General features: G+C 34.8%; 2 protein-coding genes and 1 long non-coding RNA gene across 4 annotated transcripts; 2 read left to right on the top strand and 1 right to left on the bottom strand.

Annotated features, from left to right (window-relative positions):
• Window positions 1–13,614: 13,614 nt before the first annotated feature.
• Window positions 13,615–25,468, top strand: LOC126823275 (glutamate receptor ionotropic, kainate 4). The gene is made up of 7 exons (XM_050552009.2): window positions 13,615–13,689; window positions 14,430–14,672; window positions 15,409–15,519; window positions 16,261–16,389; window positions 19,179–19,367; window positions 19,817–20,625; window positions 21,752–25,468. The coding sequence occupies exons 2-7, from the start codon at window positions 14,466–14,468 to the stop codon at window positions 22,086–22,088; spliced, it is 1,782 nt and encodes a 593-aa protein (XP_050407966.1). The 5' UTR covers window positions 13,615–13,689; window positions 14,430–14,465; the 3' UTR covers window positions 22,089–25,468.
• Window positions 25,469–34,336: 8,868 nt separating this feature from the next.
• LOC126823313 (uncharacterized) lies at window positions 34,337–38,791 on the bottom strand. The gene is made up of 3 exons (XR_007681119.2): window positions 38,663–38,791; window positions 35,860–35,977; window positions 34,337–34,652 (listed from the first exon to the last, which is right to left on the bottom strand). It is a non-coding gene; the product is annotated as an uncharacterized LOC126823313 (long non-coding RNA).
• Window positions 35,712–56,794, top strand: LOC126823283 (T-box transcription factor TBX1-B). 2 transcript variants are annotated; one of them, XM_050552023.2, is made up of 7 exons: window positions 35,712–35,940; window positions 36,976–37,276; window positions 47,918–48,191; window positions 49,228–49,380; window positions 51,507–51,574; window positions 51,896–52,002; window positions 53,484–56,794. In XM_050552023.2, exons 1-7 carry the CDS (start codon window positions 35,751–35,753, stop codon window positions 53,696–53,698), a joined length of 1,308 nt encoding a protein of 435 aa, XP_050407980.1. In that variant the 5' UTR covers window positions 35,712–35,750; the 3' UTR covers window positions 53,699–56,794. The 2 variants fall into 2 exon arrangements, with proteins under 2 accessions (XP_050407980.1, XP_050407981.1); XM_050552024.2 differs by lacking the exons at window positions 51,896–52,002; window positions 53,484–56,794 and having other exon boundaries at window positions 51,507–51,578.
• The last annotated feature ends 15,295 nt before the right edge of the window (window positions 56,795–72,089 follow it).

A 72,089-nucleotide genomic window follows, 5' to 3' on the forward strand; every position in this document is an offset into this window, starting at 1 on the left:
CCGCTCCCTCCATTTCCTGGACTGTTACCCCCGGGTTGTCCCCATTTGTTACCGCTTCCTCCGTTTCCTGGGTTACTACCTCCGGTTTGTCCCCATTTGCTACCAGACTGGCTTCCTCCTTGCTTTCCAGGTCCGCTAGGAGACCACTTACTACCGCCATTTCCTCCCTTTGCTGGGTTATTACCACCTTGTCCGCCACTCTGTCCTCCAGATCCGGGTTGACCCCATTTGCTACCAGACTGGCTCCCCCCTTGGTTTCCGGGTCTAGTACTACCGCTCCCTCCATTTCCTGGACTGTTACCCCCGGGTTGTCCCCATTTGTTACCGCTTCCTCCGTTTCCTGGGTTACTACCTCCGGTTTGTCCCCATTTGCTACCAGACTGGCTTCCCCCTTGCTTTCCGGGTCCGCTAGGAGACCACTTACTACCGCCATTTCCTCCCTTTGCTGGGTTATTACCACCTTGTCCGCCACTCTGTCCTCCAGATCCCCATGAATTACCACCCCGACCTCCAGAGTTTCCTCCGTTGCCTCCATTACCCCCCTGACTTCCGCTATTTCCGCCTTGGCTCGATGGAGCATTTGGATCTAAGCAACATTTTTCTTCGGCGTTGAATTCAGTTGTTTCTGGGCAACTCATAACATAAGGGATATTATTGTTACAGTCCAGGAATTTTGTAGGCTCTCCATCGATGGGAAACAACCCTTCCTCTTCTGGACATTCCAAGCCATTGCCACAAGTAGTAAATTCTGTCTGAACACAGGAGCTTGTCTTTTCGTCAAATGCCGATCCATCTGAACATTTCACGTTTTTGGGAAGTTCTCCGGCTTTAGTGCATTGAAAAAAAGAGTAGCAGTCTGAAGGATTACTGAAGTATCCAGCACCAGGACACCGAAAACCTGTACTAGTGGCAATAAGACCTGAAAATATAATATACAAGGTACCTGGTATTAATCCGATATGCGTTATCATCACATAAATATATGGTTTCAGAGTTCTACACTACCAGTAAGTGCAGAAGAACAGCACAAGATTTAAAACATATTTCATAGACTGCTGTTCAGACTGCAGGCATCGACTGTGCTGTGCAGGAGACTTCAGTAGAGGATGCCCAAGTGTGATTGGGATAGCTGCTTTTTCACCGATGTTTACAATGACTAAACTTTCGAAATATTAAGTAAAATTGTGTCCGCTAAATTATTAAACGAAAGAAGCATGAAGATAATTTCACAGTAAGCAATCGACAATCGCTTTTAATAGGACAACACATGAGACTACACGTCAAATACAGAGAGTAATATCATACAAAAAAGTATCAAAAATAATAACGTAACTCATGCTAATTTGAAGATTACTTTAGTTTCCATTGATGTCACGCAAAAAAATGTTTATTTGTTATCATTTGAAACAGTTTGATGCTAACATCATGAGATTATCTAACTTCCATTTAAATTTATATTTACCTTCTTTGATATTGTCTCTTAAATATACAAATATAATAACACAATAGGTATACATTTATTTAGATAAATTATTTAGGACAATTAATACATTTTTTAAGCAACACATACAATGTTTTGTCAAATTTATAAAGTGATATTACTATAATGTACATGTACGTACCTAATAAGGCAAGAATGATTGAGAATTGTCTCATCTTGAAAGATTTAGACTTCTGAAAAAGAGAAATAGAAAGAAAAAAAAAACATCTTACTATATGTGGTTGAACTTAAACTGAAAAAATGAGGTTTAAGGTTCAGTTATTTTGAAACTAACCTATGACATTTTATAGTTACGTTCTTAGTGCGAGAGAAGCGAATTTTGTTCTTGAGCGACGTTTACACCTACTCTTCTTCGCATTCAAAACGTTCCGAATTAACCAGGTGCGTGGGTAAGTGTTTGTCGTCCGAACGGATTTTGCAGTTTTGTACCTTCATTATCATCTGCACATGCACCACATCTGAATTGTTTGAACTGGGATTGGAAACAATTCTTTACTTGCTTCTAGACCCACGCCGGAATTCGAACCTGGAAGATGTTTTAATTACTCTACTGTAACGAGGCCCTGGAGCAAAGGAACGTTTTGGCCAAGGCCTTCTTTACATCATAATATTTTGTATATTTATGATAAACCAAGGCAGTATAATAAAATGATCGATACGCCTTATGTTTGAATTGTGAAAGGTACTCAGTCACCGAGAGCAACATATTTTGGAACTGGAATGTGTTTAAAAGAATGATTTTGCTCTGTCGTGTCGAGTAATACAACTTTTTTAAACGAACAGTTTGTAATGAAAGGCGAACTAGACAGTAACGACAAATAATGTAGACCATAATTACAGAATAGTTTGTTTATCTACGTATTATTGGCTTAGATCGCCGCATACAGTTCTGATCTCATCAAACAAACGATTGAAACTTTAAGCAAAAACTAGTTCCAAAATATTAGCTATACCTAAGAAGTAAAAAGAAAACAAATGACCTTGGGGACAGAAGGTAGATTTAAATCGTTAAATCAACAAATAATTCATTTCATTATTATTTCTAGGTCTACAATTTTATTGTAAACTATCGGAAATGACAAAAAATTACTGCAGTTTTATTTCGAATACAAAGATCAGACTGTCTATAGTTTTGTTTCCATATTTTTTATATACCCGTTAAAATAACAGACTTGTGTTTTTAAAAACTGCATACATTTTACAAACGAAATTGACTGATCAATTGTGCAACTTGGTACTAATTTACTTATATCCCACATCCAATTTTTGGTAAACTAAATATAACCATTTAAGAAATAAAATGTTATAATAATAGTACTTACATCTCCAGCTGTCGGTTCTTGCTCTGTAATATGATGTTTCTGTGTCTAATTCCGATTTTATATAGGAAAGTCGACCACCAAAAAATGATTTCTATATTGTGTGCTAGAGTTACAATGGGTGGAGAAATAGTTTTTATGTATGTTAGGAAGGGTTAGATACAATAACATCGTGATGCTATGTTACCCATTCCCTGCCTTCATTTAACGAGCAAACATGTTCCGTGTTTATATTAAACCTGTTATGCATAATTTAAACGAAAAACCTACTTAATTTCTTTTAAGTTCTATCCACCGTCTTCATTAGCTCGGGTAGCGCCCAAAGTAAACCCCCATTTCATTTCTTTCTGAGCACGGCAATGGCGTTTTCGAATACCCTTCTTCTCTGAATTCCTTATTCCTCATTGTTTCAAATAGGGAAAGAGTAGACATGACATGTTGTATCTGAACGTGCATATCACTGTCTATATATTCAATACAAGAATGTTATTTATCTATAGATTAGAATCAAGAGCTAATATTATTCCTGTGCACTGACATTAATTAGTTAGGTACGTTAAAAGCTCATTAATATTCATGATGTTAATCTGGGAGTTTACATGGAACATATTTGCCAGGTGAAATGTCAGTATTAACACGTTATCTCTATTGTTTAACGCGGGTCAGTTCTTCGTGAGAATCCCAACATTTTAATCTTCATCTATATAATCAAAAAATGGCGCGTAGATCATTTACCTTCTCATTTTAAAAAGGGAATATTTAGCAAAAGAATTTAGCAAAACGTTAATTAAAATTTTAAAGCGATTAGAGCTAGTTGTAATTGAAGCATTGCCTCTATTAATTATTCTGTATTGCACAAGTAGCATGGTTAAAATCGTAATATGCAGAATGTAAAATTTATGGAGATACATAATCAAAAGTACTCTTAGTGAAAGGCGTAGTTATTCAAACATTATTCAAATCAATCAATCCTAACGTACGTAAGATATGCCCAAAATTACATTAATTGGTTTCTATTTATTTCGCGACGCCGTAATATTTCTGTAATCGTTTTCGTACATGCGAGCCCATTCTTCGTGAAGGTTTTTTAAATACTCAGATGTTGTTAAATACATTAAAATTGTATATATTTTTTAGCTTTGGAGATTCGTCGCCAGTATTTTAATACATCAAAGAACGCAACCATTTCCATAATCTGATAAACCAAACTATTCGCTTCATTCATCAGCTTTTGTGTTGATTTAAACAGTCTTTTATTAACAATCGTGTTCGTACGGCCCAGCAACATTTATAGAATGCAATTCTCCAGTTTTTTATGCTCCTGTCACACCAAACTGGTTCTCACTATACGTTATGGAAAAGGACCTAGAAAATCGTAAAACGGGTTGTGGTCGGGGTACAATCTGTACATAATGTCTATAATACGACCCTACTGCGTTCATGAACAGTCCTCAATACATATATCTCGTCTGTCATGACATGATACCAATCAGCCACCATATCCAGTCAGTTCAGATCGAGTAAATTTACCATTTCCAAGCAGTCCAAGCCCGTCCGTAGTAAGTTTAAACCTGTTTGTAACTAGTTCTACCCCGTTCCCAATTGGTTCTAACTGGGTCTAATTAGTTTGTAACCTGACCACCCAGTTTAGGGACAGTTCAACGCGACTCCGTCTCGTTCTTAGTGCGTTCGATCTCTCTCATGTGTCGTGATGTCGTAGTGTCGCCCTTCATAAGGCGTCAACCCAACGTCATTTAACCCGTCACCACGACAACCCGACATAACAACATCACGATATTTTAACCCGACAATACGACATTTTCACCCGGCACTACGACATTAAAAATATCGCGTAAAATGTCGTATTGTCGGGTTAAAATGTCGTGATGTCGTGATGTCAGGTCAAATTAAAAAAATGCCACATTTAGAAATTTTATCCTCTCGTCTCCATTGCAGGTTCACATGTTACGTTATGTATAGATTATAGTCACTTAACTAGTTAATAACAAAGTGTGGTAGAAAGAAATGCTTCTACGAGAACCCCTATATTTCGTTTTCGCAGGTAGGGAAATACATTAATTGGAATAAATTCTCTAGTACAACTCCACAGGAAATATCTTTAGAAGTATCTTTCTAATCCAAGATCCTTCGAAAATTATGTTTTCAAACCGCGACAGCCTTCAGTAGATGAATTATTATTTTCCACTTGTAAACCAGGGCCCCGTTTCACGAAATCTTAACTAAAGATAAAATCCAAATTTTAGTAGATACTTCAAGTTTGATTGGCTAAGCATTAAAATCAATCTAATATTATACAATCCAATTACTAAAATTTGGATTTTATCGTAGTTAAAATTTCGTGAAAAAGGCCCCAGGTTTGATACACATCTCTTTATTGTAAATTATATATTTTATATTATTTTAAAAAAACCAACAACAGTTTTTAACTTTACTTATACATAATTTTGAAAATTTTAAGCTAAAGTGCAAAAGACCAAAAACAAGATTTTATACTCTAAATAAATGTACAATTAATGAGTAATTAATTATTCTATTCGCATTGTAATTATATTCATGGCTTTCTGTGAATAAATATTACTAGTAAAAAAATGACGATGTCTCGCTAGGATGGAGATCGTCTATTCCCCTTGTCAGGGATGCAGGAAGGAGGGCCTGACAAGAACAGCTGTCAGTCGTTTGGATTGAACGAAAAACCAAGATCCCGCGTATACATTGGTGTGCACGTAAAAGATCCCTGGTAGTTGGAATTCGATATAAGAGTAGACCGTAGCGCCGCTGTCCGGGCAAAATGTCCCTTATAACACACTGTATGGCGTAAGCCCGTCTTCATTAGCCCAGTCGGAATAGGACGTTAAACTCCATTTCTTTTCATTTCGTTCTGCTCCGACTGGGCTATTGAAGACGGACATACGCTATACAGTGTACTATGAGGGAAAATTTGGCAGGATAGCGGCGCTACGGCCTACTCTTATATTGAATTTCAACTATCAGGGGTCTTTTATGTCCACGCCAATATGTAAATGGGGCCTCAGTTTTTTTTTTATCCCATCCGAACGACGATACGTTATCCGCTGCAAGTCCCCCTCCTCCGTACTGCACCACTGTCAAAGAGGAATCACTATGAGGGAAACTCTTATATTGAATTTCTACTATGTAAATGGGGCCTCAGTTTTTCATCCCCTCCGAACGACGATACGTTATCCCCTGCAAGCCCCCCTCCCCGTCCCGCACCACTGTCAAAGAGGAATCACTCCGGAAATGGGGTTTAATGTTCTAGTAGTCACGGTGACTCAGTGAGTAAGACGTTGGCTCGCTAACGTTGAGGTCTCGCTAACTGTCGAGAACGCTCATCGGGAATTTTCCGGCGTGATTCCTGGTACAGGACGGAGGGCCTGGCAGGGTATAACGTATAGTCTTTTGAATGGGACGAAACATCGAGGTTTCGTGTACATATTAGCGAGCACGTAAAAGACCCCTTGACAGTTGGAAATCAATAAAAGAGCAGGCCATAGCGCTTCTATCCGGGCAAAGTTTCCTTCATAGTACATTGTATAGCGTATACCTGTTTTCATTAGCCAAGTTAGAGCAGAGCAGTATAGGACGTTAAACACAATTTCATTTCATTCAATTTTCCTACTTTTCTGTGCCATAAGCTATACAGAGTGATTTGACGGAAATTTTCAATGGACCGTGACATTTCTTCATCGAAATTCAACACAACTAGACGCTGTACTTTGCCAGGCCCTTTGTCCTGCACTACCGAGGAACTTCCTTGACCAACACCAGGATCCTTGCACATAATAATATGGTATTGAGAAGAATATTACCGATAACCCGACATCACGACATCATGACAACCCGACAACCCGACATCACGACATTTTAATCCAACAAGAAGACATTTTACGCGACATTACATTACGTCTTGTCTGCGATATCACTTGAGTGGAAGCACAGGTTAAAGATCCAACTTCAGTCAGTCAGTTGTCATTCATCTTCCCGTTCTACGCTTCGACCTGTGGGGATCAAGCTCCCATCACACAAAACTAGTTCTCACTACGTTCTGGAAAATGTTGCCAAACTGTTTACGACCTGTTTAAGAACTACGTGGACGACTCGGACTGCAGTTAGACGGAGGGGTAACGTTCTTAAAACGAAATGGACGTACTATGAACGGAATTACACAGTACTTCGATCCTATAGGGGGGGGGGTTACAACGTGACGTGGTCGAGCATCAATAAGCAGTACTTTATTTATCTTATTTTATTTCGTGGGTGTGGGTGGGGTGGGGGTAGTTTCTCTTATTGTATGTCATATATTTTACTAGTATTGAATTTGTAGGGTTGTAGTGACCTTTTGCATAATTTAAAAACCCATAATTTATACTTTATTATTTTTTTATGTTACCGCATGAAGTTATAAAACCTTTCATATTTGAATTAGTGTGTTAATTTATTTATTTCTATAATTTAATCTGGAGGGAGATCAATAACACTATTCAGCGGAAGCCCCCCTTATTTGTGGTAAATGGTTCCAGTCGTGGGGGGGGGGCTTTCCTTTCAGATGGCTATATTTTTCTCATCCTCAGCAGCTTCGTTAACAACAGATTCTTTCACTAACATCATATTGTGTTTCTTGCTATCCGGAAATCATGTTACATAGTGGCATGGGAATCTGCTGTTGAGAGATGATGCAGTGCGATGGCAAGCTTCATCCCTGGTTGCAGAGCCTCCCTGTGGTTGCTGTCTTGTTTGTTTTATTAAGGGGTTCAATACGTTCGTCAAACACGGTGGGGTGAGTCTCAAGACTTTGAACAAGACTCTTGATCCGCTGATGATAATGCCCTACGACTATTCTCCCCTCACGCTTTTGTCAGTTACTCATCCAAGAGTTGCTTGGCTTTCTCCTTCTTGCTTGTTCTACCATTTCATTGTACCGTTGCTCTGCTGACTGCTTCCAACAGAAGATGCATGAATCCAATGTTTCACAGGCTCAATGGTACTGTTCAAAAATGTTGAAAATTTTATCTTGAAGTGATGTGCACTGCAAGGAATCGCGAGTCAGAGAGGAAACGGCCCATATTTTTATACTCTACCTTGTACGAGCGTACTACAGACGGGCTGGGCTTAGGAGCTACAAATTGACCTGGTCGTACTGCTATTTCATGCTCGAACACGTTACGCTGTTACACGTCCCAAGTAGGATTAAAGTACGGTAATTCCGTTCCTTATACGGTAATCGTCCATAGTTTGAGCCCGCTTGGCAACATTTTCCAGAACGTAGCGAGAACTAGTTTGGTGTGATATAGGGCTTATCGCTATATTTGTTTAATTATACCATGATCTCTGCCTTTTACAAGATTTCATAAGACCGAAGTAAATAAGAACTTAATACTGCCATTTCCGATCGAAACATTTTAACTTTCGGTAGTGCTCTTTCTCATCACCAAAAGTACAATAATTCAGACAATTCAAACATAATCAGATAAGGGCACGTAAATTTTACATTGTGTTTTAATAAGATTGAAGGTCTGTGGGCTAATCTATCGACCATTCTCCATGAACAATATCAAAGTGACATTATTGTTTTTCTATATTCAAAGTTTCAGAATAATTCATTTATGTATTCAGATTGAATATGACGAATTGTCGGATACATACGTTAGACATTCATGACATCAACTAATCCAAAGGTCAGTGATTAGATTATTAAAAAGTAGAAAATGAATATATTCCTAAAGGGACTTCTTTGACCTTTTGATCGCCTCTCCTCGGCGTTACAAAATAATTAGAAATGTGCAGCGGCATGGCTTATACTGTTTGTTGAACACTATATTTAAAAGATTTCGATTCTAAAAGTGTTAAAGATCTGACCGTTCCTGCTATAATAGTTCAAAATTGGATTATGCAAAATGAATATATTAAACATTTAATTCAAATTACTTTGAGCGAAGTTAGCATTGTTTGAAGTTTTGACAAGATGTGGCATAGATTGTTATTATCGAGACATAGCCTTGATTCACGGTTAGATCTATTTACGAAGGCCACCTAAGACCTAGCCCTAAGCCTTAACCTAATCTAACCTAACCTAACTCACAATCCTCGGCAACAATCACGTGCCCTAACCCTGTTTACATCTCGTGACCTTGTGGAAATCTAACCCTTGATTCACCACGACCGTGTTTCAATATGTTTAAATCTCCACCATCTGATAATAGTAACATTTATGTAACATTTTAAACCAGAATAAAGACCTGTAATAGGCAGATTTAACTCTGAAATAATGCATCTTTAAGTAAAACTTAAAACTACCGCCTTATAACTTTTAAATACGTGTTAGATCAGCAGCATTTTCTTTGCTTTTCTGTAATTTATAGTCACATAAATTATGGTTTAATGCTGTAATATAATGTTGAATTGTTGTAATTTGGGGATTCATATACTTCTTACTGGACGGCACCCACGCCGTAAACTTCATCGATATCCAATAAAAATCGACAGTTTACCCTTAACCGTGTCGGCCAAAAGAATTGCAAATTCAATTATAGTAATGCAGACAGAAAGGTTGGGACGCTTGGAAAAAAAGACATTGTGTGGACAGAAGTCGTATTAAAAACAGCAATTGGCTAACTGAATCTTGATCTTTCCCCAATGTTAATGATCAAATGAAAACGATTAATGTCGTTGACAGGTTTACAGAAAAAAATATAATTAAACAAAACAGAGTGTCGGATTGGAAGATAACTCAATGATTTACGCCTGCAATTTGCGATTCGAATTTTCGAAAATTTCAAAAGATTTTCTGTATATCGGGCTCACAACCTGTCGCGGTGATAACGGCGATATTTTTAATGATTCTGAATTGGGATAGAGAAAATGGAACAATTTAATCCCGACTTCAAAAAATAATAATGATATTATTATTTCAATATCTGGTATGGAATGTGAAACCTCCTAATTATTTCAATAACTGTACATATAAAATAATCTATATCTATTTTTTTGGACTATACACGCCTTAAAATGTGCGTATCAATTTAATTTAAATCAGATGTTAATTATCTTTCGCTTTATTTTTCGGCTGGACAACATAATCATCTAGAATATCTTATTTAATGTCGGTGTTCAAATCACGTGAATTTTTTGACTAATTATATTGCACTTGTGTGAAGGGCTTCGGATTGTGGTGAATTATGGTAATAGCCATGGGAGGCTTGGCCAAAACCATTGATTTTCCCATTGACTCTTATGTTATTTGTTGTCTCTATGACCGGCTCTAACTTTACCCTAATATGTCGTTGCATATAACAGATGGAACAACATGTGGCAACATCTGGCTTAGAAGCATGATGTATGAGGTCCGTCATGGAAATCTTGAGAATATGAAGTAGTATAATAATACACATTCCGATGCCCGCCCTACATTTCAAGGTAATCAACCTCTGAACATTGTTATCCTACCACCTCAAAGTCATGTAAAATGATTTTTATTTAAGTTTTGACAAAAATATTGTAATTTATAATCAATAAATTCTACAGGTTTTTTTAAATTAACATTTTGTCGTTTGTGAATCAGCCTTTACTAATTACTTCCACACTGTCTTGTAGGATATGTTTTTATTTGTTCATTACAAAATGGCCCCGAAACCATGGAATACGCGACTCGTGTACTGATTATAAAATGTTAATTGTGTCTTAAATATTGGATCCCCTATTTTCACGGCAAGATATGTTATCTGCTTTTAATTGTGCTGTCCAGAAGTTAAAAAACATTCCTTTCTCTGTATAAAATTCCTCCACATGGTAGCATGTAATGTTTCATCGTGTTGACATCAAGTCACAGATAAAAAGAAGCTTCAGGTTAGCTAACCCAAGTCGAAGAGATTCCACAGATCGGACTTTTTCTTTATTGATTAATAGAAACCGTATTGTAGAGCCAAAATATGAAGTTGTACAGTGTAAAATAGAAGCGTATAATCTGTGCTATGTTGGATATTATCGTCTGAATAATACATGCAATGGAATGGAATTAGCGTTCAGGGACGACTACTGGTATTCACTAATTAGTTAGGGTTCACATAACGTATTCGTCAAATGTTAGGTCTATATTTGCAAGTGATCTATAAAAGTATGGACAGCAGTATAATCCTCATATTCCTATCCATGTGGAATGGTAGTATGTCAGTTTTTCAGTATGTGGTGGATGATAACTCTTAGCTGGCTATTTCTTGTTATTCCCATGGTGAAGACAAGGTGTGAAAAAACCGAAAATGGTAAAAGATATAGACTAACAATAGGTAATGATAATAACATTAGACCTGGTGTCAAGTTACAAAACTCAACTATCCTTTTTAAAAATAGTAGGGGATGAATTGGTTTGTAAAAAAAAACAAAAATAGGGCCACATATATATATGTTGCTTCCGTTTGTATGATAATATTGTATCTTGCAGCTTTGCTCACAGATGACAGCAATCCTAATGCAACACCCCAGGAAACAATTTTAATGGATAACATTCGTTTGGCCGGTGAGGCGGAGGAGTGTTTGTCGCCAAATTACGTAAAATTGAATATTGGTGAATCTCTTGGATTAAAGAAACATGGATGGGCTACGATTAAAACTGGGATGGAAGACGGTAACTCTATATAATTTCAATTATCAAAGTTTAATAACAGACTATGATGTTAAGCGTGAAGTAGCTATCTAAATTCGCTTTTAATATATTAAAGTTGCCCGAGTAAAACAAAATACTGAGTAATATTACACAAGTATCTGATTGTGAGCGAGTAGAGAATTCAAACTAGGGTGTCCAAGGTTCGAATCCGGCTTGAGCCGAAAAGAACCTTTCAGATTTTACAGATTTTGTTACGATTAGTAAGTGGCTGCCTTCCGGGGTGTCAAAATGGCAAGATTCATACGTGTACACATAACTGGACATCGAAGGTGTGTAGGCGACAGTTCTGCTATCCTGGTGAAGTTCTCACCCCAATTCCCAATCATTGCATTTCACACCACAGTATACTTTGAAGAAAAAAAACCCTAATATGTTAATCTCAAAATGAGCGTGGTTCTTATAATCACGAAACGATCAACTTCGCTCCCTTCGTTGACAAATATCAGTTTATTTACCGTAAGGCTTGATATTACCCACTTTGTATATTTGCAGCTATGGCATCCCAAGGCACCAACCCGAATCTCATCATTGGGCCCTTTTACACGAATTTAGCTATGGTGTTAGAAAAAGAAGGTATCCCCTACTTAGTGACTGATTATAAAGGTTTCGACTGGATTGATATGAGTCGTGTAGAAGATACAGTTAAATGGAAGACTATAGTGGAGATTCGTCCACCAGTCCAAGACCAGAATTTAGCGGTAGTAGATAAGTTTGTTGTTGAGGAATGGGTCAGTGCGATTATGATCATGCCAGAAAATCAAGCAGATAACCAAGGTATGTTTTCAATGGATGTTGTGTTAGATTTTCAACAAGATTTATATGAATGTCCCCTCCCCCAATCATATGTAATTAACCTAGACACGATACCCTAAATGTATTCTGATTAATTATCCCAATGGCAAGTGCCTGAATTATATAGTTTACATATTCTTCCAGTAACCCAATTGATGTGGCTTCTATACCGCAAACTTAAAATGTTTTCATAATTAGGTTTTAACTAGAATCATACATACACAACGAATAGCAATTCTCAATTTAGACACGTTTTCAGTTTGTAACCATATTTACAAATAAATGTAACTAACAAGGTAATTTGTATATTTCTAAGAATGTCAAGACCTCGCAAGTCAGCTCTTAAACGAGGAAGTTTCTTTGATACCACATTCTGTGGATGTTTCAACCAATGAATCCGAAACCCTGATCAATAAGATTCTGCTTAACGTACGCCTTTCCAGACAAAGACATATAATAGTTTGTAGTCCAAGAGATGAACGAGATCAACTTATTGCAAAAGTTTTGAAAGGGGTAAGTAGTTCCGGAGATCAACTTAAAGTACTGGCAGGGGGTATAATATTCTAGAGATTAACTGTATGAAGGTACCGCACTTAAATAATTGGCTACAGATAAACATGTTGTGAAATTAAGTACAGTACTAAAATCGGTAAGTAATTTTCTAGAGATGAATATATTGTCGTAGGCCTATACTGAAAGAGCTAAGAAATTTCTAGTGAAAGTACCGTGCTGGGTGAAGTAGTTCATTTTGTAGAGATGGAACTGTTGTTAAAACGCAGCACTGAAATTGTGGGTAATTAATGTTCTAGAGATGAGCTGAAATGGGTAAGTAATGTTAGTCTGAAAGTACGGGGTAAGTATTATTCTGAAGAAGGAGTACTCAAAGTAATTTTTTAAGAGGAAGAAGTATGTCAGCTTTTTCTTCTTTTTTTTTTTTAAAAAAAAAATAATGGATAGAATAGAAGGTCTCGTTGACATAGTGCTTGCGTATTTTGAGACTAGCAGGTGTCAATTTCTATGCGAGGTACTAAGACACTTCCAAGTGTACACCAAAATGTACACGTGTAGACCTTATCTTGAAACAGCCCAAAGGTTTAGAAAAGGGTGACCTATTATGAAAGTTTTTATGGTTGCACTTACTGTTCTGAAGATGAACTAAACCAATTTACGGAGACATTAGTTTTACTCCTTACATTAATTAGTTCCCTTCCCACTGTCTTTCCTTATTTGAGCTACACGTATTTTGTCAAACTCAGCGTGATAATGACCTGTACCCAGCTATAAATGTATGTATATAAACACTGATTTATTCTTTACATATTCAGGCGAAGACATTTAACTTGTTGTCGAACGAAGAGCAATATTTTATATTCGTTGATCCAGTTAGTATTGTGTTTTTTTTATTCATTATTTGTAATATCAAATTCATCATCTTTGAAATCTCTCCAAATCAGACATTAAAGTACCATCGACGCACAACGACACTGTTATTCATGGGAAACTGCATGTAGGACTGCGAGGTTCTGACCGGCAGAGACATATATTCCTAAGAAACGTTGCTGGTCGTATATTTGAAAATCACGGGCACTACTTTTGAGATGGTCATTGATTACAAAGGCAGGAATGGAAACTACAACATGACTTTAAAATATAAAATGACTCTTGTTTAGCCCCATAACTCACAACCCTGAGAAGAAAAAAAAAAGATTTGTAGAAAGTTCATAACTTTGTTAATATCTCAGTTTTATATCAATCTTTTAGAGGCATTTAGTAACTGGAGAGGGCAATAAACTATAAATGGAAAAACAGCCACTTATTTATTTGGGCTGCGCTTCTAAGAGTATTCTCTCAACGTTATCAAGCGTTATCAAGCTAATTTTTTTTTTTTTTTTAATTTACTAAAGTATGTAAAATAATACATTAACATAGAAATGAAAGAAATTATAGAAATTGACACATTTACTGTTCAATGTTTCAGATATTTAGAATCTGCTCGTCATCTTCGGAACAAGGATTCGTTGAATAATTCCGATTTATTCATTTTGTGAAGAATGGGGTTTGATGACACCATTAGTAAGACTGGTATTACTTAATTTATTTATTTTTATTTACTGAATTTCAGAGCTCTTATCTTCTGCCTTTCTCTGATGCAACTAATATGTTTAACCTCCGTCTTTTCTCCATACGTTGTCACCTTTTAGCATTTCGCTACATTCGTCCAGAAGGAAAGGTGGGGAGTGCCATGGATGCTGCCTATATGGATGCAGGGAGAATAACAACAGTGGGCTTAAGTTCCTATATATCTGATCAAACAGAGGTCACCAACGAATTTTCAGGAGCAAGGTTTATAAAAGCTTTAAAATCCGTAAGTTTGAATTTGTTTGCTTACTCGGGATAGTTTGTATTCCTTGACCAAGCCTCGTGCGTTTCCAGTCAAGGTCTTTTGAGATGTTTCAAGCCCAGCTCTGGCTTATCTATATAAAGTCATAGCTGGCGTTCAGATATCACTTCGGTGATATCACCTCGGTGGAAGCGGACGTAAAATACAACTAACTCATCGTTCAGATTACACCAGTTCCTTTTGTTCGTGGGTCTTTTTAGGCTCTGTATTTAATCGGCATATCTTACATATTGCGTTCCTCGTTCCCACTGGCCCCAGAAGTTTTTCCTCGGAGGTTGTTGTCTCTAAAACATCGCCATCGGTACTAGACTATAACACACACATAATGTTTTCAACGCGAATTGCGTGTATTCAGCTGTGACCTGAAATGTAAAGACTACAGCAACGTCTGAGGCGAAACTAGAAAAGTCGACAGCATAACAGCAAGCTAAAAATAATAAAAATAGCATAAGTAAATTTCCTAATTTCTTTTCTTCGAGTTGCATTTTTGCTTTGTGTGCGTGGTGGTGGTGTGTGTGTGTGCTGTCGTGGCTTCTTATTTTCGATTTTTCAACTTTTGCGTTCTGCAGGGGCGTAAATTCGAAATTATGAATGAATGGTTGTTATAAGCTTCCATAGGAATCGTTTTTTTCTGGTCAATAAGCATATTTTTTCTTAAATTTATAGTTTGGTACTTTTTTATTTGAACTTTTTACACAAGGTAAAGTTAGAAAGAGGTAAAACTGGCAAAATACATTTTAATGCCACTGGGCAGAGGATAGGATACAAATTAGATCTTTACAGACATGGCGGCGAGAAAATGTATCAAAGGGTAAATACGTCTTTATTGTAATCTTAATGGCTACTTTTTATTGTGTAAAATCTTTATAGTTATCACTAAAAGATACATTATGGGAGATTAGATAAAGAGCTGGCAGCTCTCACTATAATAGTTAAAAACTAGATAATGTAAAGGGAAGTTGCTGAAAATTTCAGTCAAATTGATCCACTCTGAACCGAGATTTTAGAGATTGAATTTTATTACTAAAGTCGGTACGATCAAAAAACATAGTCCCGATTATCCATTTCATGATTAAATCATGAATGGAAGTCGAACAGCAAATCGGAACATAATCCAATAAACATCGCAGGCTAGCGATGACATCGAGAGTTGATCATGGTTTGGATAAATTAATTAATGTCTAATTAATAATTTAGATAGCATTTCAGACGTAAAGAAAGGCCTGCAATAGGCAGATTTAGTCTTGCATAATGTATGTTTAATTTTCCTACCTAGCATCACAAATGTAACTATAGAAATAAAACTTATCATGTCTCAAAATGATAGAAGTATTGTGTTGACCCCATTCTATTTCATTACCATAATCTGTATAACATGAATTCATTTTGTCTACTTTTGACAATCTGGATTATATTTCTGTACGATTCAAAATAAAAACTTTTTTCTTACATTCATCCGAAAGTGGGTAGACTACGCCTTCATCGCTAGTTTTGACTATATGTTTCAAAGCTTTGTGTTCGAATCCCCTCCGCCTTATCTTTTACGTTTCAGATCGCGGAATGGGGTTTGAATGGTACCGACGCAGCTGAGCGACTAAATCAAACTGTACCAGATGATGGGGCATTAATAAAAGCCAAGTTTGATATATTTCCAGAAACCGTGTATGTGGTGGTAGTTATTGTAAGTATTTAGGGTTTCACACTGCGTAGCTTGTGTGAAACACTATTGTTTTTGTTCGGTTTATTATTCTTCTTATTATTTTTCTTTTTCCACTTTGCTTATATCTCAGTAACTACATGTCGGATCGATTCGATGTCTTCGTTCTGCGACAATGCGAAATGTCCGAAATCACCAAAGTTGTCATTTTTAAAAATATCGCCGTAATTTTAACAATAATCGTCGGATTTTAAAGATAGGTTCCAAGAAAAGTATTGGTTATTTCCAGTAAAAGTATGGCAATTTTGGTATATATGGAAAGTAGAGGTAACCAATCTTACTAGAAAAATACTGGATTCCCTGAAAAACACCCATGGAGCGTATACAGGACAAAAATGTCAGGGTTCCCCTAATCGACAGCCCGACGATTAGGAATATCTGCACGCGTGACGTCAAAGGTTGCACGCGGAGATTGAGCGCTTGATGTACATGTTGATAAACTTTATGAAGAGTTAGACGTACAACACTTTCTGAGACAAAAATCACGGAAAAAGACGCGGGCAGTGGATAATCCGAGAATTTAATTAGGATTCGATATTTGTAATAAATAGTCAGCTATTAAAGACAACATCGTCTTGTGTATGCAATGAATCCCCCCCCCCCCCGACTTCGCACCCGTAAGTTACGTGACACAAACATGACCTCTTTTGGTCGATTTTATTTTTTTATAGCAAAGGTATTCCTTGACAATTACAATGTTTCGAGGAGGATTTGAAGCAAATTTATGATATATTAATTAGTTTGAATATGTTTGTAGGACAAATATATCTTCAAATCACCCAGTTTGTACACGGGAAGGTATCTTTAACTGTCGATACATTTTGTTATAGCCGGAGACATGGCACATAGCTTCGCTACTTTTGATTTTTCATTTTTGGCAAATCGTCGTTGATATTAGGCGCCAAATTTAGTAAATTTAAATTTTTACAAAAAACTTTTTTATTTATGAATATTTTTTGATGGTATTTTACACAGGATTAAAGGGTCATCTGACTTGAGCAAAAATGTTAACAATTTTTGTCTAAGTAATTTACGTAAGCCGCCATTAGCTAATTCAGTTTTCCGTCCTAGATTAATTATTTATGGTTATATTTATATCAAACAAAGTTCATATGCTCCGTGGTCCCAAATGTCATTTTTTTTGTTACCGATAAAGTTTTCTGTCCTCAACGGAAGTAACGTAATTTTACCAAAAACTACAATTTTGACAGTTCGGTACGACTTTTTGAAAGGAAATATTATTTTTTTAAAATCTGATATTACTAAAGGGGGTGTGTCCTGTAAAGGCGCTTAGAATCTCGCGCTCAGTTTTTGAAATTTCGATTTTATTTTCGAGCCATTCGAATAAAAGGTAAAAAAAAGGGTGTAAAATTAAGCTATTTACAACCCATTCGGTGTCTTCATATTTTGAAATATTTCTTCGTAACTTTTATGAACTTGTAGCCATAATCCACACGAAAACAGTCTATACGAAAGTCAGTTTGCAACTTGAGCGGTTACCGAGAAATAGACAATATTGCATGAGTCACTTTTCATGTTTCTTTTGTCTATAAAAGTTTCAGTTATTGATCGATTTTGAAATTGTTTTAACCATTTGATGCCCAATGCTAATTGTGACATGGTCAAACCAATTTAACATTTTCACTGCCACCGAAAATGGTGTCATTTTGGCAAAAACTGTATTTTTTGCCTTCAAAACAAATAATTTATTCAACTGGGTCATATTTAATATTTCTTCATAATTAAGATATTTAATTCCAATCAACAAATAGATCATGCGATCATATAGATATCACAAAGTAGTTTGTAACTTATTCAGTTGCCGAGAAATATACGATTTTCTACAAGTCACTTTTCAAGGTTTTTGGTCCATAAAATTGTCAATTATTATTCATTTGATTTTCATAACATTTTCACCATGTGATTCTTAATGTAATTTTGGCAAAAACTGTATTATTAGTCTTAAAAACAATTATTGTTTTGAAGTGAGTTATATTTATTATTCGTTTAACATTATGATATTTGATTCCAATGGACATATAGATTGGATCAATACGATCATATAGATGTCCAAAAATTGCTTCTAGCACCTTCCCTTGTTGAGAAATTTCCTATTAGAAAGTCATCTTATCTTTTGTCAGGGTCACTTTTTTGACATATGTAACACACGGTAACAAATGTATAAATGAAATTGAAATTGCTAGGTAACGTGGCATACTAATTCAGCAGATCTTTATCGACTGAATACTTTAAATTATTAGCTAATGATGAAAACCCTGCCAAAAATGAATGTAGAAAATGAGTCACAGTAGCATCGATCATTACGCCCAGAGGTCTGCATTGTGAAGTGGTCACAGACTGTACACAATCAAATACTTTCGCTGAGTAAAATAGTCCGTTTGATCGCTTTTGGTACATATTTCATAATCGAGACTATAATTATAGCGCGATGGGGGAATCTGAAATGGACGATCACGTGATAGCATAATAATGCACATTAATCATAAAATGGCGACATTGGGGTTGCCATGACTTGTAAGGGTACCTTTGCTATAAATCTAGAATTTTTGCGTAAAATCGAAACGAATTTTTCAAATAATTGGCTTGACTTTATCTGCGACTTTCTCAGTATTTTTTTTATTTTGAAAAGAAATGAAATGATATGGGGTTTAACGTCCTACTGTTCTGCTCCGATTTTTATTTTGAAATTTCATTACATTATACGTCTTTGGAATTAATGTTTTAATTTACAGGAAAAACCCTTTGTAATGAAGAAGGCGTCAGTTAATGGAGATAAATTTGAAGGCTTTACCGTTGATCTACTGGAGAGCTTGAGTAAATCTTTAAAATTTAACTATAAGATATATGTCAGCCCTAACCAATATGGCGTTAGGAAAGATGACGGTACATGGGATGGCATGGTCGGAGAAATTAAAAATGGGGTATGATTACTTAATATTACTAATATTATCAGCAATCGAACTTTCGATATTTTGGTATCAGTCATGTTCAAACGTTTTCCGCTAATGTGGTAGGTATACGTTTATAGGCGTGTGTTCAAATGTAGTTGACAGTGGAAGGGTGGGACAAGGTGTTTTTTGAAACTATAGGTAAACGCATAGAGTGACCAAAAAAGTTTTTGTATGTTTTGAAATATTGCCCATTATTTTTATGTTAAAGTTTGTCTTAAAAAAAACCCCATTATAATTATTATATTTTTTTTCAGATCGCAACATTAGCTATGGGTGCAATATCGATTACGTCAAAAAGAGAAATTGTTGTAGATTTCAGTCTTGGTATTTTGACTATTGGAGTGAACATCTTGATATCCATTATTTTTATGTTAAGGTTTTTATAAAAATCATAATATTATTATACTTTTTTTTTTCAGAACGCAACATTAGCTATGGGTGCAATATCGATTACGTCAAAAAGAGAAATTGCTATAGATTTCAGTCTTGGTATTTTGACTACTGGAGTGAACATCTTAATATCCAGGCCTGATGATCATTACACTATCTTCCAGTTCCTTAAGCCTTTTTCTCTTGAACTTTGGATGACAATTCTTGGCTCTTTTGTTGTTGTCTCCATGGTGTACTTCCTGTTGGACTATAAACGACCGTCGACGAAGTTTACTGCAAGGGAGACTCTTTGGTTTTCAATGGGAACACTCTTAAAGCGAGGAACAGACTTCTCTCCAGAACCAATATCTCAACGCATACTCACTTCAGGATTTAGTTTCTTTGTGCTTATCACCGTGGCAACTTACACCGCTAACATGGCGGCCTTCTTGACGACAAAAGATTTTGGAAAGACAGTCGATTCTTTTGAATCACTGGCAGATAACGATGACATTAGCTGCGGAACCGTCAAGAACTCAGCAACAAAACATTTTCTCCAAATGGGGACGAAACCTGTTTTTAAGCGATTGTGGAACAAAATGATATATTCTGATGGTCTTGTTGCCAATTCGTCTGAAGGAGAAAAGAAAGTGGCCAGTGGTAATTACGCTTTTGTATTTGATCATCTTATTAATTCGTACGCAGAAGGAGAATATTGTAATATGAAGGTCGTGGCCACGCCCATTTTAATGCAAGAACACGGGATTGGTATGAAAGAAGGGGCTCTCTTCAAAACCAGTATCAATATTGAATTGTTGAAATTAAAGGAGAATGGCCAGATACAAGACTGGAAGAAAAAGTAAGTGTAGGTTTTACAATTTACAAGTTTTAAGATAGAATGTCAAGAGTCTCTGCATATTTTATTAATACTCCGTTTAATTTTGAAGTCAAGCTGGTGGTTTACTCTGTATATTCCAGTCTGGTTTTTTCCTTGTTAGTAGGCGGAGACGCCAATGCCCGGGTTCTGTTCCCCACATCACAGTGCCTGGTGTATGCCCGTCTTTATTAGCCTCGTTTGTTCAGAAAAGTAAAACATAATTTCATTTTATTTCCGTCTCGTTTTATTTTCTGCCGTTTCGATTTCACACCATATTACTATGATCGGAAGGATATATCATCCTCGTAGTGGTCCGCCCCGGTTGCTAATTTCAATTATAATTTCTTTATAATTTTTAACGGCGTATGGTCAAATGGTCCAACAGGTGAATAGATTGCCGTTATGACCAATCTATTGCCGTTTTGACTAAAAGTTATGAGGTGATGAGGTGTAGGGCCGTTTCGTTTATAACCAATATAAACTAACCTGTACATTTAGCTAAAATCTTTTGATGTGCCTGTTTTAGATCTCACTGAATGTAATCTGGCAGATTATCTACCGTTCATATATATATATATATATGTTTCTTAATTAAATGCCCAGTAATCTATTAAATATATATATTTTTATGTGGATTAAGTCGTGAAAAATTAGATAGTATCCGAAAAATGCTAATGATGATCAACGACTTCAAGTCTTTCTTTGAATTTTATTTGTATATGGTTCAATAATATGGTCTTCAGCTTGGTAAGTCAACTATACAGGCATAATGGTGTTATATATTTTTGTATGCCCACATTAAAATTTTAAACGCGTTTCGTAGAATTATGTTTCTGTTCCAATTGCAACTGCGGATACCACTGGTCAATGATATTATCTGTGTGAGAAGTAAATTCGCGTGGCTGACGTCTTGTGTGTTAATCTTGAGAGAGAGAGAGAGAGAGAGAGAGAGAGAGAGGGGGAGAGAGAGAGAGAGAGAGAGTATTTCGGGACGATACAATAATTCGCTTTCGCGTAGGGGTTTTTAGCAGTCGGAGGAGGAAACCCAATGCCGGATTAAGGCACATTTTGATAGGTGGCCTGAAAATACAGATATTTTGTTTTGTAGGTGGTGGGAGGATAAAAGGAAATGCGACAAAGATGGTAGGAACAAGAAGAAGCCACGGGGTCAGTTTGGGGTTGCACACATGGCCGGTGTGTTTATTTTTGCGTTGTTTGGAATGGCTTGCGGAGTTGCCTTCTTTTTGTTTAAAAAATTCTATCTGTTAGCCAAACCAATATCTGTGGGTACAAAAGAAGAAAACAAGGAAGGGGAAGACGAAAATGGAGAAGGGGAAGAGGAAAGGGGGGGAAAGGAAGCAGAAGACGTAAGAATAGATGATGCATTCGATGAATCCCCTGGTCCATCTATAAAATATGAACAAGAGACCACAGTATCTGAGTAACTTAAATTATTACTGAAAGTGATCCATGATGTTTCAAAATCTGGGTAATAATGTGGATGGTAATCTATTCCTGTCATATAGGAGATACTCCAACCTGTGGGAAAAAATCCGAAACAAATGATTATTGCTTTTTTGTAAGAAGGTATGTACATAGTACTCCAAGAAAATATTCACTGCAATCCACCTGGGCCAATTTGTTTTATTTAAGTTATCCTCATTCTGATTAAATACATTATCAAATTGTAAGTAACCAATACACTCAATACCATAATTTTAAATATATTTAATACATATTATTAGCACAAACATTAAGATTTCCCATACTCGTCTTATGACTAACAGCTTGGGGTTAAATGTTAAAAATGTTTGAGATTCCATTATGGAGAAGACCATGGTCTCAAATGTTAAGGGAATGATTCGTGAATGTCGCGATGATGGATTTCTTGGTTCTGATACGGGTGGTTGAATTTGTAATAGAGATGATGATTGGTGTGGGTTGGTTTCCTATAAACTGAAGTTGTTTTTTCGGACAAGACATCTAGAAAGGGAAGACTGTTGTCTCTTTCTGTTCCCATGGTGAACTTATTTCATTATGCTGTCTAATAAACAGTAGGGTCGTAAGCATATTGACAACACCGTAGCAGACGAGCTTTCATTGATGTTTTTAACAATGTCTTCGGCTGTTTTGTAGTAGAGCACACATTTAACATGCCTTGGGTGCGTTTTGATGGTGGCAGACGGGTTGAGGTGTTTCGGGTTGGAATCTTTTGTTACCCGTTGATCGATCTTGAAGAGGGTTGCCAGTGCTGACCTAGTCAGGTGTATTTATTAATAGTGTATTACAACTGCCTTCTCTTTGTCCGCAGGTACTGTGGTGATGGTACTTTTCTCCGAGTGTTTCATGTTTTCTGTTGGTGTGGTTGTTAGATTGTTTTGGAGATTTGGGGATGATATTGCAGATTTCGTGAGAGGCTTCATGCTTTTTAGGTTTGGTTTTGGGTAAAAACTTGAGTTCGTGTGATAGTGGAGAGTTCGGGTTACCTGTGAGGAGGGTACGTTGGCTAAAATTGATAACAGTTTTGGTAAAATTCATTCTGAAAAGATTTTAGTAGGTGTTTGGTTGTTTAGTTGATCTTATCGGTTTGGATGTATAGTTTGGGTATTGGCATCGATCTGTTGCGAAGAATTTTATATGTGGAGGCGAGCTGGCGATGCTGAACTTCAGATAATCTGAACATACACTGTTTTTCTTTCCTTAATAATAACGACGAGAGAATCCTCTTTGAAACGTCGCCAGATTTATATAATTGTGTCATGTGACATGTTTGAAATGTTCTGTATGGGGTAATTCAAGGGGCAGTTAGAAAGACTGGTATACGTCCTCTTCTGGATCAGAATTGGATTCTTCTTTCCAGGGTTCATGATCAGAATCCTTAAGATCACCAAGAGATGCAGAGGCAATATCACGTCACGTTCGTGCTCGAGATAAAGAGCTATAGTGAGCGCGGTGAGAAAATTATTGTTGGGAAAGGTCCGACTTAAAGTTTGTACGCTCCGTATGGCAGTGCTACTTCACCACTGAAAATGCTTGGGCCGTTTATGATTCGTTGGGATATGTTAATGGTTTTCAGATACATTTTGTACGTTATTCATGTTGTAATGTACATTGGCTGTTTGGGTAGAGCAATTTGATTTCTGGATGGGGTACCCTGCCACTGAAAAAGTCTGGCCACTGTCATTCTTATGCTAAGCATGTCACGCAGTCAGTAAACGGGTCCATCTGTCTTTGGTGTGGGGCAATTCGGAACGTTTGTAGGTTTACCCAAGAATACCGAATGTAATAGAAGTATTATGTTAGTATTTCACACCAATGAGGTAGTATTTGGTAGGGTTTGGTTAGTATTGGCTGGTGTTGTGTAGTATTTGGCAAATCGTCATGCCTGGCGGTAAATCCGTACCTCTGAAAATCTCTGGCGGTGGTCATTCTTGATAGATGGGAATATGCTGAACATTTCCTGTGGTTATTAAATGAGTTAGTGGGTGGATTGGGGTAATTAGGGACACCTGGCTAGTTTACCCCACCACTGAAAATATCTAGCAGTTGTCACTGTGAAATGTTGAACACTGTGCAACAAATTCCACGCAGTAAGTAAATGCGTTGATTTAGCTTAGTTTTTAGGGGTGGGGCAATCATGGACGTCGTGACATTTAAACTTTCTTAACATGGGAATTTACCCAGATCTGACGATAATGATTTTGTCGATGGTTTAATAGCGGGAAAACATTGTGATGCACATATATATTCCCAGCATGCCGAAAAATGTGACCAGAAATGAGAAAAAATTCTACAAAGGTCAACTTTAGATGATGGATGGATACGAAAACCAGAAGGCCTGTAACGTTTTTGCCCAAAGTCGATTTTAATTTGATTTTTTCATAAAAAGCAAGAATCACTTGTTTCGGAATTTTTTTCACAGCTCACGTAAATCCGAAGTTCTCCTACCAGCCTAATACCAAACTGTTTGAGAAACTATTTTAATTGCAGGTGAACCTTTTGATTATATTGTCATACCGTATAAATATTACTATAGTAAATTAATAGCCATTGTCATTGTTTTTTCATGAAGATTGTTATACGTATATGAAGTGTAGATAATGCTTAAAATCTTATGCGGTTTTTTTTCATACTTTATCTTCAAAATTAGTTATGCATAAATACATAATATATGTAGCATGGATTTAAGGTTAATATATATATATACTGGCAAAAATCACCAGTATTGTTGTAAACCATTAAAACCATAAACGAATAAACATAAAGCCAACACGACATTTTAAAGGAAGACTATTGTAATTCCTCGGCCGGTAAGGCTTAAGTAAATTCGTGACATGAAATATTGAAACCTTGCGCGAAAATTTTGTCACTTCCTTTGACCCCCATTAAATGTTTTTTTTATCAGATGTTAGGCTCTTTGTGATTAAGGATTAAGATCAACGGAATGTTAAGAATGTGTTTTAGGCCAAGAAATGTCATGGATTTAATGTATTTATTCGAAAAGACTTTCTATTATAAATGAAAATGAAATGAAATGGGGTTTAACGTCCTACTGTTCTGCTCCTAACCTGGGCTAATGAAGACGGGCATACGCCATACAGTATGCTATGAGGGAAATTTTGCCCGGGCGGCGGCGCTACGGCCTTCTCTTATATCGAATTCCAACTGCCAAGGGATCTTTTACGTGCACACCAATGTGTACACGGGATCTCGGTTTTTCGTCCCGTCCGAACGACTAGACAGCTGTCCTTGTCAGGCCCTCCATCCTGCATCACTGACAAGGGGAAACCACACCGGAAAATCTGAATGAACTTTCTCGGCCAATGCAGGGATCGACCACCCGACCTCCAGACTAGCGAGCCAGCGTCTTACCCACTTAGCCACGTGATCCCCCTTTCTATTATAAACAAAGGTATAACACTGAACTTTAATAAAATAATACATAGTAGCCAAATTTATTACACTGTGTATAAATTAATTCTCCTTTGATTCCATTTTGGTGAGTGAGATCGGTCGTATACCAGGTCGTTGTTCAATTTTTACGGAAAATATAGAATCCCTAACATTCTCTCTGTAAAGATCCTAACCCGAACCTAGAACTTCCTTTCTTCACAGGCATGTCCGTGGCTTTCCAAGTTTCTTTTCGAGAACAAATGCCGGGATCACAAACAACAATGCATATATCAGCTAGTGGTAACATTCCACTGCGCTGTACAGTGCTGGGTCTGTAGTGATACAGACACAATCTGATTAAAACACACATCCTATCTCGTTTTGTTTTTTATAATTCAAAATTTCGTTTTACTTGTATTTACTTCACTAGTACTGGAAGAGGTATTGTATAACCCGCGTTCTGGTTGATGTGCGGGATTAGTCAATGAAACGGTCTGTTGCTGCAAGTGGGTATCCTACTAGAAACATCAACGCTGATTGGTTAATAAAATGTCTGACGTCTTAGGGTCAAAAGCCGCTCGTATGACCCCTAACGCAACCTCCCACTAGAACCGGTCAGATGTTCATGTAGTGGAGGCCATCGAAAGTATAAAAAAAATCCGAAACGAGATATAGATCTGTATTTTATTAATCACATTGGTTACAGACTTCTCTTAAAATGAAAAACAAATTAGCAACCCAAGAAAAACGGGACTATGTAGTTCGTTATTTATAGCATCCCCCCATCCCCATTTTGCATTGCAATATCTGATGACCCTTTCGTCTATAATCGAAGAAGGGTGTTTGAATTTATATTGTCTACCAAGTTTTGGTGAATATTACATGATTTGGGACATGAGGGTTCTAAAGGTAAACAATCATGAATTAGAGAATACGTGATAATCCTATAGATGCACTTTATAGGGCGTAGACATGTGGCGCTATTTGTGGTTATAAAGATTTAGATAATGGGGGGTGTTAAAACAAAATGTTATAGGTCAAGGAATGGTATGGATTTATCGTTGATGTCATCGGGAAGAGGATTGTGGTGGCAGACCACCATTAAATTTCACCCTCTCGGTAACCACAAATTGTAGTTCGTCTATTTATAGCAATTCCCCCGCCCTCTCTCTTTTCTACCCTTTTGCATGTCCATTTTTATTGATTTTTGGTCTAGAATGCACGAAGAGGGTTTGAATTAATATTTTCTGCCAGGTTTTGGCAAATATTCATTATTTAGAGGCGGAAGGATAACAGAGTTAACAGGTTGGTTACGGGGATATGTACGGCGAACAGTTACATGTTGTGTATCTCAAGATTTGGTGGTCAAACTCTTTCAAATTTTGGTGCAAAGACATGACCATTTGTTTCTCTGTCTGTTGTCAAAAAGTTGGGGAAAAGTTGGAGCCGAGAAAAGAGATTGATGTCATTGGGGGAAATTAATGGTGGTCTGCCTCCTGCATACTCGTGTTACAGAGTTAGACAGAAAAGGGTAGTTATGTCCCTTTGGTCGTTTCTCGTATAACCGCTGAGCACTGTGTGGACTGGAACTTGCTAACGTAAATTGACTTGATGATAAGGAGCTTTACGTCGATTATCCACTATAGAGAGAGAGAGCAATGGGGTTTAACGTCCACTCAACACAAACTAGGTCATTTCGGGACTAACATATGGTTTAATTTTATTTCAATAATTCGCTTGCGCGTAGGGGTCTTTAGCAGTGGGAGGGAACCGGAGGACCCAGAGAAAACCCACGAGGTTGGATTCCACTATAGAGTAATACATTTGGCCCAAGGAATATAATTGAGTGGCTGTTTCTTTTTAGTAAAATTGCTGTTATTTTTTCTATAAAATCCAGAAACAAAAAAGAAAAATATACATCTATAACAAGGGTATACAAATACAACATGTTCCGGTGCCTACTTTGATCCACAATTTCGGCCATGTTGGCAGGACTAAATATTCGCGCGGATCTTCGAATAAAAAAGCTAATGAATGATCTCCAATATTGACTATTTCACCCTAGAACCGTGGTGCCGTCATCTGAAGTTTCCCTGTAAGTCAGCAATTTCTCTAAAACAATTTGCTGAATGTTCCAGTATATTTTTATACATAAAATTTATTTTTGACATAGTTTTGAACGTTTTAAATGGTTATATAAACTCAGAAATGTTCTTTTGGCAGTTTCATGCGAACTACAATATTCACCGTAACGTTAGCTGTATTAGGTTGGCTGAATATGACTTTGGGATATACAATTTTCTTATTTTCATTCATGAATTCCATGTCATGTCATATAAGATTTTATAAAAAAAATAAGGACCCGAGCACACCAAGGTTTATTTGTCGGCGATTTTTCCAGCATCCACCAGTAATCGTTTATCTGTGCTGATTATACAGCCTGACAGATTGCCCCAGTGTGCGCTACTGGGGTTGTTAAAATATTATGTCTCCAAATGCGCGCTTTTATAATTTATAATATTTTTATATAAACTATTCATTGTAGTGTACAGGTGAATATTTAAATGAATATCGCGAATTAACCATAAAGGCAATGGGGAATTCTCGTACACAACATACCATCGGTGACGATAGAACATTGGTATGGTGTGCGCGAACGACACATTGTCGACGACGATAAATCGGGTTGTCGGCGACGAATAATTCTCGGTAGGCCTATCAACCGGCGTTCAGTTTCTACTCTGTCCGCATTTCATCCTTGTCTTATTACATTGATGTTGATGTTCATTAGGTGAATGTCTTGACTGAGTTCAATGATTGACATTTCGAGCTAAAGCTAAGCAAAGCTAATCAATTTCATTGGTCGATGCTTTGGGACAAGATAACTTTGATTCTATCTGATAGAAAGTGATGAAACTTAGTGTATAGTTGATAATCAGTTTGATACTTTTGAAAAATATAAATGTGCGATTAATCAATATGTGTTACCTATTTATTTTGGGATTCGGCGGGGGCATCAGCTCCACTGTTTTATCATATTTCTACGTTAGGTTCTCCTAATCAAATCTGATAGATTGTGATTTCATTGGGGTTGGATGGCCGAATGGTCTAACACGCTGTTCGTGACCAGGAGTTGAGTCGCCTAACCCCGACTCTCTCTCTCTCTCTCTCTCTAGAAACGACGTGTGACTAGAGGTGAGAAATAAACAAAACAGAGCGATTCAACCATTTTCCATCTTTTTAAACTAACTTGCAATTTTGAGAGTTATGATTATTAGAGATGAGATTAATTTCAAATTCAATTTTAATTCCAAAACTACATTTCTATACGGGTTTAGAAACTAATAGGCTATTTGTTTTTATATCTAAAGTTCATAATTTAGTTTAGTGGGTTAATGAACACGATTAATTTGACATTCACTTACCTCATTCTTGAAACGGGACCAGGTGCTTGTAAAAATCGTATCAATGTCGTATCAATAGATATATATGATCATGTCAACATTAAGCAGCCATACGATGTTGTTTGTTTAGTTCAGCATCATTTAAAGAACACTGACTTTTACATGCCATTAATATATGAAACTCGTGTTATACACATAATCAATGGTCAGTGACACATTCTTCTATTTACACGAATGGAAAATTACTTAGTTTGTCTGCGATATCACCTCTGTAGAAGCGGACGTTAAATAAAGCTATTTCACACACACTTAGTTTGACCGAACTGGGAATCAAATTAATATTGTTCGGGCATATTTTATTTTTCTCCATATAATCAGTTGGTAGTTTCTTTATTTACACCGAATGTGTACCAGTGTAAAGTATTCCAAACCATCTAAAATCTAATTTTTAAATATTAAGTTTATAGGGGATCTACCATGAAAGCAAATATGTTTTCAGTATGGGACCAACGCCACTATCTTTTCATCATTTAACGTGAAACAAAGTAGTGCAGCTTTGCGGTTGTGCTAATAATTTTGGATATATATATATATATATATATATATATAGTAGAATAGTTAATTAAAGCTGCTCTTTGGTAATATATAATTGAAATTAAAGATGGCAAAATAAAACTACATTTATATATATATATATCGTTTTGACTTCTGTATTGATTAGATAAGTATATAATTTACAAGATATCGCAATACCCCTATAATTATTAGGATTCGATTTGTCTCCTTATTTATGAAGTGAAGCGATAAATGTTACCCTCCATGAATCGGAATATATTGACGTAGAAAGTTTTCATTAAATAATTTAGTTATAATGAAATAATTTAGTTATAATGAAAGGAACAACAACAGGGTAGTGAATTGGCCATTTCTCGATTTTTGAAAAAAATATATTTCCTGTGTAATCATATGATCAAATTGGTTGGACTTTATTTTAAACTTATCTGTTGATTCTTGTTGAGTAGGCGTACTAGTTTATTACTTATTTTTTTAGGCAGAACCCATTGTGTAAAAATGTCAATCTGTTCTTGAAATATTTTTCATTTTATTTGACTTTTTGACATAGCCTCTGGGTGATTTTCATATTTACAAAGCTAAAATAAATATCATTGTTATGATTGTTTGAATTATGGTCTGTTTATATAAGTGTTCATTATTATTTATCTAACCTTATGCATGGACGGGATAGTTATAAATTAAATTGCACCATTTATAAGTCAGACAAAATGTATTATATTTGTACACACATACAAAAAGAGTGGCCTAAAATGCTCGCCCTGCTGCATAAGACCATTATTCATAACGTTTCTTGGTGACGTTATCAGATCAAGACGTCGATCAGCGATGAATTGTTTGTATGTAATGAATTAATGTTTTTCTCCGTTTATTTTCTTTTCTCCATACGCTAAAGTCATTTGTCAATAGCGTATAGGTTCGGGGTATTAGTTTACCTTGATAAAAATCATATAATAATACATTACCGTTATACATTTCACAGAACTAGCTCACGCACTGTTCAAGATCGCATCCAAAACGTGGAATTTACATTGCGGATCGTGACACAATTGTTTTATGGGTGTATTTTTGTTTTTTTTATGAGATAAAATTTGCTGTATTATCAGTTTGTTACCCACTCCTGAAATATAATTTTTTCTACATTTTCTCTGACGTTGTTTTAGATGATAAATCATTTATTGTACAAGGACGAAGATATTTTCTCTGTGAAACAATACAAGCTAATACTTTTATTATGCCAGTCATTGGGGTTAGAAGAAATCGTTTCATATTCTGTGTACCAGTCGTCTTAGACATCTCGTTATTGGCATCATGGCACGGTAATTTCTACCAAGGCAGAGGTATATTAATGAATTAAATGTTAACATGTACTATCCTTGTCGTGAACAAGTTCAAGATGTTGGAATAAATTTACCAATACGAATATACCTGACAATATATAAAATCTACTACTATCTAAATAAAATTCCACTTTGTTAACTTTATAATCTTATTCTCTTCTTCTGTTTCTTATATACCATTTTGTTATCTTTCCATGTAACTTTTAACATTGATCCTACCTTATATATTGACGAAGCCAAATCTGTGTTTTCAAAGAAGATATTTACCAGGTTCTACAGTGTTCTAAATATTTATTATGTATGAACATGTACTAATATCAAAGAATAGCAGAACTTTACACTGTATAAAGATTTACTATTTAACATTAAAAGAGCCATGAGTAAGTTTGGTTAAATTATTGAAGTGTGCCTTAAGATATCTCAATAAGAACAATCCTCAAAACAAAATCGCTTGTGTGTCGAATATCTTTCTTCTGAAAAATAAGACAACATAATTTGCTGGCCCCAAAAATAATCGATCCCCCGTTGTGAATATGCTACATTTGTTCAAACTTCGAAACTCACCAAATCCATGTGTTATAATTAGATCATTTGCCTGTAATAGTACCATTAAAAATATTGTTAAATTTTAATGTCATCGAAATGATAAAGGAGTTGTCATGTCAAATATGATATAATTATAAAAACATAATGTGATATATTTATGATAATATTGTATTTAGGTACTTAACATAAACATTACCATGGTCTTGTTAATTCCTTCTTAGTAGGGGCATAGCACCCTGCTAATTATACTCACGTGTTAAGTGTGATACACCAACAGGAATCGCTATGGTATTCTTTCTGACACCTATAATTCGACACATCCTTATGGTTGATCGTTATAGATTTGTATCTATTTCTTTTTAAACAGAACACATTATTTATTTATTTTCTTTTATTTATTCTTCAAGTAAAGGTTACAACATGACAACAATAAATAAATATATATATATGCATATGAAGTAAGAACTATGTGCGGCATCGTATTGGATTTGTTAATAACAATTATTCTTTAGTTTATTGCATGAGGAGCTAAATAAAATAATTTTATTGATATAGCAATAACGCTAGTAAAACCCATTTCTATTCTATTCCCTCCTTGTCCTAACAATGTTGTGTTTTTATATTCACTATATTATACCTATATTATATCTATTATGTTTGTTCATATTGACACATTTTATACACAGGGGCCCTGTATCATACCTATTATTTTTGTTCAAATGACCACTTTTTAAGTCCATTTACCCTATAGCATATCTATTTCTGTTTAAATTACCATTTTTTTTAATATTCACTGGGCCTATATAATATCTAAATGTAATTTTTGTTCAGTTACCATCCCTTATATTCACTAAAGGCATGTATCATTTTTATTCGAATTATCCCTTTTAGAAAAGGGTTTTGTCAATAAAATCTTAGGATATACATGTCTTTATTTTTATTCTTTACTAGAGTTGTTTTTTTAAAAAAATATTTGCATTTTAAAACTTGTATTCTTTGTCTTTGTTTTAGTGAATTCTGGTAATGAAATTATTCTTAACTGATGGTTTTTGGGGTTGTTTTTTTTTTTTGGGGGGGGGGGGGGGGGCGGTGATAAATTTAATAAAAGGAATTCTTATTTTAATGAGAAATAAATCTTTATTCGAAGTTTCAATGGATATATTCTTCTTCCACATTCTAAAAACATGCCCATATTTTTTTACTCTATTTTTATAGTTTCATTGGTCTCGAGTAAATATTAGAGTCTTATTCGTAATAATATATAGCTAAATTTGAACATTTCTAGTACAAAGGAAAATATTCAGACATATACAGAAGTATTATTTGGGCTATTGACTAATTGAAATAATATGATTATGGTAAAATTACAGAATATTATAATTTATGTCGATAAATTTTTATAACTTCCTTAGGTTAATTTCTCCCTTGCTTCTGTGTGTTAACATATTTACTATTATGTCGAAGACATGCTGTCTACAAATTTTAAGTGAAGAAAAATTTGTAATTTGTGGCGTTTAATCTTGTAAAAGAAAGAAAAGAAGGGTTATGAACGATTTTAACACACGTATTGATGAAAGACCGCTACATCCTATACCCAACATGTATATGGTGCATTTATTTTTAGTGCTGGTATCGTCGCTATCCCTGTTTTACTTGGATGTAGAATAGCCGATCAGTAATCTTAATATGTTACAAACAAGCTTCTAATTCCAATAAGTTATACTCTAGCAGTCAATTGTTTTTAATATAACCGGACGTTTTCGTTATATAAAAATATTTGTCCTTCAGATAAATATCAAACCAAACGTTTATTTGTTTAAAGCCACAATGCGCTTGACGGCCAACACTCATAGAAATAAAGACTCCAGCTGGTTCTTTAGATACTAATCTAGACAATTAAAACCAAAAAAACCTACTTTACATTTTGGTCACAATATTTGTGGATTTAAATGAATTAACGTTCTGGTCTCGGCTAACTATCTAAGAGGAAATTCAATAGAAAGTAATTGGTAGGTGATCATACTTCCGTTATGAGTGATCGATATAGACCAACACTGATATTTGATAAGTGTATTTATTATTGTGTACGACCTGGAAGACTCTGGAAGTCTATATTCATGCCTTTTAGTTTAGAATATTGTGCCTTTAAATAAAATATTGATATCATAATTAGAATATGAAATGTTAAACATACATTATGCAAGAGCTAAATCTGCCTATTGCAGGTCTTTCTTTAGGTCTGAAATGTTATTAATTAGACATTAATTAACTTATCCAGACCATAATCAACTCTCGATGTCAACGCTAGCCTGCGATATTTGCTTGATTAGGATCCGAATTGTTGATTTAATATGAAGTGGATAATCGAGACTAATGATGATCGAGACTAGGTCGAAAATTCAATCGGTAAAATCTCGGTTCAGAGTGGATCAATTTGACTGAAATTTTCAGCAAATTCCCTTTACATTGTCTAGTTGTTAACTACATGTATTATAGTGAGAACTGCCAACCTGTCACCTATCTTACCAGCCCCGATATATATTTAGATAATTTAAAATCTAGATATGAATACACACAGCAACACCACTGTACAATAAAAACCCTTACGTGATTGGTATAAGCACACATGATTCAATGTCAGTAACAATTACCTTTAATGAATAATAATAATAATAATCGTTTTCTATAGTGCCGAATATTCAGTCGGGAAAGCAATAAAAAATACAGTAAGTTTTGCTAAACATATGAATAAAAGCTATTAAGTTTAGCACGAAGACGTTTTAAAATTTAGAAACTGGTTAAAGAAGATGACTGTGAATCAATGTGTGAAAATAACATTTTTTGTTTTAGGTTAAGGTGATAATTTGCCACACGACCCGCGTCGAAAACTATGTTCAACATACAGACTGTCGAGAAGAAAGACAGAATATCAGGCCTTCATGTTTTTGAACATTTCATACTCCATTTAGCTAAACATTATTTGTCTTAAAGTGTGTCTTTTATCTTTTTTTATTGTAAAGGGAGCGATGAAAAATCACGAATGTTCCATATGTCTCTGTCATATTTATAAAATGCCCACAGTATATTATCCTCTAGAATTCAAAACACGTAATCTTTACATCGCAAAAGTATGAATAATTCCTCTTTTCAGATATTTGTATTAGAATTAATGCGAATTTGAAATAGAAACGCACGCATAAATTATGTGTTGAAGTCCATACTTTGAGGTTCATCATACCCTCCAAAACCAAATCTGTAAGAAATCAGAAGAAAATACATACATTCATAAACCTGACAAATAACTTATGACGCAAGGAAAATGAATGTTTAATTTTATGAAAATTGAATTTAGATCACAAAAATTACTAATAGCTTTGTGATTGTTTTCAACATGTTATAAATTCATTATTTTTAAAAAGACACTCAAATGATTGACTCTATTGCTTACTTTCTGCTACCTCATTGTTTGGGGGAGGGGGGTCGTGCTATACAAATTGTTGATGAAAACCCACATATTGACTACAATCGAAAATTTAACCCCTGCATGATCTAGATAATAATAACCGATAATTCTGTCTGCCAATAATACCTACAATGTTCGCAGTGTGAGTAATTTGACATATTTAAAATATTCTCAAATTTATTGTTTGTTTTATGTGATCTAAATTTATTTTCAAAATTATAAATATGATGTTAAATCATTACTTTCTTTGTGTATATACATTAATTGAAAAATTAAAATTAAAGGGACGCATGCCTTAAAAATAGCCAAACCTTTACAAATTAAAATGCTGAGCTGGTGTGTTAATTTGATCAGTTATATTTCACACTGTCTAAATGTAGACCGATATCCACTTCACAAAACATATCAAACCAAACGCAAATAAATCGACAATTTTATGTTTTCCACCAAACCTAAGAGGTCTAGTCATTTTAACTAGGAATATATAACATATTATATGTTTGCAGGAAAATAGTTTTAAAACAAGCAATAATGTAAATATGATATTATCTCACGGGGTATTGATGATATCAGTGGTGATAATTCCAACGTTTTCTACCTATATTATCATATTATCCAATTTAGTATTTTAATAAATATTGTTCTATATCAACTCAGATATTTTCAAAATCATGATGAAACTTCGGCTGACGTGTGCCAGTTCTGGCACTGAAGACTAATCAGGAAAGGCGTTACATTCAAAGAGGGGGTTAGTGGGTGGAGCTAAGAATAATTTGACAGGCTGTCATAGGAATGGTAGAACTCGTGCCTCAAGAGGCTCGTCTGATAAGGCCCATTGAAAACATACACATTATCAGAAAGCATTAACATTTGGCAAGTTTGGGCAACATGGATGTTAGTGGTTCCATAGCTTCTCGGGGTAACCCTTTTGGGATAGCGAATATTATGGCAGCCTCAGGAAGTGACAGTAATTACTCTACGGGTTTTGGATATTCACCTCTATCTGCATCCAGGCCATCGGATCGGTTCTTTGATTGGAATCAGAATTCGTCATTTGTACCCATGCCTGCTATGGAAGGTAAGAAGCTATGTGTCTCTGTACAAAATAAGAGATCCTATAATTATATAAGAAACATATTTATATGAGAGTATGTTTATTTAGAATGGTTCTGATATTAAATTATGATAAGCTCGGTAAATCATTGCAGCCCATGATGACAGTATTTCTGCGTGATATTAAGGCGCTTCAAAACTAAAATATTTGAATTTAATTTATCCCGAAAGACGTCCAATTCCGCGGGATTGGATCATCAATATCATCTGCATATGAACGGAATGTCCACTCTGCATTTCCTCGTAACTGTCATTTATTGTCCCGGAACTTCTATTGGAACCAACATCGAAAATAACATTTTTGAAAAACAGATAAATGAAGTCCTGTAAATATGATCGATTCTGGCGGGAAGCTTCATCCAATATTTTGATCAATCAACTATCAATCGGTACTAACTGGTAATGAAATTCTATTGACAAATTCGACAAAATCGAGCAACAGCAATTGGGATGTAGAAATGTGATAAAATTTCTAACCGGTATATTAGTGTATATAAACTGGGTAGTGATATGATGCCATTATGCAGAACAGAAGGTTATTCAGAATAGCTTTCATTCATAAAACACATGGCTATTATCGCGGAACATTTTCGTTTTAAAAAAAATCAAAAGCCATGTTGGTTCATATCTCTTGAAGCTCGTATATTTGATTAATTGCCTCCTATATATTTAGTATCGTATTTCTCTATAAACAGACCAGATATGTTTTTCTGGTTGAAATTTAAGTCAATTTTAGATAATAATATTGTATTTAATCAATATTTCGTATACTGTTATATCAAAAATTATGATATGCATTTATGATCTAAGTGCATTTATATCCTGTAATAGTAATGTTTTTGATATTTGAAATGAGAGATTAAAAATGATTTGGGAGGGGGGGTATTGTATTCTTTTGTCTAATAATATTGCATTTTACAATCCTAACAAAATACAACCGTTATTATAATTTTTGATTATTTAAGTCTACTTCCATTTTATCAATTTATTCTTCTTTCAGCGTGTTTACGGAATTCAAGTACAAGTCGAATGTTCTTTGATACGATACGTTACGACCAAACGGCGGAGTACAACTCTAGTTGTCGCGGCCCAGAAGCACCAGAAGGCATTAAAGGGGACCCAAACGATACTCAAGTAAACCCCGGTGTAGGGGATTGTGAGAAACTTTCAAACGCTTGCGAAGGTCCCAAGAAACCCATTCACCCTAAATTGATGAACGTGGCAGCTCATCTTGAAATGAAATCTCTCTGGGACGAATTTAATGAACTGGGAACAGAGATGATAGTAACAAAAGCTGGAAGGTAAGAATTAATCATAATTAAAGCAATTTCTCTTGGCTAACTCTATCCCATATAGCTAATAAAATAACCGTTTTTGTTTTTATTCAATGTTTAAAATCAAAAACCCAATTGTGATTACGCAGGACTGTGTCTAATAAAAGTCAAATATATATCTTGACATTGTGAATAGACATATTATTACAAATGCGGTATAATGCTTCATATTGTCAGTATTGTTAGTTATAATTCAGTAGAATAAATCACCATTTACAGGTGTAGCGGAATAATTCCTCGAATTTCTCTTTGATGAAACGTTTTTTTTATTTCCGATAATATTTGAATTTCTGAAAATGATTTCCTGATATCTAAAAAAAACAACAAAAAACAAAATATAGAATAAAGACATATCTTAAATGTATTTATTTAAAAATATTGTCTGTGGTGAGCATTGAAACATTCAGTGAATTTGTGAAGAATTTGAAAACAATTAAAAAGCGCAATAAATAGAAACAGTGTTTTCAATACATCTTGTGGAAATAAGATTTGGATAAATATATATAGACTGCTCAAAATAGAAGACGAATTTTATTTTATTTTAACTTTAAGCTGCCCTTATTATAATGAATTGCGTCATCAATTCATCAAACCATAGTTTTTACGGAAACCTAATATATTTAAATTAATTCAATTATTAAGTACAACTACAACATCCGAACTACGGAACTTGGCCGAATTTCTCATTTCTGCAGATAAGAAAAGAACCACTCTATATATTAATAATAAAATTTGCTACATTACCTGAGCTAACTAGAATGTAACCTCCCTTTGATTTGACTGTTACAAGGTCATTACTATTGTAAGAACTCAGCTCATTTTCCTCGTTTTAAAGACATGTTAGAAAATCGGAAGGAAAACAAAATTAACGGATGATTTTATGAAGTTTATAATATTTACTGATTCTTTCCGTCATGTTTAAATTTTGTATCCTATTTAGGCTAGCAATTTAACACAATTTATTTACACCCCACCCCAAACTTTTTTGTTTGTATTTAATTGCCATGTATATAGTGTGTTTGTGTAATTATAATGTTTGTATTTACTTGCCATGTATATATTGTTTGTATGTAACTATAATGTTTGTGTATATATGTTATCTGATGAGTCAGTAGACTTAAAAAAAAATAAAGAATTGAAAATTAATTTGACATTAGGTATAAGCACCGATAGGATTAATCTATCGGCAAAATCGGAAGAGAAAATGGATGAAAACTTCCGTATAGACAAAGCGATGGATAGGAAGTATTAATTTTATATAATTTATGTTACGTGGGCCGTTTCACTTTTCTGCTCACTTGAAGCATAAAATTTAAGCAACGCGTATACCTAATTTGAAAAACATTCTCTTACCAGGCTGAAGTTTACAAAACATCGACAACAAACACATAACTAGAATTATTCTACCGATAACTTCAATCTCGCTCAGCTTTTGTTTTTCTTTCTACGACCTTTTTTTCACTTCCATTCTCAACTTCACCCAAGAAAGCAATGCAAATATATAAGTACGAGGTATTTCTTTTGGATGTACATTTCCTTCGGCTATGCTGTTTTCTATTTAATATTTATTCATCAGTGTTTTCTAGCCCGCAAGGCGACGCAATGTTTTGAAAAGCTCCTAAGTAAGTCGCACGTAAGAACCATCGCCCCGAGCTCAAAGCGTTTTAACAGGCATTCGGTCGTTCCGGGTCGATTTCAACGGTTTCCATGTTACATAGCAGCCGCGGAGAAATTTACAGTTATTCTTATGTAAATAAATAATATTTCTGCTTATACCAAAAAATAAACAAATAATACACGGAAAATGGTAATCACTTTGTGTTTAAGAAAACCTCAGAAAGCTAGAGAAATGATTTAAGATTGACACAGAACACATTACAGAAGCTTTACACCTCTTTTTCTCAATATTATCACCATGGATAGAAGCATTAACAGTCGAATAAATTGTATAGAAAATAATAAAGAAAACATAGATAATGTAATTATAATAAGTCTACGAGGCAGATTTACATTACTCAAAATAAAATTGACAAATCCTTTACATGTTTTTGATGTATATTAAAGAAAAAATAAAAACGATATTTTCTTGGGTCCTTTTTTCTTCAAGTTTTCAAAGAGGATTATCTTTATTTAGGAAAACAGTTACCGGAATAAATATTATTTTCTCATAAAATGGCATCAAACATTTAGTGCGCAAAAAAAAATATTTAAAAATATTATATCTTTACTTTTGCAATTATAAATAAATATAGGACAGACAAACAGAAATGGAGTTTAACATCCACTCGAAACATACTAGATCATTTCGGGACTTATTTATATATAAGAATCTACCTCCATATCAATATTAGAATATAAAATTCTAGAAGGTTTCTGAATATTAATGATTTTGAAAAACACAAAATGACACAATTTTGATTGATTTAATTATTAAAATTAGATTTGAAAATATACATAAATAATCATCTTATGATTCTTGAGGTCGCGGAATACTAAAATAATATGATATCATTCGGTATAGGAATTGATGGTTTAATAATATAATGTACATATTGACTATAGAGATGTGGTGTGGTTTACGATTTTTATTTGGCTATATGAATAATTTAATATTTTTTATCAAGAAAATATCAGGTTTTGATTTTCGCATTTTATGATAACCTTAATTGAGACCATATTTTGAGCCAAGACAAGCGATTAATTGGGGTCGTACCGCCTCATCATTGCTGTACTTCTAGATGATTACATACGTCATGTCACACGAGTCCAATAACAGAATTTATAGCCCTCTAGAGAAGTAATTATCACCCCATGGTCCCGATAGAGACGTGGTATGTAGGGTCGGTCGCTTGTAATACATAACCACCAACATGTAGATAACATATTACATATATTATTACACGCTTACGTCTTTACTTACACTTTTATCTACCGTAATCATTATACCACTACACTTGTGTCATAAAGTAAAGTTAGTAGATCTTATTGTTGGTATCTGCTATACTTCAAGGATTTTGCTACCGAAAATAAGAAGACGACAGCTTATTCGTGCCAATGTGCTATTTGTTCGTAAATATAAATCTTTATTTATTCTCCCATTTTTGTGCTACCTGGTTTCGGGACACGGGCAATCCATTACTCTAAAGATTTTTTTTGCAAAGTGAAAAGATTCCTACCCAACAATTGAATAAGATTTGTTGATTGTTTTATCACCAACATAGTTCAATGAATAATACTAGTTTAGTAGATATGAATTTATACTTCATTTTATTAATTTCAACATGTCCCTACTACTCTTTAAAGTTACCAACTAAACAGTAACATTATTTACATGTATTTACAAAGTGTTTACATATCTGTACGAAATTTATATATGAAAAGAAGAAGCTTATTGAATTTCAGCAATTTTCAATAATTACTTCTAGAATTATGGCCCTTATTTAAATTTGTTGAACCTTGTGAACGCTCGAATGACGGAAGTTATTATCCGATAGCGAAACGAAGAAGCCATCCGAATTGGGTGCAGGCTGTTTCGTAACCTGGCTGTTTCGTACTTAGTTCATTCGTACCTCACTTCGTACCTCAAATTGATTCGTACATTTTCCTATGTTGTTGAAATCAGTTGAAAGAAATTGAAAATGCCGAACCAGAATTAGAATATGCACGAGATTTGTACCTCAAATTGATTAGTTTCTTTTCCTAAATCCAAAGGCTGCGCTAAATTTATAAAAATGAACGAGAATTAGAATACACACGTGATTTGTACCTCAAACTGATTCGTACCTTTTCCTATATGTTGTTGAAATGAATTGAAAGAAATTAAAATAAATCTATATGTTGTTGAAATAAATTGAAATAATAAACGATTACCTGCCTTTCTTTTAAATCTGATGTTGATTATCGAACCCATTCTGCTCAGTGAGTTGTGATTTTTGACGACAGTTGATGGGTGATTGTTAAAGCAGTTTAAAAAACGATTGAAAAGTATTTAATCTGGGGTTGATTATTGAACCCATTCTGCTGAGTGAGTTGTGATTTGTGTTTATTGACGATAATTGTTAAAGCGATTAAAAACGATTGAATATACTAAGAATTCCAAAATCAATTTAACTCATTGTAAGTTGAAACTGCATGCTTTCTGATATGGTTGGGTTATTTGTGCCTAGAAACAGAACGCAGCAATTAAGTCTCCAAAAGGTGCCTACGTGTGAAGATGGGCGTAAGCGTTTCTTTAATCTGTTATATCATGGACCGTATATATAAATTTAGCGTAGCCGTTGGATTTGATCAAATCGTTTCACCTTTATTTCAATTTCTTTTAACTGATTTCAACAACATAGAAAAGGATACGAATCAATTTGAGGTACGAAGTGAAGTACGAAACGGCTCATGTGAGTACGAATGAACTAAGTACGAAACAGCCAGGTTACGAAACAGCTGACACCCGTTGAATTTCAGCAATTTCCAATAATTTCTTCTAGCGTTATAGTCCTTGTTTTACTTTGTTGAGCCCTGTGAACGTTCGAATAACCATAGTTATCATCCGATCTCTAAGAAATTTATATTGAAATTAATAAAAGGAAAAAGCCTGTCGAATTTCAACAATTTCTGTAAATAAGACGTACTTCCAGAGTTAAGGAACTCTTGTGAACCCTCAAAAGTTATACCCCATTTCATTTCATTTCATTTATTAGAGAGTGTATTTACTTCGATGTATATTTAAACATAAACAAAATGACATGATAAATCAAATCAGATGTGGTTCATCACCGGTACATGTTTTGTGTAATATATATTGTGTAATTATAATTATTCCTGATAATTACTTAAAGTCTTGTGAATGTTCCCATTACCTACAAAACGATAAATATACGACAACTCTTAAACTTCATCTGAATGTTACTAGTGTAAATTTTTAGATTCTTATTTTCGATTTCTGGACAGACCATTCGAAATGTTGGCTCCAAATTATGCCAGTATTTTATAATATTTATGCTTCAGAAAGAAAGTAAATATTGGTCTCCATATTATAAAAAAAATCACAGTTTGATAGATAAAATAAAAAAACTCGGGACTTGTTTCCTCTCTGCCAACTGTGATTTGACACCTACAGCGAGTTTGGTGATGAAAACATCACTGACACGTGAAACAGCGCGGAACGATATTGCCAATCAAGTGAAACGACCACTCAGAATGAACGTTATTTATTTTTAAAGAAAATAGTTCTATGTCTATAAATAATGTCCAGAAATCGGGCATCACTGATAAGTAATGTATATTTCATAGATATATGTATAAATACTCCTTTTTTGCAAGTTTTACTTTTAGGCAAGGGTCATGATCTGGTCTCAACTCATCTTCATGCTTTTTGAGTATCAGCTATTCGGTCAGACTTCCGGCAGACTTCTATTTCAAAATACAGAAAAATGAATCAATCCATAATATACACAGCTATTTATGAATATATTTCCCATTTGTATCTAGTCTCAGTAAGAAAACTAGGAAGACATCGAATTTGTAATCAATCATACACGATTGAAATCTTGTTGGAATAATAATTTAAAAACTTTATTGCAGAGAAAAACATTGCAAGGAATTATCCATAAAATACCCCTATAAATATTCCCACATACGGTAATCTTCAATTAAGATAAGATAAGACTTTATTGCATGAAAACGGACAATCGGGAAAGCTTGCAAAACATTTACATATAAATACTTAATTAGCACACATAATCTATGTAATTAGCACACACCATCTATGTAATTAGCACACACCATCTATGTAATTGACATAAGATCTGTGTAATTAGTGTAAAATAATATATATATTATATTATCAAAATTACACTGCATACGATGCAAAATAAGCGTAATGCTTTACATATTTATCTGGATTACACTTCAAAAGTAACAAAATGCTAAAACATCTGCCAAATTTTTAAAGTCTGAAATGAAATGCCGCACAATTCCAAACATTTCTTTATTTCCGAAATTTTTACTTTCTAGATAAGATTGTATTTTTATAAAACAAAAAATGTTGAACTGCAGCCATAGTCTGTTTTAATATTGTTTTATATTATTTAGTAAATGGAAAGATAAAGAGTTAATTTTTTATTGTCTTATTTATCTAAAAAAAAAAATAACGGATATTATAGCAATTTTCATTTTATTTTTTTATTTTGGTTGTGTGCTGTTTTACTTGATGACTTGCCCGTATCTTATCGTTAAAATGGACACAGACCTATCTTAAGTGATGTAGACAAATTTAAATTTGTGAGTTGATATCGGCGGTATATCTCCCCCTGCGCTTTGATATATATCCACTTTACTTACTAACATTGCACCGGTGTTTGACAGCTGGAAGGGGGGGTTTGATTTACGACCTTGAAAACACACCCAGTTGACTTTGACAAACCAAGATATTCTAGATATGTAACGAAAACATTAATTTAGATTTATTTGGAATGTTCATAAAAAATAATAATGCGTTGCCATGCTACGTTAATACTGGATATGATATTTCTTATGGCAATAAAGCAAAATTCTGAATAAAATATTTGTATGACTTTATTCCTCACAAAGAATTGGTAAGGAAGCACCATGTGTAGCTATGCGTGATAAAATGTTTATATAATTAAATCAGTACATTATGCTAGAATTTTAACTTCCAGAAATATTTACAGAAATCGATTTAAAATGACCAGACGGTCATCAAACTTTTTCTTGTCTGTGATATCGTCCATGGTGGAAACGAGCGTAAAACCCTACGAACGTTTGATCACGCTATTTCATTTGGACAAATTACGAAAGTGTTGATTAATGAAGTTTGATTGGTTGATTTGCTTTGTGATCTTGTCTTGTAATCTTCTCAGGTGACACATTTTCAGATCTGTCAAAATTGAAGTTTTATTAATTCGGATTGAAAGCAAGCAGCGGTCTTGTGTATATTGGCAGTGATTCAGTTGGGTATTTCATGTAAAGGGTTGCTAAACAATTCGAATTTATGGTATGTTCAAATCAAATCGTATTATACGAAGTACGTTTTTTAAAAGTAGGCTTCCGAACGTCATACTTTAGTATTTTCTATATATTTGAAATTTAAAGTACAAAGCATAATCGCGTGTGCCGCGAATCACATCTCTCGTGACACGCAAACCTATCAAAATGTGTATCAAAATTGTTTGAAGGATATGCCGATGAAAAAATCAATTTCATTTGGTCGTATATTGTCGTCGCCCCGTCCTTCCGTCCGTCGGGTCCGTCATCAAACATTTCTTGTGAACACTCTACAGACTTCATTTATCATTTAATTGTTTTGAAATTGATATATGTTGTTTACAATAGTGAGAAAAAGAATCATATTTAATTTCAATAATTTCCGTTAATTTATTCTGGATTTATGGCCCTTGTTTCACCTTGTTGCACGTTTTGAACGCTTTAACATCAAAAGTTATCGGCCGATCTGTATGAAATTTATATGCGTCATTTAATTTAGGAAAAAATAAGTTTATACACAGTGTCAAAGTTCATGAAAATAATTCTATTTCCGTTAATTACGGTCGGAATTATGATCCTTGATCTATTTTAAAACACTCGTGTGTGGTGAAAAGTATTTATGTTTATGAGGCGAAGAAGTATGCGGCCATCTGTGTGGACTGCTCCAGTGACTTAGCTGATGTGGGCTTATGGTTTGTTGGCTGGTAACCTATCCTTTTTGTATACGCCCACATAGAAATGTGGACGTATATTGCCGTCGCCCCCGTCCGTCGGTCCGTCTGTCCATCGTCCACAATTTCTAGTGAACGCTCTAACGCCAAAAGTTATCATCCAATTGTTCTAAAATTGATATATGTTGTTTACATTAGTGAGATGAAGAATCCTATTTAATTTTAATAATTTCCGTTTATAACGTCTAGAGTTATGGCCCCTGTTTCACTTTGTTGAACCTTGTGAACGCTGTAATCAGCTGTAATGCTGTGAAATTTATATGCATAAGTTAAATTAGTGATACGAAGATTCCTATTGCATATCAGAAATTTCCGTTTATTATGACCCTTGTTTCCCATTGTTGAACCTTTTGAACGCCAAAAGTTATGATCCGCTCTGTATGAAATTTGTATGCATCATTTAAATTAGTGAAACCACGAAGCCTACTGAATTTTTGCAATTTACAATAATTACTTCTAGAGTTATGGCCCTTGTTTCACTGTGTGCAACCTTGTTAATGCTCGATTGATGGAAGTTATCATGCATGAAATTTATATGCATCATTTAAATTTGTGAAACGGAGATCTATTGAATTTCAGCAATTTCCGTCAATTATTTCTAGACTTATAGCCCTTATGAATCTTGTGAAATTTCGAATGACAAAAGTTACCATCAGATCTGTATGAAATTTATATGCATTGTTTAATTTAGTAAAACGAAAATGCATGTCAAATTTTAAAATTTTCTGTAGATTATTTGAAATAATGGTACCCCAACATCAAAGGATGACGTCACATCTGTATTTTAATTTCATAGAATGTACTATTTTGGGTTTATTTCAGTCCCTATAGTATTATTAATCTAATAGAATGGATAATATTTAGGGTTTATCCCAGTACCTGTAGTATTATTAATTATAATGGAATGTATAATATTTAGGTTTTATTTCAGTTCCTATAGTATTATTAATTGTATAGAATGTATAATATTTAGAATATGTTTTAGGATAAAAGATATTACAGGTATATACATTATCTGAACAGAACATGTCACTGTTGTTTTTATTTTATCAGTTAGCAGAATGAAATATAGTAAGCTTTTGTTATTTTAACGCCATTTTTTCACGACACTCCATCCAAAATGGTAAACGATAATATAGAGTAATGCATTGTACTTTTATACCTTTAAAGATACATTCCCGGGTACAAAGTCACTGATTTGATGATATATTTGGACTAAAATCATATTCAAACTAATTAATTTATCATAATTTTGCTTCAAATCCTTCTCAAAACATTGCAATTGTCGGGGAATACCCTACTATAAAAAATCGATCAACAGAGGAGGTCATGTTTGTGTCACGTGACTTACCTCTCTCGGTACCTAGCAACGCAAGCGAAGCGAAGTCGGAGGAGAATTCATTGCATACACAAGACGATGTTGTCTTTAATCGCTGACTATTCATTACAAATATCGAAGCCTAATTAAATTTTCGATTATCCACTGCCCGCGTCTTTTTCCGTAATTTTTATCTCAGAAAGTATTGTACGTCTAATTCTTCATAAAGTTTATCAAAATGTACATGAAGCGCGTGCAGACACTCCTAATCGTCGGGCTGTCGATTAGGGAAACCCTTATATTTTTGTCCTGTATGCGCTCCATGAGTGTTTTTCATGGAATCCAGTATTTTTCTAGTAAGATTCGATATTTCTACTTTCCATATATACCAAAATTTCCATACTTTTATTGGAAATAACCACCCGATAAATACTTTTCTGGGAACGTAGCTTTAATAGATCTATTAGAAAATACTGGAAAGTTTGGTTTTCAAATATCATCGACTATAATGCGAATTGGTGTACATTTGAGCACACTTTTAATAAACGTCCACATCCGCACTATAAATATATTGGTCAGGTCTTTTACATCTTGGGAAAATTAAGAAGTCCATTAACTGATATTTTCTAGTATGTCAATACTTTGTGTGAATGTTAAATTTTTCATCTATAAACAATAATCATTGCCGCTGACTGTGCCCATATTTCCACTGTAAATGAAGATGGCAAAATGGGAGTAGATAAAGTTGAGAGATGATAATATGAGCTTGATAATAAATAAGAATTTGCATCCGATTTTCCATAAAGAAAAAATATACCCGCACTCATACAAATGCGTAACTGTTGTGAAACTCTGCACATAAGCATAAACCATAAAAGCCATTAAGTCGACTCTTGAAGAACATTAATTGTTACTACACCTATATTTTCTGACCTGTACCACTTAAAGCGTACACTACGACCAATCAAGCATGATAAAACTAAATAGATGGTAATTCTAGCACCAACTTATCGTGAACGTTTCACCTGGTTTTTGACATGGTGCCACCTGTAAAAACTGGGGTAGATAGATAGGTACTAGTACATTGATAACGTAATATTATTGATTCGGCTATACCCATAATATCCAACATGCGTATAACCGTATCTGTAAATATAATATTTTATAAATGAACCCGTGTTTAATGCTAACTCTTACATATTCTTCATTTGCAGAAACAATGTTTTATTATTTGTAAATATATAATGTTGTATGTTTATGACCATAATTTTTTTGAAGACAATACAAAACCTAGGTATAGTTTTGCATGCGTCTTGGCAAAGTTTCTGTTGTTCAGATATATCAGACCCCTGGTCACTCTGGGACTAAAGTTAACATTCAATTAACTCTAAACTTCTACTCAGTGTTTTTTTTTTGTTTTTTGATATTGGCCTTGATTATGTATTACAGTATAACGATTTCTTTATATGAAGATTCACGTTGCGACAGGGTTTGGAGACCACATGGATGATTTAGCTGTTTTGTTGCCTGGTAACTCATCTTTTTTCCTTTATTTTTCAGACGAATGTTCCCAGCTTTTCAAGTTCGTGTAACTGGAATGGATCCCCATTCTGACTATATGGTAATGATGGATTTTGTCGCCTCAGATGACAAACGATACAGGTATTCCTTTCACAGTTCTAGTTGGGTGGTAGCTGGTAAAGCTGATACCCAGATGCCTGGCAGGATTCACATGCATCCAGATTCTCCAGCGAAAGGTTCACAGTGGATGAAACAAATTATATCATTTGATAAACTCAAATTAACCAATAACCTCTTAGATGACAATGGGCATGTAAGTACACTGTAATATTAACCACATACTCATGTGTAGACGCTAAAGCGTTTTATTTAGACACGCGAATTGGACACTCAACTCATTTCGCAAGTCGCTCCCTCCCATATGTACAAAGCCTGTTAGAGCCTACATATAATTATTAACTATTCTACTTTGACACATTTGCAACTTCTCATCAGCCTTAACGATGTTTTCGTGACATTCTTATCTGTTTGTATTTGGAAACTTGGTGTGTAAAAAATCCAGAATTTTGCTTATATATACATTCGGCAGCTGCGGTGGCTCATTGAGTAAGGTACTGGGTCACTAATCAGGAGATCTGTGGTTCGTTCCCGGTGATGAGCGAGAAAGTTCACCGAGATTATCCAGCGGTGTGTTCGGATGGGACGAAAAGCCAAGGCCCTGTTTACACATTGGCATGCATCTAAAATAACCCCTGACACTGGAATTTGAGATAAGAGAAGGCCACCATGCCATGGATTCCTTACGAATTTTATAATATTTTCTTGTAGTCAGTTCAGGTGAATGAACTGTAGCGTATAGCGTATATCTTCTAGAATATTGGCTACAGATAGACCATTACCTTATCACTAAGCTCTATTTAGGATATTAATACTTATAAAAATATACACTTATTATATGAATTGTGATTTTACTATCATTTATGATGCGTTTTTATGTGAAATGTGATTGTCGAAGTTGTGCGTTTCAACGTGTTCCGATAATTCCGGTAGTTATCACCCTTGATGAATTTGATAAACCTTGTGTATTCTTCGGGGTTATACACTGTGATGTTTATGAGTTTAAGAGGCATTCGAACAAAATGTATAATACACGTTACTACTAGGAAGAACTGATAACCAATAAAGTTTTAATTTCTGATAATTACGTCATGGATTGTTATTCCTGATCAGTGTTTAATATTGTAAATTCTCCCAATACTTATACAGAAATAAATATGTGACAATCTGGGTGGATTGCTTAATGAGTTATATTTCGTTGATTTGCAACCTGTCTAATTATACTTTTTCAGATAATCTTAAATTCCATGCATTCGTACCAGCCTCGTTTTCATGTTGTATATAATCCACCGAAATCAGAAGACGTAACAGAAATGGAAGTCTTCAAACATTTTATTTTCCCCGAGACCAAATTTACAGCCGTCACAGCCTATCAGAATCACCGAGTAAGTTTTGAAATTTCATACTAATAGAAGTGTATTTGCTAATACATTTTGTACGCCCATATTGAAATGTTGTCATGCATATTGTCATCACCCCGTCAGTTCACCCGTCTGTCCGTCTATCTAGAGGCTACCGTTATCATCGATTGACTTTAAATTTATATACAGTCATGGGACACAAGGGTCTTCTGATAATTGTCTATAATTCCTGCCAGAGTTATGACCCTTGATCACTTTTAGAAATCATGTGGACGTTCTAGGGCTATGGTTATCATTCGATTGACTTACAGCGATTTCCAGTAATTACTGCCAGAGTCATGGAACTTGATTACTTAAAAAGAATTAACCGCTCTTACTTTGGACTCAACGCCTTTACTAAATTGGAGCTTTACCCCATGTCTCTACATTCCACTGTAACGCTGCCACGGTCTCCGTGTTGTGAATTTCTTCGGCAATGCCCGGCCTATAATCGTGCCAAAAATCAAATTTCTGCTGCATTATGTCTGCCCGTCACTTCCCGTCAAATCAATGGTGCCTCGTCATTCCTCTCCGAATAGTGTGAAGGCTTTAAGGGGTTGTTTTAATAGAATACATTTTAAACGGCCTCTAGCATGAAGGTGAACGTTGTGTAACAGATATCGTTGACTGTACGAGTTCCTGCAGGATTTATATATATATCATATGAGCGCAATACGTGTACATGTTCCACTTTAAACTATACACAGCGCCGTGAATATCAGCACGTTCTCGGCTGATTTATTTCATTTATACATCAATCAAGATATGAGAAGGTATTAGGGTTATCTTCCCCACATGCTGTGTAGAAAATAAATGAAATCAAAAACTTGTCAAAAGAAAGTAATGCTTGCTGAAATATGATGCTAATTTTTATACGCGCAAATTGAATGTGGTCGTCACATCCGTCCGTCCGTCTAGAGGCTAAAGGTTATTATACGATTGGCTTTATTGAAATTTACAGACCGTGTGTATGTTCGTTCGACGAAGAATCCTATTGATTTTCAACAATTTCCGATAGTTTCTGTCAGAGTTACAGCCCTTGGTCCGATCGAAAAATAGTCGGGACACGCTGGAGGCTACTGTTATCATACGATTATTACACGGTCTGGATGTTCGTAAAACAAAGAAGCTTATTATATTACAATGATTTCCATTAAGTAATGTCAGAGAGAGAGAGAAAGAGAGAGAGAGAGAGATGGAGTTTAACGTCCACTCGACCCAGACTATGTCATTTCGGGACTAACATATGGTTTAATTTTATTTCGATAGTTCGCATGCGCGTAGGGGTCTTTAGCAGTGGGAGGAAACCGGAGGACACGGAGAAAACCCGCGAGGTTGGACAGGCAACCATACTCCTTGTCACGTACAACCGGGGATTCGAAACTACGCCAGTTGACTCAATGACAGGCCTTATGATACAGCGCGCACGTGCTAACCATTCGGCCACCCATCCCCCAAGTAATGTCAGAGTTATGTTCATGAGAATAAGAAGCTGTTAAATCGACACCAATCAAACATTAATTATTTCTGATAATTGCTTCATGGTTTGTTACTATTGATCTTTTAAATAAGAAATATGCAACAGTCTCTGTGGACTGTGTGAACTACTTAGCTGTTGTGGGCGTATGCTTAGTTGTCTGGCAATCCATCTTTTTAAAAGTTAGGTTATTCATATTAAATATTAAAATATCATACATCATTATTTATGATATGGTAATGGTAGTTTATTTAATCACGAGAATAGCATGGCCATTGAAAAGCTTGTCTAGATAAATTTGAAATATGTTTCTATTTTTTCCATTTCGGTGGGTGCACAAATGCAAGACGTTAAACCCCATTCTTTTATTTCTATTCATTTCGTTTATATATCTATTTATAAATTAGCAGGGTGAAATTTTAGGGACCGTTTTCCTGTGACACTGAGTCCTTATTCATGTATCCAATTATAAGAGTAACTAATCATTTTTATACGCCCTCATTGAAGTATGGTCGTATATTGTGTCATGTGAAATATCTGGCAATCTATCTTAATTGTTTTCGCTCTTTGGTGGAAATTTAATTAAAAACTATCTTTCAATAAAAAAAACGTTTTTGTTAATAATTATTTTCAGATAACTCAGTTAAAAATAGCCAGCAACCCATTTGCTAAGGGTTTCAGGGATTGCGATCCTAATGATTGGTAAGCATACTATTTATTTAATCAAATATCGCTTTTCGATTAACGTCTACGTTTAACAAATAATAGATATTGAAAACAAACTGCATTGAGTGCTTTTCTACTGTGGATCAACCCCTGTAGATCATGGGATCGCCTTAAAAACAAACCAAATAAAAAAAAAACTATTTCAAGTTTCTGCCATCTCATGGGAAAATACACAACGTATCTCATTTATTGATGTCGCTTCTTAGCTGTAACATATTTGGAAGAGCGACAAACGTACATGTTTCCATAGAACATTGCTATTTAAGTCTTTAATGCTATTAGTATCATTATTTCCAGTATGGCTGAAGTGTTAAATCAAATGCACCAATATCCGGGTAAAAATAGACAGTTAAATTCTGTTCATTTACTGAAAGAAAGAAAGAGAAAACGAACGGATGATACAGGTAAATTATATTCTATCAATTATTTCTTTCAAATAAAATTATATACTTTAATTGCAAACGAAAAATAAACTAAAGTAGAAATGGCTATTTAGTAAACTGAGTGCCTATAATATTGTTATACGTTCACATTGAAATATAAAGTTGACTTTGAATTCATACACGATATTTATGTTCACGAGACCCAGAATCCTATTTATTTTCAACGATTTTCAATGATTACTCTCAGGGGTATGATCCTTAATAATTTGAAAAAATCTTGTTGGTGCTCTTAGCGCTTATGTTATTATCCGATAACGAAATTATTACCCTTGATCACCTAGAAAATCTTGTAGACGCAGTGAAGACTAAAGTTATCATTCGATTGACTTTATACACAGTATTTGTTTTCCTACAACGCATATTTATTCGAACAGCCAGAATTATACTGATTACCGGTAAATGTTTTGCTAGCACTCTAAAGTACGTTGTTGCCAATCAAATTTTTGTACATGCCCCATTACCCGCTAAAGAATAACAATTCAACAGCCATTATAGACTACGACTTAGAGGGTGTTTATTCGAAAATTGTCACCTTTCTATTATTGGGTGAAATGAAATGATACAACAATAAGTGGCCCATTTAATAAAGGCCATTGTTACATTACGTTATATCTAATTATGATTATATTTAGCTGCATCGACCTGTTAAAGATACATTATGGGAGATTCGATAAAAGAGTTGGCAGTTCTCACTATAATAGTTAAAAACTACATAATGTAAAGGCAGTTTGCTGAAAATTTCATTCAAATTGATCCACTATGAACCGAGAACTAAGCGGTTGAAATTTCCGGCTAGCCTTGATCATCAATACTAAAGTCAGTACGATAAACAGCATAGTCTCGATTATCCATTTAATCGTTAAATCGTGATGGAAAGTTATGCAGTAAATCGGCTCATAATTCACTAAAGATCGCGGGCTAGCGATGCCATCTAGAATTGATTATGGTCTGGATAGGTTAATTAATGTCTAATTAATAGTTTAGATAACATTTCAGGCCTAAAGAAAGACCTGCAATAGGCAAATTCAGCTCTTGCATAATGTATGTTTAAGTGTTGCTTCTTTTGATTCGGAAACTAAGATAGACACTAAACCATATTCTTATGCCATACCGTTAATTGTAATCAATGAGAGAGAAACTAGGTCAATTCGAGACTAACATGTGGTTCAATTTATTTCACTAATTCGCTTGCGCGTAGGGGTCTTTAGCAGCGGGAGGAAACCGGAGGACCCGGAGAAAACCCACGGTTGGACAGGCGACCCTACTCCTTGTCATGTACAAACGGGGAATCGAAACCACATCCAACCCCCCTATAATCAGTGAAAACTGACAATGAAATAAACCGGAAACGAAGAATATATAATAAATCATTAATTATCTTGTCAATTTGATATTTTTTGTAATAATAATATGTATATAATATATATTGTTTACTTATACAGATACATCAGGTCCTGACATCAGTAAACCCTGTCTCGTGTCGCCTGCTATTTCAGCTGGCTTTTCCGGTGGTTTTAACACAACACACCCTACACAAATATACTCTGGTTGTTATTCATACCCACCTTACCAAATAGAGAATTATTTCTCTTCGAGGAAGGATCGATCAACGCCTTATAATCCGCATGTGGACTACCCATCTTATAGTGTATTCTAGTACTGAAAAGTTAAAATGGCTACCTGTGATTTCTGACTCTTGTTTGCGCTGTGTTGATGATATAAGGTGTATGTGTGGTACTTGATACTAGTGAAAGAACCTATTTATGATATAATGTAAACTTTTTGTTGTTGTTATGCATTGAAATGGGGTCGTATAATGTCAAAAACCCACGTCTACCTGTCCGTCTTGCACAATTGCTTATCATCCAATTGACTCAAAGTTTATACACAGTGTCTAAGTTCATGAAAATAATTCTATTTCCGTTAATTACGGTCGGAATTATGGTCCTCGATTTATTTGAAAACACTCGTGTGTGGTGAAAAGTGTTTATGTTTATGAGACGAAGAAGTATGCGGCCCCTGTCCATCGGTCTGTCGGTCCGTCGTCCACAATTTCTTGTGAACGCTCTAACTCCAAAAGTTATTATCCGATTGTTTTAAAATTGATATATGTGGTTTACATTACTGAGATAAAGAAGTCTATTTAATTTCAATATTCTCTGTTAATTACGTCTAGAGTTATGGGTCTTGTTTCACTTTGTTGAACCTTGTGAACGCTATTACGCCAAAAGTTATCATCCGATCATTGTGAAATTTATATGCATTATTTAAATTACTATCAAGCTTGGGCTAATTTGGATGATACACTTTGATTCGTTGATGCTTTGGAACACGAAAACTCCACTTGAGTGAGAGTGGCGAAACTTGGAGTACAGATTCATTACATCAATAATGAAGATTTTATGCTCAGGCCATGCAGATTGATAAGTAATTTGTTTGTACGATGCTCTATAAAGAGATAAATGTGCAAGTAATTAATGAATGTGATCTATTTATTCGGGGATTAAGACGGGGAACACCAGCCCTGTGGCTGACTTGTTAAATTTATGATCTTTAGTGGACAACTCTTTGGTGTAAATATTATATTTGTTAAGAGTTATTAATATATTTAGAGCCCTTAGTGATAATATCTAAAAGATGTCCGTTCAGCTTCAGTCCGTAACATTTTGAACTCCATCGGAACATCTTCAGGCCTTTAATACATATATCTATGTTCTCTTTTATATTTTGAATACCTACATGACCGGTTGTATAATTTCAAGTTTGTGTGTATTATTTAATGCAGTAATGATAAAGGGAAATATATATATATATTTCCTAACAATATAAATTGTGCCTTTCTAATTAAAAATATACATGTACGTGGTTGTATCATTCTAGTTCAAAATATACAGTGTGCCTTTCTTATTCAGTTATAGTGCCTATATGTAATCAAAAATATACATGTTCCTGATTGTGACATTTCTAACTAAAACTATACATCATTGTGCCTATGTAATTAAAAATATACATATGATTGTGCCTATGTAATTAAAGATATACATATAATTTTGCTTTTTTATACGCCCACATGGAAATGTGGTTGTATATTGCCGTCGCCCCCGTCCGTCTGTCGGTCCGTCCGTCCGTCGTCTACAATTTCTTGTGAACACTCTACAGACTACATTTATCATCTGATTGTTTTGAAATTGAGAAATTGATATATGTTGTTTGCATTAGTGAGATGAAGAATCCTATTTAATTTCAATAACTTCCGTTAATTTCTTCTGGAGTTATGGCCCTTGTTTCACTTTGTTGCACCTTGTGAACGCTCTAACGACAAAAGTTATCAACAGATCTTTATGAAATTTATATGCATCATTTAAATTAGTAAAACAAAAAATCCTATTTAATTTCAGCAATTTCCGTTAATTACATCTAGAGTTTTGGCCCTTGTTTCACTTTGTTGAATCTTGTAAACGCTCTAATGATAACAGTTATCATCCCATCTGTTTGAAATTTATATGCATCATTTAAATTAGTGAAACGAAGAAGCCTATTGAATTTCAGCAACTTTCGTTAATTACGCCGTGAGTTATGGCCCTTGTTTCACTTTGTTGTACCTTGTGAATGTGCTCTGACGACAAAATTTATTATCCGATCTGTATGAAATTTATATGTATCGATTAAATTAGTAAAACGAACAAGCTTATTGAGTTTCAGCAAATTTCCGTTAATTACACCTAGATTTATGGCCCTTGTTTCACTTTGTTGAATCTTGTGAACGCTCGAACGACAAAAGATTTTACTCAATCTGTATGAAATTCATCTGCATCATTTAAATTAGTTATGCCCCTTGTTTTACTTTGTTGTACCTTGTGAACGTTCGAACGACAAAATTTATCATCCGATCTGTATGAAATTTATATGAATTATTTAAATTAGTAAAACGAAAAAGGCCTGTCGAATTTCAACAATTTCTGTAGATTACTTCCAGTGTTATGGCCCTTGTTTTAGTTTTTAGAACCTTGTGAACCCTCAAACGACTAAAATTATATTGTCATCTGTATCAAATTGTCTATTAAATGCCCCTAATTACCTCCAAAAGAATAATTAGCTGCTGTGGGCGTATGTTTTGTTGCCTGACAACCTATCTTCATTTAAAATATACATGAGTGTGCCTTTCTAATTTTAAATCTACATGGATGTGTCGTAATTTCCTTCAATTGCTTTCTATTACAGTTGTAGAAATATTAAAATATGATATTACAGATAATAACCGTCAGATTGAGATTGAAATATATTTTTAATATCTGTTTTATATACCCAAATTGAATTGTGGTCGTACATTGGCGTCCCCGCCTTCCCTTCGCCCGTCGGCCACAATTGCCTGTGGACGCTCTAAATGCTAAAGTTATTATTAGATTGAAATGAAATTTATAAGACGGCACAGCTTATCAGAGTCACGCTAAAGAGGCCCATTACCTACAAAAGAATAAATATGCAACGATCCTCGTGGACTGCCCGGGTAATACGACAATGTTTATGAAATGCCGTACGCATCAGCAACTGAGGACGTATGTTCATTGCCTGGCAGCCTATGTTTTAGAAATATGTGCTATGTTAGATAAATATTATTAATTGTGCCCCCTCCCCATATCATGTATACGCCCTTGCTTGTGTTTGAATGTATAAAGCAACGAAAGAATTCAGTATGAAACATGCTTTGTGAAATAAGGTGCTGATCTCAGTAATAAAATAATATCAATCTGAATGCTTTGTGTTACAACTACCACATGTGTTTTGTCGGGGAAATAATCGGAAAATCGCACTACCCATAACGGTAAGGAATGATTATAAAGTGACCGATGAATCTGTTAAAACAACCTCACAAGGTCTACCAAACATGTTCCAAGTTATTCATCCATTCATCTATAAGTAGTGACAGGGCTCAAGTTGAGGCAGGTGTGGTTATCTTTCTGGACCACCCCATAGATCTCAGTATTATAAGAGAGTACGCGTGGGACTTATAAAATGCTCTGAAAGTTCCAAATCATCGCACCAATCAGCAAGGGACTGCGAAAGCGGGTTGATCGGCTGAATTGTTAACCAGCGTGTTCATTTGACCATCGCAAATTAACTCATATTCAATCCAGTTGTATATGTGGTTTCGTTATTAAAACAATTACACAAGACAACCCAGTGGACAAGACATACACTATACAGACATTTCAAACAAACAATAAAAGTTATGTAAATCATAACCTCTCTTGATTCACCATTTTTAATGCATAGTTTAATTTTGATATTTATGTCTAATAGACTGAGTACAAATACACATCGAAAGAACAGGACACACAGTGCCAATATACACATGTTACTCTGATAAATAGATTAACCATCTCCTGAAATGGTGAGGCAAGGCTGTGTTATATTCTTGGTCGTCAAGGGTGGGTGTAAGCGTATGCTGGTAAATCTACTTGCATTAAAATCTTCAAATATTTCTATGGTATTACGGAATCTTTGTTGTCCCGTCATGGATACGCGTTTGTTTTAGGCATACTGAAGAACAGAAGGCCTGCTGGAATCGATCCTCTAAAATGTGATTACATTGTCGTCTGTTTCCAATAATCGATAGGCTTGGCAGACTGAAGCCTAGGGCTTCAAGATCTAGGGGGCCTCCCGCCTAGGTGTATAATAGTTTTGAAACCTTCATAAGCTTTTCTTACACGCACTGTAGTCTAAAACATCAATCATCATCCTCGACTTTACTCAGTTGTTTTAAAAACACACTTTCGTCTTCTCTAGTCGTTGAGGGTGGGGATTAGGAGAGGTCACATAAGTGAAATAGCCTAGGCCTCTTTCCATCTAAATCCGGCACTAAATAATGTTGTTATTGCCATTGGTCACTTTGAAAAAACAAGTGGTCGATACATGGGTCCATTAATCTACTGAATGACTTAAAATTTATATGGGTCGACGACGTTTTCCGATAGCTAACATTCTCATCTGATTTGTTGGGTCCAAGAAGAATTCTGTGAAATTTTGATTATTTCCGATAATTACACCAAGAGTTGTTGCCTTACAGCTCTTATAAACGAATAAAAACTCGAGAACGACTGTTATGGGCATATGTTACGTTGCCTTGCATCCTATATTTAACTTTTTTTTATAGACAACTTTTTCTTTAACCTGTGGACGAAAGATACATTATCAATATCCATTAAAATAAAGAGAAGCATATTATAATTGGCTTGTAGCCCACGTTTTATCATGCATAAATAAACACATTTCCGGTCTAGATTTTGACAAGTTTAATAAACAGACGTGGACTTGTCTGGTCTCTTAAAGTTATTACATACCAATACGTTGGTGTAATTTCAATAGTAAAGAACGATTCAAACTTCGCGTCTTATGGGTCGTGCGTTAAAAGTCTTGGAAGCCATAAATGGGAATTATCAAAGCAATTAATACTCAAATAGCTTAATAGCACGTTTTGGAAACGTAAGCATATCTAAGTCATGCGGGACCCGTCGCCAATATAAAATTACATAGATTGTGAGTACTAGAAAATAAATATCAAAGAGACAACGATGACGATTACAAATGCTTTACGTTGTAAATAGCGCCGTCTCTGTATTTTCGGTGTTTGCTACGAACTCAATATAAAGCGTATGAGCTATGACATTATGTATCAACTATAGTAGACCTCTAAAAGGGTTATTAACAATTGGAGATTTAAATCACTTCTCTTGTATATTTGGACTAAAACTAGTAATTCTCTCATGGTTGTTAGATCTAAGCCATTACTTGACCTATATATAACAGTTTTTAACATCCAGATGCTCATAATCATCTTCATAATCACAAAGAGCAGAACATGTCACAATCATCTGAAAAAAATATGGAAATAGATCGGCCTTTTCGATTGTTCAGAGTTCTACACTTGGTAAAAGGAACCTCTGTCGGTGACTCCCTTAATTCATGTATACTTCTGATCTTTCCACCTGAAAATCATGAATATTCACTAAAATGCAAATCCAAACACGCTTCTTTCATTCTAGACTAAAAATTGTTATACAAAAGTCGCAAATAGTGGTAAAGTGCTGCATTTAATTACTAGTCTTAATCCAATCACGGCACACTACTGGAAATAGTATAAATAGGTGTATGCCATTGCCATTCGGAGGGCCAACGAGGGTACCACAACGTGGGTCTTTGGGAAAAGGGGAATTGTCATGATCTTCATCATCTTGAAGGCACCATCTTTTATTTGTAAACTCTATAGTGGCTTTTATAATGGTCCCATTACTCACAAAATTGTTTGACCACTTTTGTAGACTCTCCGGATGACTTAGCTGATTTTGGCGTATATTTTGTTGCCTAACAACACGGGCGTTAGGGGGCGTTCATAATCTGTCTTAATCTACACAGCAGATTCAAATTAGAGAAACATTGGTCACTGCCTACAGATTTCAGATATTCTAAAGCCATAGCCATGTTTGTATCTGATGTCCTAACATCAAAACAATTAATAACCAATAAATCAAAGTTCTTTTGGCAATACTTTGCTACCTATAAACTGACCTACACGAAAAAATATTCCCATATGTGTGTCTGAAGATTCCTTGATTGTAGTAAACCTTGACGTTATGTGTTAATTGGTACAGGTGTATCTTTCAATTTATGTACACACGCGTAAATATACTCGTTAAATAAACAAATCAACGCTTAATTTCCCGCCATTTCCGCATGACTACCAGCGCTCGTGTTGCCATAGAAATAATATCATTATGCCTACCTGATCGCTTCTTAGTTATCAAAAAAGAATACATCTAGAGAGAAAGAACAAAGAAATTGAAGGCTTTTAAAAAGAGGAAAAGAAACAGACCGAAGACACTTCGTCGCCATTGTGATTCTCAATCCGCCCTTCTAACGACCTCGCCCAAAAATGGAAAGACAGTTTTTCGAGGCATCAAAGTCGCGCTATTCAGTATTGGGTTACCCAGAATTCTCATTAGACTTAGACATATGTGACAAAAATCTTAATTTCAATACAAAAAGAAAATGTTCTTTTATTTGGAGGAATTAGAGGATCTGATTCTCAAGTATATATTTGATTTAGTTTCAATTATTTCAGTAAAAAGTGACGCGTTGTATTCAGAATTTATATCGAAAACAGTGCAGCATTACATTTATCACCCTAATTATTTGTACGTTGTTTATAAAACAACAAACGGTTTGAGTAACAATACTGGCACTATTTTCAAATCTTAACTTTAGTTTTGTTTAAACATCTTTGGTCATTTAGACATCATAAAACTGTTGTTGAACTCATAATGACTGATAGTTTGAATTACATTGAAATGTAACTACCATTATTGTTGTAGCGTCAACTGTGTCCGTTCATAGAACAGCTTTCTGTATGCGTCTGTACGTCTTGAAATGCGAATAATGCAGGTCGTTCTTTCCGTTCGTCTCCTCTGGGAACGTGATAACTTTGATTAACTCAACGAGACTGTTAAGTCATTTAAGATGAGCATCAAATCGCTCAAATAATACTCATTGCTTTTTTTAAATTTTTTCATATTTTTAATAACATAAAGAAAATGTATGCCAAATATAACCAGATCGCCTGTCATATTTGTTTTAATTTGGACAACATGCATGGGAGCTAGAGTTAACTTTAACGTATCGGGAACGGTTCCGAGAACGAAACTCTTAACACGGCCAAGTGTAAACGTGTGAAAGAAAATATTATACATGGAATGATCAAATAATAAATAATCTAATTTTATTTATTGATTTTAAGGGTGAAAGATTTCTTATACATATAGATAGATTTAAAATGTCAAATATTAAAATCTCCTTTTTTGTATACTTTAATGCTTATTGATGAAGCTATAGTATAAGTATAAAACACGTCCGTGTTAATCTCTTTATATAGTTGATCCTATATGTCTGTCAGTAAGTTCTGACAAGTATAAATATATTGTCGTCCTGATGTTCACTTGTAATATTTTAAACATCTGTTAAACTCGTTTATCCCCACATTCTAACAACCATCAAAACTCAAAGAAAATATTTGCAGAGATGTCGGTGTAGCGAGAAAGCGTTATAAATTTCCCCCTTTATATACAAAACACACAGCATCTCAAGAAAAAAAATGCCCGAGCCAAACACAACTTACAATTTCATGGGTTACCGGTATTCAATTTAGCGTTCACTTGTTTTGAAAGTTGAAATGTCGTTTTTATAGATATAAATTCTGTGTTCCATTTAGTTGTCTTACTATAAAAAAAACCACACAATTATAAATTATGTCTATCTCCAAAGATATTTTATAAAAAAAAATAGTAATTTGCTCATGGGAATAATTTCAAAAATTCGTATATAATTTCAAAAATTGTTATTTGGATTTCGAAAGGCATAAAATAATAACAAACAATGTCGTTTTGAATATTGAGATATTTTTGTTGCAAACCTAATAGTTTTAGTCTGGGGACAAAAATCCACCAAAGCCTTCGAGGAGCCTTCGAAAACACAGGACGTGATTCGCTAGAAATATTTAGGACCCGGATGTTTTTGCAGTGGACCTAGTTAAATTATACTGGACGTGTCAAAGCATTGAACAACATTGATGAAGCTATATAATTACGTTCGATGTTTAGTATTATGCCACTTTTAAAAGAGTCTAATAGATGTTACTGTTCAAATGAAAATAGAAATAATCAAAAAGATAGATACAAAACTATGGGGACCGGACGACTTCCGGGCTACCCTTAGATAGGGACAGCAGCAAACATTATCAGTTGTCACGGCACAATTAGCCTGAATCTTGCATAAAACCAAGTTCAATGTATAAAATGGGATTAAACCTGGCCCTCCAAAAAATATCGAGTTGTTTCCTGGCATTTCTTGATCACTGAACGATATTAAATTTTTAGATATATAAAAATCTTTTTAATAATGAAAAACAGAGAATTAGACAAGCCAGAAATTCTAATGAAAATATTTACAATAAATATTATCAATCCCACCTCATGGATATGAACTGAATAATTAACACTCACATAAATTATATGTACTCTTGTTGTCAGTTCAGATCAGTCGTAAAAACATTTGTTTTATGGCGTATTTGTTGCCACCCTCTCATTCAGTTCGTGTAACTTTTTCTTTAATTACTTTCAATATTTCAACATTGATTGGCTAGATACTACTGACATTTATATGTTTATTCAATGATAAAAATCTTCTCAGGGTATTTGTTAATGCAAGCAAACAACCATCCAACCACACATGTCGTTTTATCTTGTACGTCATAAGTCTATGTGTATTTATAAAATCGAAGATGGTTTTCCCGCAAGTAGAACGACGTAAAATTACAACATTGATAATTTTCTATTCAATAAAAGTCCATACAACAGAAGCTAGTAAGAGCGTTTGCTAAATAGGAACACCACATCTTGTTTCCATAATTTTAAAATGTAAATTCAATCTTGGAACACATTAGAGCTTGAATTATTCTCAAAGTAGACTGATGTGTGGATTTTCTATCTTATTTGGAATTAATTATAATATTATTATGAGAATTAAGGGGAAAAGGGTAACACATTTTATTTGTTAATAAACCAGTAACTGTTATTCCATATATAAATTCGATTGTATATCCGAATTTAATTACTTTCGTCCTCCATAGCTTAAACTGAAAAATGCGACGGGCATTCAAATAGAACAACATAAAAGTGATCAGAAGAATGTTTTGCTTCAAAATCAATGTACACCTTAGTGTCCATTTTGCCACGTGTAGTTAGTGGATGGTTCAGATTGACATCGACGTAGGTCATATATCAGATTTGATACGGACCTAGTAAAACTGCTAACTCTACTGTCTAACTTACTTAAATGATTAGTTTCTACTCACCATGTAAATCTTCTTTGACATTAATGTACGTTACAAGTGGCAATAATGGTTAACGACTCTATTTATCGCCCGTTTCGCTCAATTTCTGTTCATGTCACCGTCAACAAATGATGGATTTCTCAATTGGAAAGTTACTAATGTTTATTCCCATTGGAACAATAAACCTATCATTTATATAAATTATAATATATAATAATTATGCGTAAAGCCGCAATCCACCCGCAAATGCATACTCTAGCTTTAAAATGAAATACACCGAAAAGGTTTTGAGTTATTAAAACATACGATAACTGAATGGTCTATGCGTCGGCAAATCGTTAAAACGTTTTCAAAATTAAATTCTTGCCAGACTTACTTAATAAGATGCCTTGAATATATTTTCCGGAAAAGAGAAGGAATTGAACTTCGTATATAGTTAGGAACAACTTATCGCATACAGCTATATCATCCCTTTTATTTTATTATTTAATTCCACTGTACAAAATGTATGCGTGAATAAAAAAAAGATAAATCTAAAGCATAAGCATATTTCATTTACCTAGAAGTAGTTTGTCATACGGCATTATATAAGTACTTATCTCCCAATATAAATGAGGAGCAAACACTGGTTTTCAAAACAAAAACATCGCTTTGGACTATCGAACGCCATAGTTGGCCTTAGAGAGGTATTGCTAATGACATATTTTAGTTTCAGTTCTGGAACCGGTTTAAGACAATGGCGGGTTGTCGAGTTTTTAATTACTGGAAATGATATATGTCTGTGTCTATTTTACCAGATAAGCTTGGAGGTTAAGCATGACGATTTTACGTCATGACAATAAATTTTCTAGTTCTTCGTACGACTCATTAACTCATTACGTCATGATCATAAATGGTCTGATGATGTCACGTGCGGACAAACGATGGATAATGAGGAACAATAGAGATGGTAAATAGTGGTTATTTAGTAAAATTTATGACCTTTTTAAACTGCTATTATCAATAGTCACTGGGTGGTCTATAGGAATTGATCACATTTTGAATTACATGTACTATAAAAACAAGTATACCCTGGCACAAAAATCTTCAAGAACAAAAGGAATTTTATATTCCAATGGGCCCTATTCATGAAACAATATATTTTATGAATACTTGAGCACTAAAATCATAGCATATTTCTTAAAATATTTCATGAATATGTCTAAAATGTAAGAACGAGGGGTGACAGTTATAGTTTGTAATATACACATTGTTATATTTGATATTTATAATGTTTTCTTGGGGTTTCTTTTTACAATGATGACATTTGTTGTGTATTAATTATATTTGATAAAACCTTGTTTATAATAAGAAATGAAATGATATTGGGTTTAACGTCCAACTGTTCTGCTCCGACTGGGACAATGAAGACTGACATACGCCATGCATGGGTGTGCTATGAGGGAAATTTTGCCCGGACAGCGGCGCTACGGCCTACTCTTATATCGAATTCCAACTGCCAAGGGATCTTTTACGTATACGTCAATGTGTACACGGGACATCGGTGTTTATAGTAAAAAGAAACGAAATAAATTCGCTCCGAGTCGTGTTAAAGTTGATAATTTTTGTCTCTAACGCTGACTATTAATCTTTTATTTTGTTAAAGAGCGATAATAATATCGGTTGCCGAAAAATGTCACTGTTGAATGTATGTACATGGGATATAGAACTGGTTTGCAGTTTGTTCAATCCAAACAAAAGTCTTCATTTACTGGAAGATACATGGAATATTACGCCGAAAACTACTACATATTGGATATTGCGAGATTAGTTTTGTTATTTACGTGTTCCGTAAAATTTTCGGACAAACATGTTTACCACGTTCATGTCCGCATTTTGGTGTGTTTGTGTCACTTGATATATCTCTAATTAATATCGAGGCTTTAGAACTTCAAAGAAAATAAATTAACATAGGAAAATATTTGAGGTCTTATGAAGTAGAGAGAAACGTTATGAACATTAACACCAAGTAAATATTTTTGTGGCTATTTTACAAGGTGGTAATGTGGATATTTTATCGCCTCCTTAAATGTTTTACAAATTTCCTAGTAATAAAAACTCTTTGATACGCTACTCTTATGACTAGTTGGAACATTTTAGTCTTGAGCTTTGTGTGTTTGCACTGTTGTTTCGATGACAGACTTATTAATATTCCCAGCACTTCGTGTCATCGTTTTCTACGATCAATCCCGATATGGGAACCAGCAGTTCAGATGTGAAGCTGATTCTTAAAGCTAATGTTGACAAATCCGCCATACAAGAAGCTTATACTCTGGTTAACCTTTACATATCTGTTAATCACCAGTTAATAGTTAGTTTAAAGACATGGTGCTGATGTTAATTTCATCTATGTACTAATAACCTATATCATTCTACATAACAAACCCCTAAAACAATAACAACATAGACAAAACTAATGTAGAAATTGAGTTGGACGAATCGATATATAAGATAAATATTAACACATTTAGAAAGATATATATTGACATTTATTGGAATGAGCAATCTGAGACGTTTTTAAATTACTCCTGTCGATATATAAAGAAAGATATAATCAACCCTGCTTAAGACAAACAAACAAACAAATACATTTAAAGATACATACACAAAGATATAGTTACAATAACATAAATGGTTGCTATACAGAAGTTCCTAAGCATTTTAATACTTCTACTGTTTTGTTGAACATCAATATTTTAACACTTACATTTCTGACACATTTTAATGTATTACATTATGATATACAAATACATAATATTTAAATGCTAAACATAATCATACATAATATTTACACATATTACTTGTATTTTTTTTTAACTATAGCATCGATTGAATCTAATTTGTATTCGTATTTAACCAATATTCTATCGTATGTAATACGAATTTTCATACAAAAAATGGTGAAACTAGTTGTCCGCTTAAAATAAAATTACATTACTTGTTGGTTTATATATAGAAAACCTGAACATTTATGATGTGCGATATCTCGCTATCGGTAATAGCTCCACTTAATATAAGTTTTCCTACAGCATCTATCTAACTTTTAATGTTATCTTTTCGGGGCAAATTGTTATTAAAAGTATCTAAATTCATATCGCGCTAATTACAGTCATGATAGAAAATGATGGTATCATTGCGCCACTTCCGCATGTAGAGAGTCACGTTCACTCATTGTACCTAATGGAACTTGGTGAGAAGATGCGAGCTTGATGGCAAACACAAAACGATTTGGTCAGATAAAAATTGTTGGTGAACCAAGATAAGGAAAAATAGACATAAACAGAGCAAGTTAAGTAATGATAACATCGTTATTTTTACAGGGGGCGCTCTAATTTGATGAAGATAACTAGACAGAATTCTAACTTAACTGACACACGCGCGAAGAAAACGCACTTATCTAAGTTTCGCATCTTGTATGCCGATATTTGTCAAAATCCCAGTTGTCACAACAGGTTACAAGTCTGACAAGCCAAACTATCTGCACGATAATGTGATATATTGTGTTTATTTATTCGTTGATATTTACTTTTACGTATGTTTCTTCCATACGTTGAATTGCATTACTTTTATTTGTTAATTTGAATATGTGTATATGGTTTTATAGTGTACTGTGTTTTATTGGCCAGAAATCATTTTGCGGTTTTAAATTTGTGGCATTTATTGAAATAAGTAAATGTGAATAAATAAAATACATAATTTTTCATCGGTGAAAAAAACCCCACTCTAATTGTTATTCGCCAGTCGGTGATAATAATTCGTATCTTGATTTGTTTAACGAAAAAAGAAAATTAATAATGCATAGTATCATCGCCGGATAGCGTAATTGAAAGTTCCCCTACTAAAGATTGTAAAATAGATCATTATAAACATATGCCTGCATTCGGTTTTCTATTCTGCAAATTACTGAGCAATGACGGAAACTCAATACTAACGACATTCCCCTTTCCCTGTTAGTGATGAGTGGCGTCCAAGTTTAAAGAAAAGCACGAAACTTTTGAAGTTCACCAACGTGTTCCAGCTCTTTTCGAGAGAGAGAGAGAGAGAATGGGGTTTAACGTCCACTCAATATAAACTAGGTCATTTCGGGACTAACACACTGTTTAATTTTATTTTAATAATTTGCTTGCATGTAGGGGCCTTTAGCAGTGGGAGAAAACCGGAGGACCCGGAGAAAACCTACGAGGTTGGACAAGCGACCTTACTCCTTGTCACGTACAACCGGGGAATGGAAACCCCACGCCAGTTGACTCAATGGCAGACCTTATGATACAGCGCGCACGTGTCAACCTTTCGGCCACCCGACCCACAGCTCTCTTAAAGTTTTAGATAAAGCAAGTATTAAATTTAATAACAAAATTGTGGCTTAAAGATGCATTCTGCAAGAGCTAAACCTGCCTATATTGCATTCGTTTTTCTAGCTTCAAATATTATATAAATTATTATCTAGACATTTATTCACATGAGGTCTGCTATTTGATTCTTTTCAAATCCATATATTGATATTTTTACAGTTATGTTATTTAAAATTGTGTTTTAGACGTACTTAACTTTTTCACAAATTGTATTTAAATTTTCTCACAAGTCAAGCTATAATTAAAATCGTATCGACATAGTTAGTTTAATTGAACAACGAGTACATCAAAGATGTGTTTGTTTTATGGACCAAGGATCAATTTCACAAAACTTTAATGTTGAGAATGGAATTCGTTTTGGTAGAGTTAAAAGCCAAAAGATTTACGTGCGTGTTTAAAGATTTGAAAACGAAGATAGGACATGTCCAAACACATTTTTGGTGAAGAAATATAATAAAGTTATAATATACAAGATAGATAAAATTGGTCTAAGTACACACCCTTGGTGCAGTGAATGATAAAATTTTGACGTTTTCGTGAGAAGAATGTCATTTTTGTATCTAAAAAAGTTATTGACACCCCAAGTGCTCTGACAATAACTTTTTTTAGACGACTATCTTGGGCGGTCGCATTTCTTACATAGCATTTATTGTAGAACATGCTTGGTGATAAACGGCAGTTCGTCTAGAATGTCAAAACGAAGCTTGAATTTCTACAACTACACGACATAAACACATCAGAAGCAGGCACCCTTTTTTAAAAAAAGAAAAAAAAGTTATGTCTCAAATGAAATATTTCGGGTATAAAGTTCTTAATTTATTGAATATTCAAAACCGAAATATTTACACTATTAGGTCAAAATAATAATCCCTAACAAAGTTCTTTGTCTCGGTGGCAGATCAAAGTTATGGTGTCTAAAATACAAACCGAACATAATTTGGACACATGGTTTGATACCCTCTTCTGAAATCTGAAGCTAAACGAATACCTACGTGACCGTGTTGTTTTTACGTCGCTTGATCATAATTTATGGCGATGTTTGTTTTTTAACACCATAATTGAATTCAAACTTTGCTGTTCAAGTTGTCTGACCTTCCACGACGAATGAGCAAACATTGTTTACAGTGTGAAAGTATATGTCATTTTGAATTATGTTTTAGGATGACACTGGTTTTGGATCTGTAACCTTAACCTTAGCTATAGTCTGTATGGTTTTCATCGGAAGGCCAGTAGATAAACAAAGATTAGATTGATAAGATTCGGTAATAAGTGACTTATAAGCAAAGATATGTTGCCTTAAAACAAATATAAACGTTACAGTGTTAACGTACTAATTACTAATGTTTAATGAGACGTTTAAAGTTATGATGCTTTTAGTCATCGAAGCTATCCATATCCAAGAATGGGCAAATAACGCCAAGTTGATATTTGCACAGACATCCGATTTTTAAACAAATGCCTAGGGGAAATGATCGTCATGCTGAAATTCAGACATACATCAGGCACTAGTAACTGAAACTGTTTAACTGACAGAGTGGTCAGACTATCTTATACAGACACGTTTCTCACGTGCACAAGAAACGTAATATGTAATCAGTTTGATGAAGACTTGAACATGGTGTCTACGTAAATAAATGATGTGTGATGTCAGATGAATGATGGGTATGCAGAAGGGTGCCACGGTCAATTAAACCTAAAAGAAAGCGATGTCTTACTGAATAATAAAACCGTTGCTTGAAGAAGCTTAAGAAATGGGCTGCATTCATTTAAGCTGTAGGTCTTCTTTGAAAATTCTCAGGAATCTGACTAAAATTGGTAATATGTACCTGAAAAGACTCGGCTTAATAGCACAGCATGGTTCAAATTAACATGTCTTCGTAATAACGGTCTAGTGTGACATTGTCAAAATAAGTAATTATCGTATTAAGAATGTGATATAAATTTCACATAGTTAAAAAGTCTGTCGAGTCTTGAAAATATGGATATTATTTTAATTCGTTACTTCATTATCAAAGGTGTATCAATTTCATAATGCCACACACAACTTGTGATATGTGTAAATTGTATATTGACTCACGGCTTTATATCATTTAATTTATTTATTTTAGTACGATATTATCTCTGTTTATTATCACTGTGATCGGTATGCTGATGGTGCAGTAATAACATGGATGTAATTATTGCAAATTTACATATGCTCTTTTTTTGGGGGGGGCGGGGGCGAATGGTTAGCACGTCATTGAGTCAACTGGCGTGGTTTTGATTCCCCAGGAGTAGGATCGCCCGTCCAACCTCGTGGGTTTTACTCTGGGTCCTCCTGTTTCCCCCCCCACTGCTTAAAGACCCTTCGCGCAAGCGAATTATTGAAATAAAATTGAACCATGCGTAGGTCCCGAAATGACCTAGTTGTGTCGAGTGGACGTTAAACACCATTTCTCTCTCTCTCATGGAAAGACCATTTGATGGAAAGACCATTTTTCTAAGAGGTGTGTGGTATTTAACAGAATTTTTATTATTTTGGATGGTATGTAACAAATTAACATAGCATCTGATAAATATACACCGTCTCGTTCGTAGTTGGAGAATACGAGAGAAATTGAAATTTGGTATCGATGGCATTCAGATTAAATATGTCGTCGAATATATTTAATCCTATTATTTCTCATTCACCAAGACAAAACAGCTTTATTTGAAAGAATTTCATTAAATCTTTTATTATAAAAGTATCTTGATAACATTAAGAGAATTTGGTGATGATACACAGATACCGATGACAAAAAACACAGCGTTAGCTCGGGTAGTGTTTTGTTGAGTATATTTAGAACTTCCGCTCTTCAGTGTCTGGAAACAACAAAAGGTTAGGGCGGGTGGTGTTCTCCACGTGTGAAAACAAGAAACTATTTGCAATGACTTATGATGGCGTATCGAGTAGCGAGAGGGGAATCCAGATTCATTTCAACGAGTATACTCGGCATGTTACAAAGTTTGTGGCTGAATAAACGATGGAGATTACTGAGTGACAAGGCAATGTAAATCTTATTAACAAAGTCTGGTGTTAGTATAAACAATCCCAAGCAGCTAAAGAGATACAATAATTATAGAGCTAGACCAGGGGACGTATTTCCTACCTCTGTTCAATTTATAATTAAATTCTTTCGAAATGAACCACAGAGAAACCAAGAAAAACTTTTGTATTTGGGTAACAAATTCATTGACATTCCTAAAGGTGGCCGTGAAATCGAAATTAAATGTAAAGTCGTTCCGACAAGAAATTTTACTGATATGTGATCGATTTACAACTACGATTTGGCCTTCCAGCAAAGCACTTAATGTGGATACCACAATCTAAAATAGCATTTCCCTATGTGGTCGATATCGCTTAAAGGGGGTGGGGGGGTGGCAGGGTCTAGGGGGCAATGAAGAGAGATGTAAGCCCCGTTTACATTGCAAATTTTAAGCGTGCCACGGTGGACGTATATTGCCATCGCCCCTGTCTCTGTGTATGTGTGTGTCGTCTACAGGCCGCAATTGAGTGATCGTCTTCAAACTTTACATATTATTCCGTATACCCTAAGGATGATCCCTATTGTTTTTAGTGCATGCCCGACCCCCAGGAGCAGAGCCATGCTCATTTCTTGTATTTGTTTGTTTGTCGTCCACAGGCCGCATTTCTTAACGTGTCATTTTGAAACTTTGCATACTTATTCTTTATACCCTAAGGAACATCCCTATTGTTTGTGGTGCATGCCCAACCCCAGAGGCAGAGTCGCGACCATTTTTTTGTGTGTCTGTGAATCGCCTACAGGCTGCAATTCTTAATCGATCGTCTTGAAAACGTTTCATACTTATTTCTTATACCCTAAGAATGACCTCTATTATTTTTGGTGCATGCCCGACCACCTGGGAAAGAGTCACGCCCAATTTGTGTGTGTGTCTTTTGTTTCGCCTACAGGCCACAATTCTTAACAGATCCTTTTGAAACTTTGCATACCTCTTCCTTTTACCCTAAGGATGTTTCCCTATTGTTTTTTGGTAATGGCCCGACCCCCAGGGGCAGAGTCACACCCATGTCTTCTTTGTGTGTTTGTGTGTTGCCTACAGGCCACGGTTCTTAATGGATCGTCTTGGAGCTTGGCATATGTATTCCTTATAGCCTAAGGACGGCAACGTTTGATTTTGGTGCATGTCTCGGTCCCCAGGGGCAGAGCCGCGCCCAATTTTTGTGTGTATCGTATATAGGCCGCAATTCTGAATGGATCAGCTTGGACTATGGCATATGTATTCCTTATAGCCTAAGGGCGGCAACAATTGATTTTGGTGCATGCCCCGACCCCCAGGGCCAGAGCCATGCCCAATATTTGCGTTTAGCGCCCGAAAGACACAATTCTGAATGGACTATCTTGCAATTTGGTATACTTCTTATACTCTAACAACGGCAACTATTGATGTTGGTGCATGTATAACACACTTTTGTTTGTTAATTTGTATCTGTAAATACTCTACAGGTTGCAATAATTAACAGATTTTGTTCAAATTCAGCATATCAATCATTCCAATAACAGGGTGGTACCTATGCATCTTTAACTTCTGATGGTTGTTTATTCCAAAATGGTGCCGAGTTATACTGGAAAGATGGCTGTCCAAATAATCTTAATTTGGCTTTTGTGACACAAACTAAGTTTTGGTTAGGGTGATATTTTGAGATAACTTGGTGCGGTTTGGTGAAAAACACTGATTTGTGAGTGAGAGGGTTTTAAATTTCACACGGGCCTCAA

The sequence above is a fragment of the Patella vulgata genome, chromosome 6, assembly GCF_932274485.2.
Source record: "Patella vulgata chromosome 6, xgPatVulg1.2, whole genome shotgun sequence".
Classification (NCBI taxonomy): domain Eukaryota; kingdom Metazoa; phylum Mollusca; class Gastropoda; family Patellidae; genus Patella; species Patella vulgata.

What these genes read in the sequence shown, in the direction of transcription:
- LOC126823283 (XM_050552023.2), top strand. Translation starts at nt 35,751, where the DNA reads ATGGATGTTAGTGGTTCCATAGCTTCTCGGGGTAACCCTTTTGGGATA. An exon ending in TCTTAGATGACAATGGGCAT is followed by an intron (nt 48,192 to 49,227) that starts GTAAGTACACTG and finishes ATACTTTTTCAG; the next exon opens with ATAATCTTAAATTCCATGCA. An exon ending in GATTGCGATCCTAATGATTG is followed by an intron (nt 51,575 to 51,895) that starts GTAAGCATACTA and finishes CATTATTTCCAG; the next exon opens with TATGGCTGAAGTGTTAAATC.
- LOC126823275 (XM_050552009.2), top strand. Translation starts at nt 14,466, where the DNA reads ATGTTTAACCTCCGTCTTTTCTCCATACGTTGTCACCTTTTAGCATTT. An exon ending in TTATAAAAGCTTTAAAATCC is followed by an intron (nt 14,673 to 15,408) that starts GTAAGTTTGAAT and finishes TTTTTACACAAG; the next exon opens with GTAAAGTTAGAAAGAGGTAA. An exon ending in TCGGAGAAATTAAAAATGGG is followed by an intron (nt 19,368 to 19,816) that starts GTATGATTACTT and finishes TTTTTTTTTCAG; the next exon opens with AACGCAACATTAGCTATGGG.